The sequence below is a fragment of the Schistocerca gregaria genome, chromosome 6, assembly GCF_023897955.1.
Source record: "Schistocerca gregaria isolate iqSchGreg1 chromosome 6, iqSchGreg1.2, whole genome shotgun sequence".
Taxonomy (NCBI): domain Eukaryota; kingdom Metazoa; phylum Arthropoda; class Insecta; order Orthoptera; family Acrididae; genus Schistocerca; species Schistocerca gregaria.
In genome coordinates, this window is record NC_064925.1 from 257686798 (window position 1) to 257758886 (window position 72089).

Sequence of the window (72089 nt, forward strand, 5' to 3'; positions counted from 1 at the left end):
ATTGAGCAATTCGGCGGTACGTCCACCCGGCCTCCCACATGCCCACTATACGCCCTCGCTCAAAGTCCGTCAACTGCACATACGGTTCACGTCCACGCTGTCGCGGCATGCTACCAGTGTTAAAGACTGCGATGGAGCTCCGTATGCCGCGGCAAACTGGCTGACACTGACGGCGGCGGTGCACAAATGCTGCGCAGCTAGCGCCATTCGACGGCCAACACTGCGGTTCCTGGTGTGTCCGCTGTGCCGTGCGTGTGATCATTGCTTGTACAGCCCTCTCGCAGTGTCCGGAGCAAGTATGGTGGGTCTGACACACCGGTGTCAATGTGTTCTTTTTTCCATTTCCAGGAGTGTATTTTAATTCATCCTGTCTACCGTGTGTGTTTCATATGGTTCGTATCTCATCCGAAATATCATAAACTGCCTCCTCAAATTCCTTTAACTGAAACTAAGCTATTTTGCTGCTACAAATTGTATAGATATGGCCCCGTATACAAGGATTCCTTTTAGAGTCGTAATAATAGAGTGACACGTTACTTATAGATCTGCTGCCGTAAATGGTACGTATGTAAGGTACAATGTGTTCAGCGTGGAGATCGTGCTCGAGTTCTGCTTTAGTCAGAAGTTGTGAAACACGGAGTAGAATGAGATTTGCATGTCCATGGTAATGAAGAATAAAAAATTGAATAAATGTAAGAACTGTTAAGTGGTGAATCAAAGTACGTGTCAATAAATACATGATCTAGAACTACTCTGTAAACATTACGACTTGTTAATGGGGTCGAATTAGATAATACTATTACATAATATACTTAAGGAGTGTGGTAACGCTGACAACATAGTGAATCATACAGCCAGATGAAATTACAATGATAAATTTTAACTAAAATATCAATAGCTCTATTAGCGTACACCACTGGAATATACCAAAAATCGAAAACAACTTCAGACACGATATGCAGGAAAATAATGTATTCCGAAGTAGTACTTCTTCAATTTCAAAATTGAGGGTAACAATAAAATGCTCTACCTGCTGAACTGTAAATGGTAACTTACTTAGTTACATTGCCAAGTGTGTTTAATTCAAACACAAATATTAATTGTTGTCAACGCCTTGAATGGAATACAGTCGCCAATTAGAAAACGTTTAGCGTTTGTTGTAATGTTTTGGTTGAATTGTAACGTAATATATAGGAATATGTTTTTGTTTGTTTATAAGATACGCTTGAGATACTGCAACGCTTTTGATGTTTCTTGCGTAGTAATAAGTTGAAATGCATTAAGTCTAAGGAATACATTAGACATATGACAGCCAGCCAGTAAATGTATTCGAATGGACAATAGAACAGAGGGTAAATTATGATTAGTTTTTACAACTGTTGGGCAGGACATAATTATCTGCTCTAGAGCGTTTACCAGATTTTTCTGGTATCTCACACGACGGGTGTTAAACAACTTCCTTCCTTCTTCCTTGTACCGCTCATTAGCACACACAGTAAATTTCTCAGTTTTCCTAGTTATTTCCAATGACGTCTTACACATCAGCAAAGTTGTGACATAATAGATATTATTAATAAAATATTGCTGTCTCCTAAAAATAATGAAAAGCTGAGAAACGTTAATACTAACCACCCGATGTATCTCCCACCCCCCCCCCCCCCCCCAATATCTTTCTTATCTACAAGACCCTATCAGTTTTTCAGAACATTTTGCTGTTACGATGGCTCTTTGAAAGCAAGTAATTAAACGCATGACGAGAGATTGTATTATTGGAATTATAGCAATAATATCCCAGATAGTAGCTTTAAAGGGAGAAAATTTATGTCGAAATGGGAATATATTTATTTTTCACTATCAATTAAACCATCCAAGTGAAGTTAATGCTTATTTCCTAGTAAGCGCAGGAGAGCTGAAGATGCTGCTGAGCTCAATATGAATCTACAATTGGACATGAAAATTCACTGGACGACACTTGTTGCAGTAAATCGAATTATGGTAGGAACCCCTGGAAGCTTTTTGCACTTCAACAGCCAAATGTTACATTCCTTGGTTGTATAGACAAATGATCTATTTTATACAACCTTTACTTAATATTGCAAGATTTTGGACATTTACGCATCTCATATTTATAGATACTAAACGAAATTTAAAAAGTTAGAATAGTTAATAATTTTCTCGTATGGCACACTAATAACAGATACACGTCATATTGTTGACAGATGGAAAGAATATTTTAACGAATTCCTAATTGTTCAAGTAGTAGATAAACTTATGAAGAAATGAGTGATTACATATTAGGTTACCCATTGGCTGAATGATTCAGGTTATTAGAAATGATAAAGGGAATAAAAAAAAATTAAAAAGCAATGAAGGTCCAACAAGTGATGGTTTAGACGAGATACTTGAGAGCTTGAGAGCAATCACAACACAGGATCTATGAAAACCTCTGTTTCCGGAAGAGAGACAGTAGTCTTTTCAGTAGTTTCAGGCCTAACACTTTCTGTGTTGGTACTATGAACAGCTGGGAGTAAGGAGAAACTGTAGTCGTCACTTTTTGCAAGAGCATGGATCTCCACTGTGTGACTTATTCATGATGGCATACTCTTGGATTAAATACTCCAGAGGTAAAATAGTACCCCATCCAGTTCCTTGGGCTGGGACTACTAAGTAAGACAGTTTCATGAGAAACAACCAAAACTGGACTCCTACTGTTTGGCACATAGAACGTCAATGTGTTTATCAGGTAGGTGAGTTAGAAAATTTAAAAGGGAAACAGATAGAATGAAATTAGTTACAGTAAGAATTGGTAAAATATGGTAGAAGAACATAAGATCTGGTAAAGTGAGTACATAATTATGAAAACCATATCAATTACAGATAATGAAGGAGAAAGTCCATCTTTCTTATCTACAAGTCCCTATCAGTTTTTCAGAACATTTTTCTGTTACAATGGTTCTTTGAAAGCCAGCATCTATGCACATGAGGGCAGGGTGTATTTTTGATTCATAACTGTAAAACCCCAGAATGTAACTATAAAAGGAAAAAATGACGCCAAAACGGGAATATATTTATTTGTTACTATGAATTAATCCACCCAAGTGAGATTAATGCTTGTTTCCTAGTAAGCTCAGGGAAGATTAAGATGCTGCTGATCTCTCTCATGAATCTGCAATTGGGCATAAAAATCCACTGGAAGACATTTCTGCAGTAAATCGAATTATGGTGAGAGCCACTGGCACCTATTTACATTTCATCAGCGAAATGACAAATTCACTGTTTGTATAGACAAACGATTTGTTTTAGTCAACCTTTATTTCATACAGCAATATGTGGGACTCAGGGGACTCTCATACTTATAGATACTAAACGAAATTAGAAATGTTACAAAAGTTCATAACTTGCTTCTTTGACACACTAACAAGAGATATCAGACAAATTTTTGCCAAATTGAAAGAATGTTTATAGAAAATATTTGATTTCTCAAGTAGTAGAGAGCTCTCATGAAGAAAAGAGTGATTATTTATTAGGTTACCCGTTGGTGAAAAACCCTGGTTATTGAAAATGAAAAACCCAATAAAACAATTAAAAAGCGATAATGGGCCAAGAAGTGATGGTGTGGACAAAATACTTGAGAACAACCACAACGGAGAAGACAGGAAAACCTCTGGTTTTTAAAGATGGGTAGTGGCCTTTCCATTAGTTTCAGGGATATCAATTTGGATCGCCTTTTGATGTTGGTACTATGAAGAGCTGGAGCCAAGGAGGAATTGTAGCCGTCATTATTCGCGAGGGTATGGAGCTCCCCAGTGTGACTTAAATGATGGCATACTCATTGGTTAAATACTCCAGAGATAAAATAGTATCCCATTCAGTTGACTGGGCCGGCACTGATGAGAAAGATTGTTTCATCAGCAAAAACAAAAGGGACGTTCTGCTGTTCGGATGATAGTATTTTAATCCATTTATCAGGTAGGCACGACTGAAAATTTAAAATGAAAATGGAGAGATTGAAATTAGATACAGAAGGGTTCAGGGAAGTGTGGTGAAAGGAAGAACAGAAGTTCTGGTCAGGTGAGTACAGAGTTATCAACAAGATATTAAATACAGGTAATCCAGGAGTAAGTCAAATAACGAATAAGAGAACAGGGATATCTGTAGGCTACTGTAAACAGCATAGTGGAACTGCCACGGACGGTTTGAATAACATCAACGAAGCAAGCAGAATGCTTTTGTGACATTTCATTTTAAATGTTGCAGTGAGAGAGAAACTTTCGCTTACGCTTCTAGCTAACAGGGAAATATGTATATGGACAGTTTTGACATTAACAGCTAGTTATTGAAAATAATGGTACTATTCTATCTGAGTTTATGGTGGTAAAAGTCCAAACGTCTTTCTGAAGTCTTCCATGCGCTGTTGTACCCAACTTTGTATTCTTTGAGTACTTCGAACAATAGCCGGACGAGGTGGCCGAGCGGTTCTAGGCGCTAAAGTCTGGAGCCACACGACCGCTACGGTCGCCGGTTCGAATCCTGCCTCGGGCATGGATGTGTGTGGTGTCTTTAGGTTAGTAAGGTTTAAGTAGTTCTAAGTTCTAGGGGACTGATGACATCAGAAGTTAAGACCCATAGTGCTCAGAGTCATTTGAACCATTTTCTTGTTACCATAGAAACTCATATTTCCTCATTTGAACCATTTTTTAACTTCGAACTATAATTGGGGTTGGCTGTCAAACTTCGATCTTCAGTTTTTGTATCACATGATATGGAGACAAATTTTGATACATAATGTAGGCTGTCACTGGTTCTCCTACACCAATCCCTTTCATGTGTCGACCAACATATTCTAAAAACGACAGGTTCATTCTTGTTAGAAAAAAAATGTTTGGTTTAAGTTAACAAAAATTTATGTGCCCATTCGACAGTGCAATCAGAAATTACGCGGGAGTGAGACACCACTAATAACTAGTACGGCAGTAACGAACAAGGAAGCGCTGGTGCATGACGTCAGCGGCAGACAGGGGGCAAGAAAGAAACAAGTATTGCAATATTAAATGTGCAACTACCACCTGAGGTACAGTCTTCCTTCCGGAGAACAATTAACTTTCATCTAAAAAGATATTGAATGAAAACAACAAAATAATTGTTAGCTTTAAAAAGGGGTTTTTAACGCAGAGATTGCACTAATGTTAGGTAAAGTGTGGTACAGGAAGTTGGTTCCCCTTATAGATATTTACTGACGCAACGACAGATACCGGTCACAATTAGCAGAGTTTAACGATGATTTGCTTTTTTTTCGAATCATTATCAACCTACCCTCCTGCTGTCTCTACAACCGGAGTGTTCACTAATTAAACACACAGAGATAAAGTCTTCTATATATACAGCACTTTCAAGCTTAGAAAGTCATACCTACAGTAAACACAGCAATGACTGGACAAAAGCTGTTTGCACAGGTAAAATAGTTTCATTTATCTATCTTTACTTGTATCGTTACATTTGTCCGGCTTAGTCGCATCTGCTACTATCATAGTTTCTTTTTTCACCCGTAAATATCATAGTTCATCAAGAAGGTCTGAGTCTCAACAAATGGAGCGTGGCACCTACTCTACCAAGTGCAGTTCTTGGAATGGGTCCTATTTCTCCTATGTTTTTGTATAAGTACTTTTATCTTTCACATCATAGTTACTGACTCTCGGTGACTGTATGTCACTTACATCAACAACACAAACGGGTTTAGTATTATCCTATTACTGTCATGTCATGAGATTGTTATTATTACCTACCATAGAGACTGATCAGTTTATATCAGTCACATTCCTTATTCAGTTTCCATAGTTATAAATTCTGTATCCCTTATTAGCTCGTCTAAAATATGCCTTCAGTTCCATATCAAACTCACTTGCTGTATTCCTAGTGTCAATATATTCCTGTTCTTTATTTATGTCAACTACAACTGGTAATTTAAATTATCAATGTCTTCTCGTATTTCTTCATGGGTATTCTTTGTCCTTGGATCCCATCTCTCAACCCTTGCATTTCTCTTTGTAAAAGGGCCTGATAACATAGTATGCCATCAAAAGTTGAAAACTCTCCACAATCACTGCTGTTCATCCTTCTTTTCCCTTCTATACATAACAATGTAGGATATGCAGCTTGCACATAAATGACACGTATACATTTCTCACAATTTTCTCTTTGTAGACTCTGGCGCTGTCAATGATGGTGCTGATTGGTGTACTGCTGCTGACTGGGCCAGTGTACGCCCAGGACAGCTCTAGCACGACCGCCAGCACAACAACGACCACGACGCAGAGATCGGCAGCGATAGATATCGGCCTAGGAGACACCGTTGACGGTGTGGGAGATCTACTTGAGGGAGTTCTAGGAGGAGGCCTTTTACATGTAGGCCGAGCTGGCGAGGCCCAACAGAGGTCGTCTGCCCACAGTCGGGGCAAGAAGATTCACTCGTAGACAGAGGAGAACAATATCACTTATATTAGGTTGGCCACTATGATGTTTGAGAGGGTTAAGTTGTATATTGACCAATAAATAAAGAATAAAAATGAGTATGGATATATTTTGTAATTTTGTCAGAGGATCTTCTGTATTGATCAAGAATGTGTTTTGGAAAATATGCTTAAAACTGACACCTAAGCTTTCTTCATTGAACTCTCCATACAAACTTTGAAACAGCTTCCAAATTTGATTCAAGATTCGTTCCTCTGATAGGACTGATCCAGTGTTGAAAATCCAATATGTGTAATACGTAAGCGGATTAGTGGTAAGTTACCGAAAGTACTGATCTGATGGACAGCTTTAAAAGGAAGTGAACCATGTGACATTGTAAAGTCCCAAAAGAAAACAAATCTTAAATGGTTCGAAATTTGGCATTATCGAAAAATGATCAAAGTTTCTTATCAGATATAATATGAAATGCAGAAGACCAGAAATGAATGGATTACAAGAAATATGTAGGGTTTACATTACTCTACGTTTGTCAGATAATATCCCGTTCTGATTACACGTGAGATATTACGACTTGCTTGCACCTTCTAATCTATAAAAATTACATTTTTCCAAGGCGCATTCAGATGGAGATTTCCTAATGCCAGAGAGTATAACATATTTTCCTCGTTTATTTCATAATTTACAGTGCCATGCAGTCCAGCTTCCTTCAGCCTCCAGCGAATTGTGTCGCTGGAACCGGTGAAGTCTCTCGTAGCAACGGCCTCGTGTTTAGGAAGGGAAGCAGTCAGCTCTTACGCACAAGCTCTATGTTCTCCTGCTGCGCGCCCAGTCTCTTCATGACTGAAGTGGGAATTCTGCTGGTAGCGCCTCTTTCAACGTAATTCATCCACCATATCTTTGCAGTGGTGGGTGGCACGCCATACCTCTCGCCAGCATCTCTAATAGGAAACTTGCCTTCTTCAGTCACAGCGACCACTGTGTCTCAAAACGAATGGTCCCAGCGAGCTACTGCAGTTGACTGAAGCGATGTGATTTCCGCTTTCCGCTCTTATGCTGCCGCTCGGGAAGGAAGTAAACATGTTTCCATCAAAGGCAGCGGAAACAGTGTCAGTCTTGCCGCTTTATGTCTGCCCGTAAATACATCCATCAAAAACAGTTTTGCATCACTTCGGTACCGAGAGCTCCGGAACCTGCGCTGAAAATTGGAATAGAGGTCAACACAATTATTACCGTCGTTTTTATTGCCACGAAAACCACACATTGCTTGTTGTACCACCAAACAGCGAGACCTTCACAGGTGGTGGTCCAGACTGCTGTACACACCGGTACCTCTAATACCCAGTATCACGTCCTCTTTTGTTGATGCATACCTGTATTCGTCGTGGCATACTATCCACAAGTTCATTAAGGCACTGTTGGTCCAGATTGTCCCGCTCCTCAACTGCGATTCGGCGTAGATACTTCAGAGTGGTAGGTGGCTCACGTCGTCCGTTACAGTCCATCCAGCCGGCGGGTGTGGCCGAGCAGTTCTAGGTGCTTCAGTCTGGAACCGCGTGACCGCTACGGTCGCATGTTCGAATACTGCCTCGGGCATGGCTGTGTGTGATGTCCTTAGGTTAGTTAGGTTTAAGTAGTTCTAAGTTCTAGGGGACTGATGATCTCAGAAGTTACGTCCCATAGTGCTCAGAGCCATTTGAACCATTTTTCAGTCCGTCCCAGGCATGTCCGGTAGGGTTGACGTCTGGAGAAAATGTTTGCAACTCTAGTCGAAGGACGTCGTTATTTCGAAGTAAGTCATTCACAAGCTGTGATGATGGGGGCATGAATCGTCGACCATGAAGACGGACGCCTCGCCAATATGCTGCCGATATGGTTGCACCATTTGGGCGGAGGGTGGCATTCACGTATCGTACAGCCGTTACGGCGCCTTCCATGGCCATGGTCCCACCTCAAAACATCACTCAACCTCCACCTTGCTGCAGGTGTAGAACAACGTGTCTAAGGCGTTCAGCCTGACCTGGTTCCTCAAAACACGTTTCCAACGACTGTCTGGTTGAAGCCATATGCGTCACTCATCGGTGAATAAAACGTGTTGCCAATCCTGAGCGGTGCATGGTGTCGTGGTTGCAAAGATGAACCTCGCTATGAACGTCGGGAGTGAAACTGCGCATCATGCAGCATATTGCGCACAGTTTGAGTCGTAACACGACGTCCTGTGGCTGCACGGAGAGCATTATTGAACATGGTGTCCTTGCTGTCATGGTTCCACCGAGCCATAATCAGTAGGTAACGGCTTCCACTGCAGTAGCAGCCTTTGGGCGGCCTGAGCGATGCATGTCAACGACAGTTCCTGTCTCTCTGTATCTTCTCCACGTACGAACACCATCACTTTGGTTCACTCCGAGATGCCTGGACACTTCCCTTGCAGAGAGCCCTTTGTGGCTCAAAGTAACAATGCGGACTCGATCGAACCGCGGTATTGACCGTCTAGGGATGCTTGAACTATACACAACACGAGCTGTGTACCTCCTTCCTGGAGGAATGACTGGAACTGATCGGCTGTCGGACTCCCTCGGTCTAATACGCGTTGCTCATGTATGGTTGTTTACACCTTTGGGCGTGTTTAGTGACATCTCTGAACAGTCAAAGAAACTGTGTCTGTGATACAATATCCACCGTCAACATCTGTCTTCAGGAGTTCTGGGTATCGGGGTGGTCCAAAACTTGTTTTTGATGTATGGGGGGCCACAGCATGTAGTGCCTAATTCTGATAGGTTTTATAAGTTATAATCTGTATGTACTCTAGAAAAACCATATGATGAGATACAATTTATTGAGAGGCACTGAAAGCAAAGAACTGAATTAACATTTATGAGTGTAACACTCACACTTTTCTTATTCACAGCTAAATTTTCTATTGTTTGTCACACAGAGCACGATGCAAAGTGAGTAATGTACACAGATCAAAAATTACCATAACAGACTGGAGAATATAGCACAGTGGTCAGGTGTGATACAGCTCACAATACTACACTAATTGGCCCCATAGGTGGCCGGATTTGACGTCGTAGGAATTCTTTCTGTGGGGACCTTTAAAAGATAAGCTTAACCAGCAAGGGCCAACAGGACAGGAAGACATGATCAACCACACCAGAAACGCCCGTACTGACATTCCATGGATAAGCTTCTGTGTACGATCATTTAAAAAGCGGACTACTAGGTGTATTGCAGTTGGCGGCTCTGCGTTTGAACATTGACTCTGATATTCCCACTGAAGCCAATAGCAAACACGAGCCGTTTAACAATTGGTATGTACGAGAGTATAAAGCTTCGCTCCGGCCGCTGTGGCCGAACGGTTCTAGGGGCTTCAGTCCGGAACCGCGCTGCTGCCACGGTCGCAGGTTCCATACTGCAGGTTCAACTGCTGCAGGTTCAAATCCTGCCCCATCCTTCCCTGATCCGATGGGAACAATGACGTCGCTGTTGGTCCCATCCCCTGAATCAACCAATCCACCTCATTCTCTCCCTCTCTGACCGAACGGACTGGAGTTGTGGTAAAACCAGAAGAATGCTTACTGAGAAGAAATAGGACTCCAATGTCTACGAAATTGGTTGAAATCGTTGCAGGGGCTTAGGATGAGCTTTTTACCAGATGCTTTCCACATGCGCCCACGTGTCAAGTGTATTTCAAACGTACTTGTACACATATTTCACCTATATTTCCAGCGAATTTCATCCACCAGTTTCGTTTTGACGCAGCTCGATGTTTACGTCATATCTCCTCAACTATGTGAGGCACATTGATACATTATTGTAGGTACATTCAACGGTATATGTGGAGGCTGCCAGCGAAATATGTTGCGAATAGAGTTAGTAGTAAAGAAGCAATAATTAAACAGTAATATATAATGTGGCATTTTTTCACGTATCTCAATATTTGAGATCAGCTCTCCTGAACTACGTTCGTATACTGATATAAGTTCTCTGGTTCATTCAGTGGTATATGTGAAGAATGCCTCCAAACTGTGTCGCGAATCCAGTTAGAATTAAAGAAGTAATAAAGTACAACGTCTCACACTTCATGTGGCAAGTTTTACTGCCTGAACAGGGACAATATAGTAAGCAATAAGCGATTTTCCTTTCATCATCCTTTGGGAGTCCTCGACGAGAAAAAGTTTCGTAAATGTTTGACATTACATGTAAAGTTTGTAGAAATCGTCAAATGCTGAATAAGTAATGTATGGGTATTCGTCGTCGTGGGCTATACTTCTTTTTCGCCCCCACCCTCACTCCAAAGATAGGTTGATACATAGAAGTTAGCCCATGTGTTAATTCAGGGTATAAAGCGCCTCTATGTCAAATTTCATCCACATCCGTCTAGCTGTTCCATGGTGAAAGAGTAATGAACCGACTAACACACACACACACACACACACACACACACCCACACACACACACACACACACACTCACGAACTTTCGCATTTGTAATGATTCGTGCGACCTTTTTTCTCAGTGTCAGACAAGATGTGCAAACTCCTGGATATTTTTACAACTTTTATTACTGTGTTACACTACTACTTATAAGATGAAAGAATTTCTGGATAATTACTTGTTATTGGTCTTTCGTACAAGCCCCAATTGTAGTGACGGAGAGATTATTTAATGACTTTCCACTATTACATTTGATAATTGTTTCAGGAAAACAACTCTGAACAGTGGGAAACAACTCATTTAGAAATAATTCTGAACTTATAGCTAACATTATGCTGTAAGTCTCCTGCTACAGCTCGGAGGAGGAAATTTATAACTGAAACCAAGCTACAAGTGGCTAATATCCTTTTTACATTCAGACTCCTTCAGAAATTTACGTTAAAATCAACACAAATAATCTCCCTTTTCTGTGACAGGCTGCGGAATAATCCATCAAAAATTATCAAGAAAATTTCCTAGTGGACCCCTGCACACTGTTATAATCAGAATTATTATTATTTCCAATATCAATTTTCAAGCACATGATTCTGCATGCTGATATACACGTAATTTAAGAACTTTTACAAACTTGTGTTTACATTCCTTTTTTGTGGAGGTAGCAACTTTCCCTTTAACCAATTCACGGAGATGTGCAGCTAATTTATATTTGCCCGCATTAAAATTTTCTTTCCCGCTGTTGACAGCAGTTTGTTTCCTAGAACGGAAGTCTTACACGTTTGTATAAACCGATTTTTTGATGTTAGAACTTCAGTGATCTCTTCTCTCAACGATCCTGTACCATGTGAGCTCTCTTGTAAACGAACTAAGTTGCTTTAAGACTTACGTACGTCTCAAAAACAAGAGTAACTTTATGATTTCGTAGACTTCCCCGGCGTAATACTGCTGACATTCTTCACGGGTTTGCAGCCGGATCATGTCGTCGTCCAGACACAATATTTCGGCGGACCAGCTGGCCGCCATCTTCAGGTGAGCTAATGCTCGTGCACTGCCTAGCCGGAACTGAATTCCAGACACAGCGACGGAAGCCTCTATACACCGCGGACAGAGCATCGCGCGTGCGCGAGATGATGGCCAGCGGCCGGTGGGAGAAGACGGCAGGAACGATAAATGTCAACAGCACCTTTCTCTTTTTTATGTAAACCATCGTGGTTTAGAAATCACAAGATATTGCAGAAAATAAAATAAGATCCTTGGTAAAATATCGATAAAACAATATAAAATGATAAAATTCGCGGAATGTTGCGATAGAAAATCATAGAAAATGAAATTGGCCGGAAATTGCCTTGAAATGGTACCAACCCCAACACTGTCTATCAACTCAACATCACTTCCGGCTTCTTCCTCGTAGTGAGGGTTGGCAGCTGCTGGAGCGACTCTACGAGTCATGCTGAAATAACATACGTTGTCGAACGTAAGGGCATCATTTTGCAGCGCTACCAGTAGATCCTGCACCAAAAACGCTCGGTATTTGCGTCCATTCAAGGTACCTGCGATAAAATACGGACCAATAAGCTAGTTCCCCATGTGCTCCACCATACGTTAAGCGACCAAGAACGGCGATGATCACCTTGCCGTAAGCATTGTGGACTGTCTACACTGCAGTAATGAATGTAATGCTGGTTAGCGCAACTAAGGTTTATGAATGAAGACTCGTCGAAAAATAGTACCTCGCCAGAGAACGTGGGTGTCGCTTTCATTTGTTCACGTTCCCATTCACAAAACAGCAAACGGTTATGGAAATCGGCACCATGAAGTTCTTGATGCAGTGGACGTGGAATGGTTGATACTTATGACGATACGGATATAATGGAATAAGGTTGTAATTTCCGGACACTTATCCGTGGAGTGTGGTGCACTGCCGCTTGTACAGGTATTTTATTAGCTACTTCCGTAACACGTTTGCTTCGTTTCCTTATGCCGGCCCTTACGTTGTCATCAAAGGCATTCACAACCTTGTAAAAGAATGAACTATAGTGAGACTTTTCTGGAAAATGCTCGGCATATCAGGCAAAAGCAGCCTCAGCAGTTCTCCTACGTTCATCGTAAATCAGTGTCATTTCAATTATTCTTCTGCAGATGATTCGTAGGTGTGCACCCAATAAAAACCGCTCAAGTACTGTAATGTTTCGAGCCGCTACCTGTACTACGCATGCAAAATCCGTGAGCTCCGATCGCAGTATACTGCCGGTTACGATACGTCGTAACTCGCTACACCATCACGTGGCGCGTCGGCTAGTCTTCTCTTCGATATGTCGGAGGAACACTACCTTGCATATGGTGTTTCCAGTAACAATTATGAAATACTGGCCTGTTCTACCCTCGCAGTGTGAGATAGGGTCCCTCGCGCCATTGGATATTTATTGGCCATTGAGCAGCATGTCGTAAATGACGATTGTGTACGCATTTGTTTTCCGCCGATTACAGTACCATCTGTGGCGAAACGAAAAAAATACTTCAGACAAAACGTATGAGACAAGCTGACACAACAAGCGGGGATTCCCACTGAATATTCCAAAGTGGTCCTACGACAGCCACGCACGGGGCGGAGCGGTGCTTGGAGTGTGGTATCGTCGGATGGTTCCCTCCGAGACAAAAAAAACTGGAATCATAACTTTTCCTGATCAGGTTTGTAGATTCCGAGATATTTCGATCTCTTCACTTACGAGGAAGAGTCTGTGTACACAGAGTGAATATTAATAAAACCGACAAACGGCTGGGACGGATTCCTGACGGGAAATGAGGGAAACAAGATCCAATGAACGTACGTCCAGGAATGAATTTTCGCCGTGATAGAGTGTTCTGACGAACTGAAGTTACTCTGACCACGTGACATGTGTTCCTTGTACGTTGCAGGTTGTGTGACTGAGAAATAATGGTCCGGTTTTTAGGTCGAGAAGGAGTCGAGATGGTGTTTGTATATGGCCAAACAACTGGAAACGGTCGAGAGGAAGCTTAACTATACCAAAACAAGAATGGTCGCAGACACCAACCACATCAAACGACATTTAAAGCCCTTTTTGGGCGTCTGAAAAGACCCATGATCACACAAACGCCAACAACGGCATGAAATATTGTATGATGTGATTGGTGTCTGTGACCATTCTTGGGGGGTATAGTTATGCTGTTTCTCGACCGTTTACATCCCCTTGGCCGTATACAAACCCCACCTCGGCTTGTTCCAGACATGAATACCGGATCATTCTGCTGCTTACAGTCCGCTGCAACACACAAGGGATACATGGAATGTGATGAGAGTAACTTTCAATCGTCAGCGCCATCTATAGTGGCAATGATGCTTTTCCACACACAAGTTCATAAAACCCTTTTTTACTCAATTTTCAGTCAGGTCCGGCTGCGGTGGTCGAGCGGTTCTAGGCGCTTCAGTCCGGAACCACGCGACTGATACGGTCGCAGGTTCGAATCCTGCCTCGGGAATGGATGTGTGTGCTTTCCTTAGGTTAGTTAGGTTTAAGTAGTTCTGAGTTATAGGGGACTGATGACCTCAGATGTTAAGTCCCATAGTGCTCAGAGCCATTTGAACCATTTTTCAGTCAGGAATCAGTTCCCGCTGTTACGCGGTTTTATTAATGTTTACGCTGGATGTATACAAGCCAAGTTGTCAACAAGGCACTGTGCAAGCTGGTGGTGGCTCCATAATGGTGTGCGCTGTGTTTACATGGAATGGACTGGGTGCTCTTATCCAGCTGAACGGACTGTTGACAGGAAATGCCTATGTTGGACTATCTGCAGACTATTTGCAGCCATTGATGGGCTTCATGTTGAAAAACAGAAAAAAAACTTTGTCAGTGAGTCACGGCCGTTCCCTAATGCTTTGAAGAATATTCTGGAGTATTAGAGAGGATGTTTGACCACCCAGACAGCCTGACATGAATCGCAGCGAACATTTATAGCACGTAGTCGGGAGGTCATTTCGTCCACATTCACACCGGCAACACTTTAGCAATTACGAGCGGCTATAAAGTCAGGTCATCTCATTATCTGTGTAGGGGCAGTTCCAGTCAATTGCTAAGACCATGCCACGTTGGGATTGTGACCTGCGGTGAACAAAAAGAGGTCCGACATGATATTAGAAGGTATCCCACGTCTTTTGTCTCTTCATTGTGTATACGCTACAAGAAAAAAAATTGTACAAACTTTTAGAGGTTTTCAATTTAGTCAAGATTTATTACTGCAACAGTGCGTATGAAGTACATGAAACGATTACATTTACATATCAATACCACATGCGGCTTGAGGCACCAGTCATCGACGCGAGCTGAAACCACAAATTAGTCGGGGGTATAGCCTCCACATGTGGTAACATAGGCGTGACTCTGGTCAATACTGTCCTGAGATACGTTACTCCAAGCCGGCCGGAAATGTTCGCGTAGTTCTGTGAAAGTTGTTCAGTGAAGAGTTGCTCTTCCCATCGTATCCCACACGTGCTCTGTTGAAGACATGTCCGGAGATGGTGTTAGCCCGGTAAGTTTCTGCAGGTTTTCCAAAGCACCATGTGTTTTACAGACAGTAGTGTGTGGACGAGCATTATCCCGTAGGAACAACACATTAGCTTCCTGTTGCAATAACGACAATAGAAATGGTTCAACGTACCGAACGCTGGTAAGCGCTTCCTCCAGTAACGTCAAAGGTAATCGTAAATTTTAGCTTGTCGCACCCCTGACCGTAAGACCTCGGAAGGGCTGTGTGTTTTGGGTGAATATACTCTACGAGACAGCACTTAACAGATGTACGTCGTACCTGCAAACGACCATCACTTGCGTGCAGGCGGTATCTGCTTTCCTCGCTGAAGACCAGGGAGCACCATTTCGTCCTCCAAGCGATCCTGTGAAGGCAGCAGTCGAGCCGTGCACTTCGATGCTGGTGTACGTGTGGTAGACGCGCTACAGGTATGCATGCTTATAGTTACACTGCTAACAACCGGTTCCCAGCCGTCCGTGTTGACATGTCTGTCCACAAGAGCTTTCTACTACCACATAGGTGGCTTATACCGTCATCAGATCAAAATCGACGTTCTCTTTCTACGTGTATTAATCTTTTCTTTTTTTTCTCCGGCAATGTATGTGGCCCGCTCCTTACTGCATGCGTATAATCTTCAAATTATGACTCAGTGAAATAAAGGCAGAGTAGTAGTTGATGTTAATATATCAATGACAGTGTGAGGTAAACATAAAATAAATGCACATAGAATGTGAAAGCGAAATAACCTTCGCCAAAAATGTTATCAGTAATTCTCTAAGCTCTGTGATTTGTGACTAGAGCCAAACTACATCATAATGACTTCATCATATATCTGTGAAATGATGTTAATGAAAGCGATGGAATGAGTAACACAAACGTTCTTTGTACACACCTTAGGACAATATTAAACAAAGAAAACACCTTCAGACACTAAGTGAAGGATAATAGTATATCCCAGCATAATGTTTTATCTGTTTGAAACCTGAACGAAACCGAGACAGTTTGTATAGAGCTGGAAATGATGACGTAGCTTGTGTTGTCTCCAAAATCAGATTCAAACATGAGTCTTGATTGGTGTTGAGCTTCTGAAACTAAGACTCGTCGACTGTGAGAAATTGTTGCCAACTTGTTTAAACTGTGCTACGGTATATGATAACATGTATTTTTTTATACATAAAATGAACACAAAATATCTCCAGTACATTTTTTTCTATTGAATTATCAAGTTGCAGTCCATTATGACAAAACTGTAGCTCCAAAGTATGAGTAGTGACCTTAATAAAGGTCCCACAATGGACAATGCAAGTGTATAATTGTTACAGCCATCGGACAGATCATGTCTGCTCTAGAGATGTTCTGCGCATGTCTCTATAAAAGTACATCGTGCAAGAAACGTCTAAGATTGTCACACGACGTGTTTTAATCTTCTGTGTTCTTTTTCTTGTAGGTCTCACTAACACATCCAGAAAGCTGCACAGTGTTGATGATTCTATCGACGTCCTGAGCATTAACAATATTGTGATCCAAGAGAATAGTGAATAAAATATTGTCATTATTTAGAGGTGATAAAAGTTGTAGGAAAATTTTTGTCTCTTATCTAATTCTATTACTGAGAAATAAACTATGACAACGGTGCACAATTTCTTTTCTTCGCGAATGAATGGCATCTGGATGTATCATTTGATTTATAGTTTCATGATCTTGAAATCTCTGAGCTTAAGAAGAAATAATTATCCTTCGCAAAGCTATTATTGTCCTAGTTCGTCATATTGCTAGCTGTACTGTATAACCACAAGGAAGTACGTGATCTGGAACGCATTGTGAGCCTAAGTTTGACAATCATCTGTAGCAGTGTCATGACAGTTTTGTTCCTGCAATATTTCTAGCGGAAATAATGTGGAAGTGTACTATTACCTACCGAAAGACATCAAGTGCATTTTCAGTGGCTACTTCCGATTCAAAGACAACAGGGAGAAGCATTTCTAATTGTACTGTCTCATAAAGTGAATAGAAAACAAGAAACATCCCAAAAAAGAAAATAAGGAAAACGTCAACAGACGTAGATGAATGCATACGTTATTGCAAAAGCATGTGCATTGCCATCATAGTTAAAGTGAGGAATTAATTTAGAACAAGAGCAAGCCAATTAATAGTGAATATTTAAGATAATTATGGAATCTATACAAAACACATCTTAATGCCTCAGGAAACATGCAATGAAAAGAGAATGGACCAATAACATTATATATCTTTCAACATCAAGGAGAAAAGTGTTGCCAACATCAATACAAATGTTTACAAGAAATATTTCAGTACTGCAATCTATAAAGTATCATATATTGTTGCTCGGAAACGAATTCAAGAACGAACCTGCATGACCTTATCGATCATCAGCATGCATATGGACCAACAGTGCAGTTCAGCTGAACCTAGTAATATGACAATTTCAGAAAAAAGTTTGATGCTTTATTGAAGAGAAAGAGCTTCACAATTTGAGCAAGTCAACAACGCTTTGGTCCACCTTTAGTTCTCCCTCCCCCCCCCCCCATCTCTTTCTCCATCTCTCGTTTTATTTGAGTCATCAGTCTTCTGACTGGTTTGAAGGGGCCCGCCCAGAATCCCTCTCCTGAAATTTACTTTCATCCTTTATTGTTATTCTATGCAGTCAGATTGCGTACTAATACTACTCAGGCCCCTTTCATCTCGGAGTAGCACTTGCAACCTACATACTCAATTATTTGCTGGATTTATTCCAGTGTCTGTCTTCCACTAGACATTTTGCCCTCCACAGCTCCCTCTAGTACCATGGAAGTTGAAAGGTGGCTACAATGAGTCACAGCGCCAGAGATTGCGCCAAAGAGTATTTTTCCGCCGCCTCCACTGGGGAGTTGTAGTTCAGACGTTGCCGAGGGCAGTAGTAGCTCGGAGGTTGCTTGTTGAGAAGATGTCGACAGCAGTACTAGTTGTGAGCGTGTCGTGTGCAGTTGTTCTGTTGGGCGAGACAGCAGATGCTGTTTAACTGGGAATGTTGCAATAATCATTGCGTATTTTTCATCAATATGTATGAAGGTAACAATTTTTTTTTCAAATTTCCTAAATAACAGTGCCTCTCGGTCACAGGTGCAGTCAACAAAGCATCTGGCTTGTGTTCATGTATTAGACTGTAATTCTGGTTTCTATGTGCAATCATGGTATTTCTGTTTTTTAATAATTACTTCATTGTAAATGGTGTTTCAAATATCTTGTCGTACTGAGGAAGAACCGTGCCAGATGTGTACGATGAATCACACTTCCACGCACAGAACAGTTACACTTGTGATTTGTTGTTTCGTAGCTTTTATAGTTGCTGAAGACTTAATTAATCAATTGTGTTAACGGAAATTTCCTTTCATCCTTTATTGTTATTGTTAACCGGACACACAGCGACTAAAATAGATTTTAATTTAAAAAAAAAATTAAGCCCCCATGCAAAGTCATTCCCTCATGTCTTAACAAATGACCTGTCATCCTGTCCCTTCTCATTATTTTCTTCCCCTGCGTTTGTGCGCAGAAAATGCTCATTCCTTACCTTACCGGTCCACATAATTGACAGTATTCGTCTGTAGCACCACATCTAAAATGCTTCGATTCTCTCCTGTTCCGGTTTTCCCACAGTCCATGTTTCACTACCATATAGTGCTGTGTTTCAAAAGCATATTCTCACAGATTCCTTCCCCAAATTAAGTCCTATGTTTCATACTAGTAGACTCCTCTTCGTCAGGAATGACCTTTTTACCAACGCTAGTCTGCTTTTGATGCTCTCCTTGCTCCTTCCGTCATTGGTTATTTTGCTCCCTAAGTAGTATAAATCCTTATCATTTAATTCGTGATGCTAAGTTTATCGCTGTTCTTATTTCAGCTTCTTCTCAGTACTTTCATCTTTCTTCGATTTACTCTCAATCATATTCTGTGCTCATTATATTGTTCACTCCATTCAACATATTATGTAATTCTTCTTCATTTTAACTCAGGATAACAATGTCGTCAGCGAATCGTCTCATTGATATCCTTCCACTTTGAATTTTAATTCCACTCCTTAACCTTTGTTTGGTTTCCATCATTGATTCTTCATTGTATAGATTGACAAGTAGGGGTGGAAGACTACATACCTGTTTTACAGCTTTCTTAATCCGATCACTTCGTTCTTGTTCGTCTACTTTTTTTATTCCCTAATTGCTCTCTCTTCATAGCTTATCTCTATTTTTTTCAGAATTTCGAACATCTTGCGCCATTTTACATTCTCGAACGCTTTCTATAGTTCGACAAATCTTTTGAACATGTCTTTATTTTTCTTTCATCTTGCTTCCGTTATCAGCCGCGACGTTAGTTTTTTCTCTCTCGTCCCTTTACCCCTCCCAAAGCCAAACTGATCGTCATCAAGCACATCCTCAATTTTCTTTTCCACTCTTCAGTATATTGTTCTTGTCAGCAACTTGGATGCTTGAGCTGTTAAGCTGATTGTACGATAAGACTCGCACTTATCCGCTCTTGAGGTCCTCGGAATTGTGTGGATGATATTTTCCGAATGTCGCCAGACTTATAAATCCTACACACTAAAGTAAACAGTCGTTTTCTTGCCACTTCCTCCAATGATTTTAGAATGTTATCTTTCGCTTCCGCCCTATTTGATATTAGGTCCTCGAAAGCTCTTTTAAATTCTAATATTGGATCCCCCACCAATTCCAAATCGACTCCTGCTTCTTCTTCTATCACATCAGACAAATCTTCCCCCTCACAGAGGCTTTCAATGTATTCTTTCCACGCTTCCACTTTTTCCTCTGCATGTAGCAGGGAAATTACTATTGCACTCTTAATGTTACCAGCCTTGCTTTTATTGTCGTCGAAGGTTGTTTTTGGTTTTCCTGTATGCCGAGTCTGTCCTTCTGACATTTATTTCTTTTCCGATGTCTTCAAATTTTTCATGCACCATTTCGTCTTAGTTTGCTGAACTTTCTATTTATTGGATTGATCAGCGACTCGTATTTCTGTATTCCTGAGTTTCCTAGAACAATTTTGTACTTTCTCCGTTCGTCGATCAACTGATGTCTTTCTTCTGTTTCTCATGGTTTCTTCGCTGTTAACTTCTATGTATTTGTGTTTTTCTTTCCGTCTATGATGGCTTTTTATAAAGACGTCCATTCCTCTTAAGCTGCACTGTCAACTGAGCTATTCCTTATTGCTGTAATTATAGCCATAGACAACTTCAAGAGTATCTTGTCATTCCTTATTACTCTTGTATCCCACTTCTTTGCGTACTAGTTCTTACTTATTCATCTCTTAAACTTCATCCTACTCTTCACCACTACTATATTGTTATCTGAGTTTATCTTTGCTCCTGGGTACGCCTTACAATCCAGTATCTGATTTCGGTGTCTCTGGCTGACCATGATCTAATCTAACTGAAATCTTCCCGTATCATCCGCTTTTTTCCTACTATACTTCCACCTCTTGTGATTCTAGAACAGAGTATTGGGTATTACTAGCAGAAATTTATTACAGAACTCAGTTAGTCTTTCTCCCCTCTCATTCCTTGTCCCAAGCCCATATTCTTTCTCATACAACTGCACCTCAGCTGCCCATGACTACTGGATTTTCAATTTCCTTTATACTGCGTTACCCTTTCCATATCCTCAAATACTTCATCTCTTTATGTTTATCCGCACGAAGGTAGCCGCGCGGTCTTTGGCGCATTGTCACGGTCCGTGCGGCTCCCCCCGTCGGAAATTCGAGTCCTCCCTCGGGCGTGGATGTGTGTGTTTTCCGTAGTGTACGTAAGTTTAAGTTAGATTGGGTAGTGTGTAGGATTAGCGACAGATGACCGCATAAGACCTTAGCATAGATTTCGTTTTTTCTTCATCTTTACCTTGCGGCGTTGGCATTTACACCTGAGCTATCGCTGACAGTGTTGATTTGATGTCGATTCTAATAAGAACAACACTGTCACTGAACTGTTCACAATAACACATTCTTAGCCCTACCTTCTCATTCATAACGAATCCTACTCTTGTTACAACATTTTCTGCTGCTGTTGGAATTACCCTATACTCATCCGACCGGAATTCCTAGGATTTTTTCCATTTCACTTCACTGAACTTAATATATCTAAATTGAGCCTTTGCATTTCCCTATTCAGAATTTATAATTTCCTTACCACGTTCAAGCTTCTGACGTTCCACACCCCGACTCCTAGAACGATATCCTTTAGTTGATTATTCAACCTTTTTCCCATGGTCATCTCTCTCTTTGCACTCCCCTTATGGAGATGATAGTGGGGGACTAATCCGAAATCTTTTGCCAATGGAGAGATCATCATTATTGTTTTCCAATTACAGGCCACATGTCCTGTGGATACACTTGTAAGTAGCCTGCTTACAAGTTTGTATATTAGCAGCGCTATAAATTGCATTAATAACACAGATAGAGCTTTACGCCCTCGCTAAGAACTCTGTGGTTGGACGGACTCACAGTTAAGAGTTAATAGTTAGCAGTGATGGAGGTTTGAAGTGTAAGCGCGAGCGGGTGGTTTGAATGTGTGTTCTTCTGGGAGATTTAGTATTGGTTGGACATGGATTGTAAAAGGAGTATTGACGTATTTGCTAATGTCTGGGAAGTGAAATAATTGATAATTATATAATTTTTGGAATTGGTTCTCACATGAAAAGGTAAAATCTGCTAAATACTTTGTTTCCTCTGCAACAAAATCTTTCCTCTGCTAACCATATGCCTATTAGTAGTTAGAGCCTATTGTAGATGGAATATTTTTATTTAGCCGGCTGTAGTTGCTACTTGCAGTATTTGCTGTAGTTCGTGTCATGAAGTTTTTCTGTAAGGTAAATGACTTATGAATTGTATGGGTTCTTGTTAGGGTCTCTTCTAATTCAGGGTCATAATTTTGCGTTAATTATTTGCAGTCAGATTGCGTTGCCTTTTTATATTGTGGGTAATAAATGGATAAGATACGTTTGAGTTGTATTTGTCAGGGAAAATTCTGTAGGTCTTTGTTAAAATGATAAGAACAAGTAAAGTGACTTAGGTTTGGTTTGCCCAACAGTTTACGAAGGTTCAGTTGCATTCAAAAGTTTCAGAATTTAAAAAAGAAGTTTCACACGTTACGTGTCTTTAACGCAGCGGTTTCCATTGCTTTCTGCATCCTCATCCCGTTGATCATGCTAATTCTTCCTACTTTAGGGGCAGTTTTCCGCTCCAAGGGCAAGAGAATACTATGAACCTCTGCCCGGTCCTCCATCCTCTTTTGACAACGCCGTTAGCAAAACGTGGATGACCTTTTATGCCAGAAGTCTTCGGCGCTCAATGTTGGATATTAATTAAAATTTTAGTGATGGCGGGATTCGAGCACAGGACCGAGGACGTTGCGGATAATAAGCAGAGGCCTATACCACTGGTCTTTCTTCTCTTCCATAACATAAATACACTCCTGGAAATGGAAAAAAGAACACATTGACACCGGTGTGTCAGACCCACCATACTTGCTCCGGACACTGCGAGAGGGCTGTACAAGCAATGATCACACGCACGGCACAGCGGACACACCAGGAACCGCGGTGTTGGCCGTCGAATGGCGCTAGCATTTGTGCACCGCCGCCGTCAGTGTCAGCCAGTTTGCCGTGGCATACGGAGCTCCATCGCAGTCTTTAACACTGGTAGCATGCCGCGACAGCGTGGACGTGAACCGTATGTGCAATTGACGGACTTTGAGCGAAGGCGTATAGTGGGCATGCGGGAGGCCGGGTGGTCGTACCGCCGAATTTCTCAACACGTGGGGCGTGAGGTCTCCACAGGACATCGATGTTGTCGCCGGTGGTCGGCGGAAGGTGCACGTGCCCGTCGACCTGGGACCGGACCGCAGCGACGCACAGATGCACGCCAAGACCGTAGGATCCTAGGCAGTGCCGTAGGGGACCGCACCGCCACTTCCCAGCAAATTAGGGACACTGTTGCTCCTGGGGTATCGGCGAGGACCATTCGCAACCGTCTCCATGAAGCTGGGCTACGGTCCCGCACACCGTTAGGCCGTCTTCCGCTCACGCCCCAACATCCTGCAGCCCGCCTCCAGTGGTGTCGCGAGAGGCGTGAATGGAGGGACGAATGGAGACGTGTCGTCTTCAGCGATGAGAGTCGCTTCTGCCTTGGTGCCAATGATGGTCGTATGCTTGTTTGGCGCCGTGCAGGTGAGCCCCACAATCAGGACTGCATACGACCGAGGCACACAGGGCCAGCATCCGGCATCATGGTGTGGGGAGCGATCTTCTACACTGGCCGTACATCTCTGGTGATCGTCGAGGGGACACTGAATAGTGCACGGTACATCCAAACCGTCATCCAACCCATCGTTCTACCATTCTTATACCGGCAAGGGAACTTGCTGTTCCAACAGGACAATGCACGTCCGCATGTATCCCGTGCCACCCAACGTGCTCTAGAAGGTGTAAGTCAACTACCCTGGCCAGCAAGATCTCCGGATCTGTCCCCCATTGAGCATGTTTGGGACTGGATGAAGCGTCGTCTCACGCGGTCTGCACGTCCAGCACGAACGCTGGTCCAACTGAAGCGCCAGGTGGAAATGGCATGGCAAGCCGTTCCACAGGACTACATTCGGCATTTCTACGATCGTCTCCATGGGAGAATAGCAGCCTGCATTGCTGCGAAAGGTGGATATACACTGTACTAGTGCCGACATTGTGTATGCTCTGTTGCCTGTGTCTATGTGCCTGTGGTTCTGTCAGTGTGATCATGTGATGTATCTGACCCTAGGAATGTGTCAATGAAGTTTCCCCTTCCTGGGACAATGAATTCACGGTGTTCTTATTTCAATTTCCAGGAGTGTATATGCAACTACAGGACCGTGAGGCTCTAACAGCTGGTGCCTTCACCTGTCCTAAAGTGAAACTTGCGGTATCAACGTTCGATACCACACTTGTTAGGGGTTGCAGATATCGACCGCGGTCCGTAATAGATATCGCTGGACCAGCGAGTCGGGACCAGCGCCGCTCCGCGGCTTGTGGCAAATATCTAGCGAGCTCTCGTCCAGTCTTGCTGAGGACGTCAACTAGGAATGTAGCATAGCTTTCAGCTGATAGGAAGCAACCTCTAACAAGGCGCTTAGTGAAGTGTGGGATAAGTAATACCTCTCTAGATATCTGTAATTATGTGCATGCTGCATATGAAGAAGACTGTAACACAAGTTAAGTACAATATGTACCATTTTTACCAACGACTACTAATTATTTAAGTCGTTGCAGATACAGACTATGCAGCCAGCTCCTTACCGACTTCACTGCCAAACCTGCGATATGTGTTTCTATTTAGCATTGGCCACCTGTCGTCATAACAACTGACGACGAGAATCATAACAAAACTCCTCATCTAACAGATCCTCAGTTTTCTTCTCCATTCTTCTGTCTGTTATTCTTGGCAGAAACTTGGATGCATAAGCTGTTAAGCTACTGTGAGATCATTCTCTCACATGCCAGCTCTTGCCGTCTTCGGAATTGTGTGGATGATATTTTTCCGAAAGTCAAATGGTATGTCTCCAGACACACCACGTGAACACACCAAAGTGAACAGTCGCTTTGTTGCTACTTTCATCAATGATTTTAGAAATTCTGATGGAATTTTTGTCCCTTCTGTCTTATTTGATTTTGAGTCTTCCAAAAGCTCTTTCAAATTCTGATTTTAGTATTGAATACCCTATATCTCCCCGTCGATTCCTGTTACATTTTCCATCACATCAGATAAAACCCCTGTCTCGTGGAGACCTTCAGTGTATTCTTTCCAAGTATCCGCAATATCCTCTGCATTTAACAGTGAAATTCCGATTTCGTACTTAATGTTCCCACAGTTGCTTTAAACATGATAGAAGGTAGTTTTGACTTTTCTAAAAATGGCTCTGAGCACTATAGGACTTAACATCTGGCGTCTTCAGTCCCCTAGAACTTAGAACTAATTAAACCTAACTAACCAAAGGACACGCACATCCATGCCCGAGGCAGGATTCGAACCTCCCACCATAGCGGTCGTTCGGTTCCGGACTGAAGCACCTAGAGCCGCTCGGCCACATCCGCCGGCTTAACTTTTGTAGATGCTGAATCTGCCTTCCGACAACCTTTTTTTTTTTTTTTTTAGATTTCTTCACGTTTTTCATGCAGCCATTTTGCCTTAACTTTTAGAGAAAGGAATTTTGGGGTTTAGAGTGAAATGCTAATGTCACATTCTTTCGAATTTTTTATGATCGCAAGTCGAGATACCTCTTGGTGACCACTGCAGGAACAGAATATGGAAGCACAGTCACATAATTTAAATTCTTAATAACTTACCCTGCAGATTATTTATTTAAGCCGATAGTGTTATCTGCTTTAGTAGTTGTTTGGTTCAGGGTCTATGCCGGCAAGCACATAAGATTCTTGACTGCGGACCGTGTTCGCATGAAGTACAATGCAAGAAAATGATTTACATTACGCTATAAAACATGAATCGGATTTCGATAAAGAAATTTATACTGCAAGTATTCGTGCTTCTTTTTAATAACGTATCGCGGGTGGTGATAAAATCGATACGTCACAAAATGAACAATTTCCAACATAGTTAAGACTGAAACAAACAAAGAGCATTATACATGAAATTCTCTATTTTTTTTAAAAACTGATCAACAAAATTCATCGGAGGTATTATATAATAACAGTACTATATTGTATATAATTTTTTTGGGTTTTCGATACAATATATTAATTTATTACAGTAAAGAATACACCGTGCACATTTCGACGATTCTAAGACATCCTAAATGCACTATTGGTGATGTCACTTCTTTCTTTCCTTTTCATTCTTTTGGTTTTAGTTACCAGTCTTGTGGCTAATTTGATGCTCCCCGCCACGAATTCCCCTCTTCTTCCAGCCTCTTCATCCCACGAGGAGATCACGGCAAGTGCCATAAACCGCTTTCCCAGAAATTTCGCTCAATGGAAGAGAGCGGCTTATCCGTGGATATTCGACCGCAACTGAGAAAACGACGACAAAAATTTTCGAATAACTTTAATTGCCTTTTAGCAAGTAATTAAATAAACCGAAGCGGTGGCACACTTTTGCGCTCCCTATTCCAAACCCGAGTGTTAACATTACGTTTATTTTTTATTTATGTACCCACGTCCGTAGAAAATTATTATACGAATGCTTTTCAATGTGTATTGATATAACATTTTCCTTTTTCGTCTATCAGTTGCATATCTGGTGTGTGAATTTAAACAAAACAGTAAAAGAATGGAAATTCATTTGAAATCGTTTTCGCTGAAATGCCTGGCGCGTATGTTGATTCATAATCAACTGCAAGCGCCAGTTTTCGGAAAATTGTTCCGTTGCGAGTGGTTTGCAGCGAAATTGCCAACGTCTGAAATAATTAGCTATGTTAATGACGTTTCTTTCCAGAAAGAGATTAATATGAAGAAATGTCGTTGCGGTAAACCTGCATTAGCTTTATGCTCGTTGCGTTCGAAATTAAATTATTTCGAATGTTTCTGGGATCCGTATCATCCAAGGTGAATACACAAAATATTCCTGATGAATAAACATCAGAATTAAATACAATAACTTGTTAGAAGAGTGATAATAAGAATAGGAGAATTTCAAAAGATTGTAACCCTTGAAGGTTTAATACAGGGTGGTCCATTGATAGTGAAAGGGCCAAATATCTCACAAATAAGCATCAAACGAAAAAAAGTTCCAAGATCGAAACTCGTCTATCTTGAAGGGGGAAACCAGATGGCGCTATGGTTGGCCCGCTAGATGGCGCTGCCATAGGCCAGACGGATATCAACTGCGTTTTTTTAAAAATAGGAGCCCCCATTTTTTATTACGTATTCGTGTAATACGTAAAGAAACATGAATCTTATAGTTGGACCACTTTTTTCGCTTTGTGATAGATGGCGCTGTAATAGTCACAAACGTGCAAGTACGAGGTATCACGTAACATTCCGCCAGTGCGGACGGTATTTGCTTCGTGATACATTACCCGTGTTAAAATGGACCGTTTACAGATTGCGGGAAAGGTCGATATCGTGTTGATGTATGGCTATTGTGATCAAAATGCCCAATGGCCGTGTGCTGTGTATGCTGCTCGGTAACCTTGACGATATCATCCAAGTGACCGGACCCTTCGCCGGGTAGTTACGTTATTTAAGGAAACAGGAAGTGTTCAGCCACATGTATAACGTCAACTACGACCTTCAAGAAATGATGATGTGTCTCAGTAGCTGTCGCGGGTAATCTGCCCATAAGTAGCAGACAAATTGCGCGAGAATCGGGAATGGTAAAACGTCGGTGTTGAGAATGCTACATCAACGTCGATTGCACCCGTACAATATTTCTATGCACCAGGAATTGCATGGCGACGACTTCGAGCGCCGTGGACAGTTCTGCCACTGGAGACAATAGAAATTGCGGGATGATGACAGATTTTTTTGCGCGCGTTCTGTTTAGCGACGAAGCGCCATTCACCAACAGCCGTTACGTAAACTGGCATAATATGCACTATTGGGCAACGGAAAATACACGATGGCTTCGACAAGTAGAATATAGCGACCTTGGCTGGTTAGTGTGTGGTGCGGCATTATGGGAGGAAGGATAATTGACCCCCATATTATCAATGGCAATCTAAATCGAGCAATGTATGATGACTTACTACGGAATGTTCTACCGGTGTTACTACAAGATATTTCACTGCATGACAGAATGGCGATGTACTTCCAACGTGATGAATGTCCGACACATGGCTCGCGTGCGGTTGAAGCGGTATTGAATAGCATATTTCATTTCAGGAAATGGCCCGCACGTTCACCGGATCTACCGTCCCAGGATTTCATTCTGTGGGAAAAGTTGCTATCGTGATCCACCGACAACACCTGACAACATGCGTCAGCATCTTGTCAATGCATGTGCGAACATTATGGAAGGTGAACTAGTCGCTGTTGAGAGGAATGTCATAAAACGTATTGCCAAATGCATTGAGGTTGACGGACATCATTTTGAGCATTTATTGCATTAATGTGGTACGTACAGGTAATCACCCTATAACAGAATGCGTTCTCAGAAATGATAAATTCACAAAGATACATGTATCACATTGGAACAACCGAAATAAAATGTTCAAACGTACCTAAGTTCTGTATTTAAATTTAAAAAACCAACCTGTTACCAACTGTTCGTCTACAATAGTGAGCCATATGTTTGTGACTATTACAGCGCCATCTATCACAAAGCGAAAAGAGTGGTCCAACTAATCATTCATATTTCTTTACGTACTACACGAATATGTAATAAAAATGGGGGTTCCTAATTTTATCATTTCATCCCCATCTGGCGCGCGGGTCGCGTAACGTTTCGTCGAATGTAATAAGACCTGCACCAAGGCGGCCGGACCTGCCCCGTAAGGGGCCTTCCGGCCAATGACGCCAAACGCTCATTTCCATTTTCACAGCAGTCTAATGCGCGCTGCACCACGCAGCCACTGTTACAGTATGCCTGGTCTCCTCCTAGAGGGTGGTACTGTTCCTCACACGCCATGCCCTAGCGCCCTCTCCTGTCGTAGTAATTGTTAAGTTTGAGTCCGATTCACTACTCTTTCAGGCTCACCTAGTAGTGGATGTGAAACAGCGTTATACACAAAGGTTTCGTATTCGAATCGAGAGCTGCCGACGTGGTGTTTACTTACGGAAAGGCAAATGACAACGTACAGCGGGCAACAAAGGCCATCGAGATATCTACCGCCGCCAACAACAACCACAGTATTCAATGTTTGCAACAATGTTTCGCTGTTTGTCTGAGAGAGGGTCGTCTCAGGAAGCAGGAAATCATTAAGGACATACCCCAAACGACAGACCGAGAGTGGTGGCGCAGTGGTTAGACACTGGACTCGCATTCGGGAGGACGATGGTTGAATCCCGCGTCCGGCCATCCTGATTTAGGTTTTTCGTGATTTCCCTAAATCGCTCCAGCCTAACGCCGGGATGGTTCCTTTCAAACGGCACGGCCGACTTCCTTCCCCGTCCTTCCCTAATCCGATGAGACCGATGACCGCTCTGTCTGGTCTCCTTCCCAAAAACCACCAACGAAATGACAGGCTTGGAGGAAAATATGATTAACACTGTGGAAGAAGACAGGGTAAGGCGGACGACCGGGTGGAAGATTCGTATGGACAATTGCTACTACCCTTATCACTTACAACGTGTGCAGGGCTTAGTAGCGACAGACTTTCCACATCAGGAACAGTCTCGTCACTGGTTTCTTCACCGTGCAACCATGCAAGTGCAAAGCATTTGATACTGTCGACTTCGACATCTTACTGGCCAAACTTAGCGTTCTAAATATCTCACGAAGTGCAGTGCAATGGTTTCCCTCATACATGACGTCTCGTCAGCAACGCGTCCTATCTGGGAATATAAAATCACAATGGCGGCAGGTAGTGTCAGGCGTTCCCCAAGGCTCAGTATTAGGTCCTATACTCTTCTCTCTGTATGTCAACGATGTGTCATCGGTTCTGACCTATTGCAAATACCATATGTATGCTGATGACCTTCAGTTGTATCTAAGTGCGAAACCAAGCAATCTCGAGAAAGCTATTGAAAATTTCAATACTGACCTCGATGCACTGTCAAAATGGGGACAGGACATAGGTGTAAAACTAAACCCATCTAAACCCCAAGCGGTACTTGTTGGTCACTCTAAGCTCATTAGCCCAAAACATCGGGAATCCGTACCACCTCTTCTCCTAAATGGAACAAATATTAACTTCTCTCCCTCAGTCAAGAGTTTGGGAGTAATAATAGATGAAAATCTAAATTGGACAGAGTACGTAACTGCAGTGTGCAGAAAAGCATCAGCATCCCTTGATGTCCTACAAAAATATAAAAAACTCTTCCCTTTCGATCTGAAAAAGAAATTAGTACAAACGCTCATACTCCCAATCATTGACTACAGCGATATTATCCTACAAGGCCTCCCTCAGGAAAATTCTCGATGTCTAGAACTGGTCATGAATGCCTGCGTCCGATATATTTGTGACGTTCGACTTTTTGATCACATTTCACTAGCATATGCAAAATTGTCCTGGCTGCGCGCAGACAAACGCAGAGATTTCCATACACTCTGTCTCATCTACTGCCTTATAAATGTAAACTGTCCCTTATATCTCTCCTCGTCCCTAACGCTCATGTCGGAACAACATGACAGAAACAGACGTTCCCATTACAATAAAATCCTCTCCGTTCCACTGCATCGCTCAGTCACCTTCTCCAAGTCCTTTACAGTAGCGGGAACCGGACTCTGGAATAACCTCCCTCGTTATGTTAGAGAACTTAAAAGCATGTCCAGCTTCAAAAAACAGTTAATGACGTATCTACTTAAGCAACAGTAATGCATTCCTCTGTACATGAATGCACTTCAACTCATTACTTCCCTCTTTCCCCCTTCTTAAATCTCCATTCCCGAAAACACGCTAAACTAGTAAACATCTACTTTACACACATCTGCACAAACCCTCATTACTATTGCCAATCCTTCTCATGTTGTGTCATTATTATTTGATTTTTTTACTGTTATTATTATTGCTTATTATTGTTTTTATCATAATCTGCATGTATAGCACCTGCTGTAAAAATACTGTCAGCATTTCATTTATTAGGTCTTAGTCATGTTTATCATTACATTTTTTACGGTTATTATTATTGCTTTTATCATAATCTGTATGTATAGCACCTGTTGTAAAAATACTGCCGCATTTACTTTATTAGGTCTTAGTCACTACTCTTTATTCATATTGTCACTAGAGTAAGCTAATATTCTCATTTAAACTATGGTCATGATGTAACTCTGATGTGTGAAATGCTGCATGTGTGGAACACTGGTCCGATGTAAGAGAGGGCCTGATGACCCTAATCTGATCAGGTTAAATAAATAAATAAATAAATAAATAAAAATGATTCCGGGATTTGTGTCATTCATCCTATTCACAGGCCACCTTAATGCAGAGTGGTATCTTCAACTTTCACATGTGGGATAGTATGCAGAACCCGCACGTTATACTGACAGCGAATCATCAGCATCGGTGCAGCCGGAATGTGTGGACCGGGATAACTGTCGACCTTATTTTGGGACCAGCCTTCCTTCCATGTCGCCTAACAGGCCGAAACTATCGGCGTTTCTTGCGGATGACTTTGCCTCCCCTACTGGAAGAAGTGTCATTGATGATTCGAAGGGTTACATGGCTGCTACCCACTTCGTTCCAGCCCACATCGCTCTTAACGTCCGGACGCATCTCACCCGTGTCTTCCCCGATTGATGGATCGGATGAGGGTCAAATTGCATGGCCTGGTCGTTCTCCGGATCTCAACCCATGCCATTTCTAGTTATGGGGTCATTTCAAAAGTATCGTGTATGCAGAGCCCAATCCAGATGTGTGGACACCGGAGCAGCGTATTCATGCTGCCTTTGACACTGTTCGGATGTAGCCTGGTCGATGCGAACGTGTGAGACAGAACATGCTACTGCGGGTACACGCATACGTTGAGGCACATGGACACGATTTTCAGTACATACTGTACCTGTGGTTGCATGGTACAGCGTGTATTAGACCACAGTCTCTGTAACAATGTATGAGTGAATAAATAGTCTCTAGCAGGAAAAGCACGCATTTCCTAACATAAGTTCATTAGACCTTTTTTTGACAATAGTAGGGTTTTGAAAACGAGACGCTATCCCAAATGCCACCACTTTGACTGACGTTATCACGCGCTGAAACGCACATAAATTACGTCGAAAACTTAAGCAGTCGTTTTCTCAGAAAATGTCGAATATCCACGGATAAGTCGGAACACGTGTTGTTTATTTTGGCTCGTCTTCCAATGAGCGAATTTTCTGTGGAATCGGGTTCTGGCACTTGCCTCGGGGAAATAGAAGTGGCATTATACGTCCTGCATTATTTGCTGGATATTTTTCAATCCGTGGGTTCCTCTACAGTTTTTACCCTATACAACGCCCTCCAGTACCAAGGAAGCTATACCCTGATGTCTTAACAGATTCTTTGTCACACTGTCTCTTCAGCCTGTCAATGTTTCCCACATATTTCTTTCTTCGCCAATTCTGAGGAAAACAATCGAGCGAGGTGGCGCAGTGGACTCGCATTCGGGAGGACGACGGTTCAATCCCGCGTCCGGCCATCCTGATTTAGGTTTTCCATGATTTCCCTAAATCGCTCCAGGCAAATTCCGGGATGGTTCATTTCAAACGGCACGGCCGACTTCCTTCCCTGTCCTTCCCTAATCCGATGAGACCGATGACCTCACTGTCTGGTCTCCTTCCCCAAACCAACCAACCAACCAACCATCTGAGGAAAACAGTTTTATTCCGTGTTAGTCTATCTAAGTTTCAACATTCTTCTGTAGCAACACTTCTTGAACTATATTATTCTCTCCCTACAGTTCGTAATTCACTAATATGCAATGTTGTGCTACGGACGAACATTCTTCGAAATTTCTTCTCAAATTAAGACAACGTTTGATGCTGTCAGGCTTCTCTCGGCTATGGATGCACTCTTTGCCTGTGCTAGTGTGCTTTTATGTTCTACTTGTTTCGTCCGCCAAAGGTCATTTTGCTTCCACGATAGCAGAATTCTTTAATGTCGTCTATTTCCTGATTTCTAGTCCTGATGTTAAGTTTCTCGCTGTCTCATTTCTGCTGCTTGAAATTAGTTTCATCTTTCTTCGATTTATTCTCAGTCCATATTCTTATGGCTATTCATGCCTAATAGATCTTGAAATTATTTTTTTACTTTCACTCCTGACGGTGATCGTCACTAAATGTTATCACTGATATCCTGTAACCTTTCCACTCTTGAACATTCCTTTTGTTTCCATCATTCGTTCCTCGACGTATAGAATGAACAGTAAAGGCGAAAGACTGCCTCCATATCTTACAAGTTTTTCACCCAGGAACTTCCACACTTATTGCTCACAAAAGGCAAAGGTCCCAAGTTCGAGTCTCGGTCCGGCACACAGTTTTAATCTGCCAGGAAGTTTCATATCAGCGCACACTCCGCTGTAGAGTGAAAATCTCATTCTAGTTCCTCACTTATTGTTCCTTCTCGATTTTTGTGCATATTGTATATTACCCGTCTTCCCCAATAGTTTATTTCTACTTTTTCAGAATTTCGAACATCTTGCATCATTTTTCACTGTCGAATGCTTTTCCCAGTCTACAAATCCGATGAACGTGTCTTGAGTCTTTTTCGGTCCTGCTTCCTTTAGCAGGAGCAATGTAAAGAGTGTCCCTCTGGTGCCTTTACCTTTCATAAAGCAAAACGTATCGTCACCTAACAGACCCTCAATTTTATTTTTCATTCTTTTGTGTATTATTCTTGTCAGCAAACTGTATGCATGAACTGTTGAGCTGATTGTGCGATATTTCTCGTACTTATATGCTCTTTATATCATCGGCATGGAATGGAGTACATTTTTCCCCATGTATGATGATAAATCGCAGTCTCATAAATTTTACACACCAGCATGAATAGTCGTTTGGTTACCGCTCCCTGCAATGATTTTAGGAATTCCAATGGAATGGAAAGTATCCCTTCTCTTTAATTTGATGCCAAGTCTTTCAAAGCTTCTTGTATTCTAACTCTAATTGTGAACCCCAATGATCTTGCATATCGACTCCAATTTCTTCTCCTGTCACGTCACCAGGCAACTGATCACCCTCATAGAGGCCTCCAATGTACTCTGCCCACCTATTCGACTTCTCATCTGCGTCTAACATTGGAATACTCTTTTCATTCTTAATGTTTCCGCCCTTGATTTTAATTTCAGCGAGTGCTGTTTTGTTTTTTCAATATTCTAAGTCAGTTTTTCAGATGGTCATTTCTTTTTCAATTGTTTTGCAACTTTCCTGCAGTCACTTTGCCTTGGCTTCTCTGCACTTTCTATTTATTCGAAAATAGAAGTAACAACTGTAAAATGCCATGATCTGTTTAATAGATCATTTACTCTCATCATTGATTTCGGCAAACTTTTTTGCCAACTTTGGATCTTATACACTCGAAAGAATCTCGTTCGTGTACACAATAATTTCTATATATAATAAATACAGATTCCAATAACATGCATGTCATAGTATTTCTCCATTTCCAGAGTAACACAATCATTATACAAAATATCATACACAGTGCTCCTAATATGTATGCTCATTCTAGGATGAAAGCTGCGTTCAGACTCGGTATTCCATTGTTTCACGGTCGAATCAAATTAGACTGTGCCCATTGCAGTTTCACTGACGATGTCATTTCGTTAGCATGTCAGTACGTTGAGGTCATAAAATGCGGAGTCCCAGTTTGAACAATGTGCGCTGGACGGTGTGCTCCGAAACACTTGTGTCTCCAGTAACTCTCCATGTTGTGTGATAAGACAGGGTGTCCTGCATCTTGTCACCTTCTCGCAGTTTCTCAGACCACCCTCTTACCACCATAAATGCTCAAGATAACCGCACATGAACAGCCAGCCTCCTTCACAATATCCTAAATGCCTTGTTAGGGGGCCGGCCATGCCAGTCTGATCTTTGTAAAAATCGTTTATGTCCGGGTAGTTTCCCATTTGCGGCCTGTATCACCGTTAGAATTATTCCCCTGTCGTCTTTGTTCCCCCTCATACTCTTTCGGCCCCACGTACCCGCAGCTCAACTACAGGTAGATGGCAGTAATTCTCGCGGTGGCATTGGCCGTAATGTTCTGGCTGATCAGTGCAGCCACCTACAGATCTGGAGAGTCTCTGTTTCTCCTATGATAGGATTCCATACGGAATTAATCTAAAAGCTGCGGCATCGATTTATAAGAGACTCGGACATATTTCCACTGTGTCATTGATGATGGAGCACCAAAAGTTTGACGCACGGGTCACAATCTTTCTTTAAATAAATTTCATCAAATGACCAGTGTAAGTACAGTGTTCAGTAATAGTGGACTTAATATCTTGTAGGAGGCAAGTATGCCACTGCTGTGCTACAATGCGATCCTGCACAGGTCACGTCGTTTGTCCTATAAAATATTTGTCAATGTCGCACAGAATCCTGAAAACACCTGCCTTCCGCAACTCTACGTCGTCTTTGACAGATCCCAAGTGCACCAAGATTTTGAAACGAGAGCAAAAGATTGCTTCAACTTTACGATATACAAAGGGGGGGGGGGGTGCAACAGAAAACGAAAACTTTCATTCAAAAATAGTTATTAGTGTACAAATCTAAAAGTTTGCATGTACAAAGAGAGAAAGATTTATTTCAAAGGAAAAAGATAATAGAGGATGCAGAGTTTCTATTTTACCAGACAGCTTAGTTATAGCTTTCTATTTATTTTTTAATAAAAAGCCACAACTCAAATTCTAATCATACAATGAATTTGAAAATGATATTGTAGTATCCTAAGAAGGTTATAAGACCAATGAACTACCTCCATTAATTTATGGCACAAGTTGTATTAGCAACAGACTTTTGAATTTTACACATCCGAAATTATTTTTTTTCTGTACATCCAATCCCATAAAAAACATAATGTAATAGCAAAATATCGTACATTTTAGTCCAATGAGACAGCAATATGTTTCTAAAAGCTTATGAAAATTTCATATTATTTGCGCACATACTTTTTGAGAAAAGGTTTATAATACTCTAAAAATGTAAAACCGAGAAAATGGAGTTTAAAGATTTTCTTTTTGTACTTCTACATGTAATAAGCTTACCTCAGTTTTAAAACCCTCCATTCTGATACTGTACATACTCCAGGATTCTGTTCTTTATCCTCCGAATCCGCCTCGTCTGTATATGTAGGTGAGGCATCCTCGGAGTATAAAGGTAAACACACCTGAATCTGCACCAGCTCGTTCAGGCCGTCAATTCTGCCATTGATTCCATCATTAAAACATAAAAACTGCGTCACAGACTTTTATTCTTTGTACTTCAGTTCCACAGAGTGTCCTTCTTTGAACATCTAATACAAGTGAAATTACTGAGGTTTTCATTTGCATTAAGTGTCTTCCCATGGAGACACTTCCTCAGTTAGAGTTTCCAACAAACCTACTGAGGGCTTAACTGCATTCATAACAGGTTCTTGTAATGAGTGTTTACGTGAATACGTCTCATTTATTATGTTGTACGTACACCAATCGCCTTTCGGACATAAATTGTGCATTGGTGTTAGGTCAGTGGATAATTTGTGGAAAAACATGTCCACACGGCACGCCTCATTACCTCTAAATTATTTGCTTTTTTCTGATAGCTCTTCCATAAGATAACTGAAGAGAACCATTTCTTTCTAGGTAAGCCTGTCTTCTCCTCCCAGCGGTTTTCCATCCTGAGGCAGTCCACGTGTCTTCTTCTTCAGTAAGCGAGAAACCTACCATCAAGCCTCTTTTGGATGTGGCCAACACATTCCAATTTTTCTGTTGTGGTATTGTACTGTTTTTTGTCTGTCACATCACGTGTTGAAGCAAGTAATTTCCCTAATGTCGGAAGAGATGGTGGTGTATGCCAGTTCAGAGTTAAACTGTTTAGTGTTTTAAAGGGATTTATAGTGCTTCTATCAAGACAAAATTTGACAAAGAAAATAGATTAACCTCTGTAGGTTAAGGAAATGTTTTTGAAAAATCCATTTTTTGTACACAGACTCATTATATCTTCCTTAATATTCTGCCTATTTTCGTTGAAACACCCGAAATACATGTTAGATAAGTGATCGTTTTGAAGGTCTCATCCCCTTCCTTCAAACGCCATTTACCCGTCTGTAGCGCTCTCTGTACTTGCTGAGACGAATATCCATTGTTCAGGAATACCTTTTGAAGGTGCTCCAATTCCGTTGCAGATTACCGGCGTCATAGATAGCATCGACTCTGTGGATTAAGTTACCTATAACGGCCATCGTTCGTGTCGAGTGGTGCCACTAATAGACAGTAACTACAGGTTGTATGAGTGGGCTATTGGAACACCGAACTCTCAAGTGTGCCATCGTTCATACGTCCTACCAAGACCTTTAAAACCTGCAAATAACCATATTTCTCCATCCTCAGAATAAAGTTTATATTTTCATGTGTGGTGTTCAGATGTTGAAGGAACTCTCGGTGACTGCCCAAACCACTGGCCAACCAATAAAAGTGTCACAACGTATCGCCTAATTACTGATGACTTTAAAATAGGTGACGCAATTGCTCTCTTCTTGAAACGTTCCATGCTATAATTGGCCATCAGGTAAGACGAGACAAAGGACTATCCATGGTGTCACTTCCAGATTGCTAAAAAAACTCTTTGTTGAAAGGGATACATCGAGAAGAGTGTGTCCTCGAAAAAAGCTGCTGTGTCATCCCAGAACCTATTTCCGGTAAAATGTAGTGAATCCCCCAGAGGCACATTTGCAGAAAGTGAAACGATATCAAAACTAACCAATAACTCGTTACTTTCCAGCTTAAGTGACTGAATTCTGTTGAAAATATCACTAGAATTTCTTTATATCATGTGGACTACAATGGATTTGATTAAGGACGCTAAATATTTGGTCAAATCATAAGTGGCTGCTCCAATATAGGTCACTACAGGATGTAAAGGTATACATTCTTTGTGGACCTTGGGGAGTCCGTGGAGCCTAGGTGGACGTGAACTATTTGGTCAGCGGCAGTTGACCAGGTGTAGGAGCCAAATTAATCACGACGGTTCCATCGAAGTGGCTATGCCCCGTCTTCAAACAGATGCAGAAGAGGAAATTCTTCGAGAATGTTGCCATGTGTTGACAAGAGCCGCACCACCAAAGAACAACCTTTGGCCTAAGGAGAGGTAAGCCATTCGTAACTCACGAACAGACCTAGATACGTCAGTAGTGAAGTTGGATAAAGGAGATGATACCGTGTTCATCGCAAGGGAGAATTATGTTAGTAATATTAATGTTTTACTGTGTGACTCAAAATATCACGAGCTCGCTAAGGGCCCTACTAATCGACGAAAAACAGCAGAACTCCTAACAGTTCTTACCAAAGGAGGCTATTAAAACACAGGCCTAATAGTTGAGCGTCTCAATAATTTTATTTCTGATACATCAAGCTACAAGAGATTCAAAGTTACTAAACAAAAGGTAATTTGGGCAGCTAAGTCTATTGTTCAGAAATATACTAGTCATAATTCTAAGAAGACAAAAATTTACTACTTGCGATTTCTTCATAGCTTAGATATTGGCTTGATGCTACCAGGCAGTTCCCTGACTCGTGTCATATCGTTTCCTGCTAATTCCCTTGGACGAAGATTTGCAATGGGGGCAAAGCAAATAATTTACAACGACTTAAGGAGATGATGGGACGCCAGTTTGGTTTGATGTGCTACGTAATTACACGACTGGTGAGAAAGGGACGAAAGAAGTTACCATCGAAACAGCAAGATGTAATGGACCTTGCCGTATGTGTGGCGGCTTGCTTGCCACAGCGACATAGAGAACCATATCGTACGTGCAACCACAACGGGGGTATTTGTTGAGAGACCAGACAAACGTGTGGTTGCTGAAAGATTCTGAGCACTATGCAACTTAACTTCTGAGGTCATCAGTCGCCTAGAACTTAGAACTCATTAAACATAACTAACTTAAGGACATCACACTCATCCATGCCCGAGGCAGGATTCGAACCTGCGACCTTAGCGGTCCTTCGGTTCCAGAAAGTAACGCCTAGAACCGCACGGCCACTCCGGCCGGCTGTGGTTGCTGAAGAGGGGCAACGAATTTTCAGAATTTGAGGGGTAACACTTCAGATGCTTCACTGATCTGACATTTTAACAACAACCAAAATGGACTTGCTGTTCTGATACTGCGAACGGCTGAAAGTAATTGGAAATGCTGGAGCGGGTTTCATAATAAATAAGAAAATAGAATGCGGGTAAGCTACTAGAAACAGCATAGTGAACGCATTATCGAAGTCACGACAGACACGAAGCCCACGCCTGCCACAGCAGTACAACATTATATGCTAACTAACTCTTCAGATGATGAAGAGATTGAAGAAATGTGTGAGGAGATAAAAGAAAATAATAAGATAGTTAAAGGAGAAAAAAATTAATTGTAATGGGGGACTAAAATTCGATAGCAGGAAAAGTAAGAGAAGGGAAAATATTAGGGGAAAGAAATTAAAGAAAGAGCCGCCTGCTAGAAGTTTGCACCGATCGTAGCTTAATCATCGCTAGCACTTGGTTTAAAAATCATAAAGGAATGTTTTATCTATGGAAAAGACCTGGAGACACCAGATGGTCCATATTGATTATATTATGGTAAACAGAGAGTTAAGAACCAGATTTTAGATTGTAAAACATATCAAGGGACAGATGTGGGCTCTCATCACAATTTATTGGATATGACCATTACATTAAAACTGAAGAAATTGGGAAAAGGTAGGACATTAATAAGGAGATGGGACCTGGATACGTGAAGGGACCAGAGGTTGATGAGAGTTTGTGAGGGAGTATTAGGCAACGGTTGATTAGAAAGGAAAAGGAATGCAGTGAAGCCAAATGTGTAGCTTTTATAGATGAAATACTGATGACAGGAGAGGACGAAGTAGGTAAAGACATAAGGCCTAGTAGAAACCATCCGATAACACAACAGATATTTAATGTAAATGATGAAAGGGGAAAGCATAAACATGCAGCAATAGAAGCAGGCATAATTGAATACGAACACTTAAAAAATCTGATGGACAGGAAGTCCAAGACGTTTAAGCAATAATGGCTACAGGACAAATATTAGGATTTAGCAGCATATTGCACGAGGGGAAAGATAAAAACCGCCTACAGGAAAATTAAAGAGGTCTTTGGGGGAAAGTGAAGCAGATGAATGAATATCAAGAGCTCAGATCGAAAACCAGTCCTAAGCAAAGAATGGAAACCTGAGAGTTGGAGGGAGTATATAGAGGGTATATACAAGTGAGATGACCTTGAAGGCAATATTATAGAAAGGGAAGTGTATGTAGGTGAACATGAGATGGGAGACACGATCCTGCAAGAAAAACGTGACAGAGCTCTGAAGGATGCAACTCGAAACAAGGCTCCGGGGGTAAACGATATTCCGTCAGTACAACTGACAGCTATAGGAGAGCCAGTTATGACAGAACTGGTGTGAAAGATCTATGAGACAAGTGAGATACGCTCAGATTTGAAGAAGAATGTAACAGTTTAGATTCCACTGTAAGCATTGCTGAGAGATGTGAAAATTGCCGAGCTATCAATTTAATAGGTCGTGGTTGCCAAATAGTGAAACAAGTTCTTTAAAGAATAATGCAAAAACTGGTGGAAGCCAACCTCGGGGAAGATTAGTTTGGATTCCGAAGAAATGTAGGAAAGCGTGAGACAATACTGACCCAAAGACTCATCTTATAAGATATGTTAAGGAAAGGCAAACCTATGTTTACAGCATTTGTACAATTATAGAAAGCATTTCAAATGGCTCTGAGCACTATGGGACTTAACATCTGAGGTCATCAATCCACTAGAAGCTAGTGCTACGTAAACCTCACTAACCTAAGGACATCACACAAATCCATGTCCGAGGAAGTATTCGAACCTACGAGGCAGTGTCTGCGACCGTAGCAGTTGCGAGGTTCCGGACTGAAGCGCCTAGAAGCGCTCTTCCACAGCGGCCAGCTTTAGAAAAAGTTGAATGGAACACTCTCTTTGATGTTCTGAAGGTATCAGGAAGTAAAATAAGGGACCGAAAGGCTATTTGTAACTTGCACAGAAACAAGACGGCAGTTATAAGAGCCGAGTGTCATGAAAAGGAAGCATTGGCTAACAAGGAAGTGAGACGGGGTTGTAGCCTATCCCCGATGTTATTCAGTCCGTACACTGAACAAGCATTGAAGGAAACCAAAGAGAAATTTAGAAAAAAAATTAAAGGTCAGGAAGCAAAAAGAAACTTTGAGGTTTGCCGATGACTTTGTGATTCTGTCAGAGACAGCAAAGGACTTGAAAGAGCAGTTGAACGGAATGAACAGTGTATTGAATGGGGGATATAAAACGAACATCAACAAAAGCAAAACAAGGCTAATGGAGTGTAATCCAATTAAATTAGGTGATGCAAGGGGAATTATATTAGAAGATGAGATACTCACAGTAGTAGATGTGTTTTGCAATTTTGGCCTCAAAATAACAGATGAGTGTCGAAGTGGAGAGGACATAAAATGTAGACAGGCAATGGCAAGCAAGTAATCAGTAAAGAAAATAACATCGAGTACAGAGTTAAGTGTAGGAAGTCTTTCCTGTAGGTATTCGTCTGGAGCGTAGTCATGTGTGGAAGTGGGGCATGGACGATAAACAGTTCAGACAAGAAGAGAACAGAAGCTTCCGAAATGTGGTGCTACAGAAGCATGTTGAAAATTCGGAGGGTACATCAAATAACTTCTGAGGAGGTATTGATCTGGGGACACAGGAAATTTGTGGCACAACTTGACCAAAAGAAGGACCGGTTGATAGGACACATTATGCGACATCAAGGGATTACCAGTTTAGTATTGGAGAGAAGTACGGTGGGTACAAATAGTAGAGCGAGAGCAAGAGATGACTACAGTAGCACATTCAAAACAATGTTGGCTGCAGCAGTTATTCGGAGATGAAGACGCTCACACAAGATAGAGTAGCATAGAGAGGTGCATCAAACCGTACTTCGGAACGAAGAGCACAGCAACAACAATGAAGATAGTACACAACATTCTCAGATACCTTTTATGCATGATATATTCCCAGAAGAACATTAGCTTATGTAAATACAGTTCTTAACCATGGCTACATTTTAAGTTCAAATAGTGATATGATCTTTCAGCAGGCATTGGAATGTACAGGGATCGTTTGACGAAATAGTGGCCGTCCTTTCCCTTCCTGAAACATTCTTGTAATAAACCTTAACATCCTAGTAATATCTTTCTGCCGTACCTTGTTTATCAACATTACTCCTTACTCGGAAGAGTTGTTTTCCTCATGTACACCTCACAATAGTTTACTTTCTTTTAACGAGCTGGTGTCCTTTCTGTGAGAAGCTAGTTTAACACAAACGTTCACTGTTAATTACTTCCTGCAACGTCATTTTCAAACCTTCAGGAACTATTTAAGCATGTTTCATCGGAGAAAAAGCCTACTAATGCCTTCATGCTAACCAAGTTTTCTCTTCATAGCTTTATACTATGAAAAATGTGAGAGATTGTCCAATTAGATTATAAAGTACTTTATCTGATGTTACTCCTTTGCAGTTACACTATTTCATACTGGTGGTAACTGTTTTGTTTGTTACGATAATGGGTCGCTGCACGGATAATTAAACTTTAGTAATCTGAGCATATTATCGCGTCATCACCCCAACACGTTGTGCATTCTATGCTAGTCTACACAAGTTCTGCAGCTAGTGATATGCGCTATTTGCCAAGTGCGTAGTTCGATGTCTTTGTGTTCAATAGCCGTACTTTTTTTAAATTTTAAACTTTAAGGACTTTTAATCATACTGTCGGTACGTGACTTGAGAGCCTCAGCTCACGATGGATATAATATATATTACGTAATGTAATCCAAATAAGTTCTAGTTTTTTCATTTAGGAATTGTCATCATTTTATATTCATAATTGAAAGAGCGTATGACTTGTTTTTCTGAAAATAAAATTTTAGGTAACTCCTTATTCTTCTGAGGAAGATAGCCAAAGCGGTATCGAGAGCTGGGTCAAGTCTAAAACTAAATGAAAATTAGCAACGGATTGGCCGTGTGCTACATTAATTGGAAACTTACTCTTAGTTGCTGCTAACGATCATGTTGAAGACAGTTTTATGGAGCAGATAATGGCAGTCATATTTACTCTCGAGACTAGTGCCTATCTAAAATATGCGACACTGATAATTAGCTAGTACTTCTGGATGGACTCTCCAACATAGCTGCGGACATAGTCGCCATCCACTGCTGCCTCAGCTGGAGCAGAGTGGACGTTAGTGAGCTATAGGGGTAATTTACAGTCCTGAAGCAGTTAAATTTAAGCTCAACAATAACGAACGTATAATAGTGTTTGTGGGTATTCCCATTAATTTTCAATGATAAACGATACATCTGACGATGATTTAATGTAATTTGTACTACATTAACATGTTTTATATATATGTAAATCAGTTCAAAGTATATTGAAAATGTGGTGTTACGTTCTATATAACGTTAACAGTATATACTTTACATGTAAAGGAGAATGCATTGCACCGGTAGGAGAAGTGCAACCAGCGCTAATGTTTATTAAGAGAAAAGTGAAAAATGAAGACAGAACTGTTGAAGCTGAGGCATGGCAGTTTAAAGATGGAAAGAAGAAACGTGGCATTTTGTTAGTGGAAAAATAGTGCCAAGTAAGCGAAAAAGAAACGTATTTCTTTGTAGCTATATTCAAAGGCTTAACACGCAGGAGATAATTATAGTACGGAGACAGTGGAAGTTCTAGAACGCGTAGAGACAGGCGAAATGACAAAGTAGCCAATAATATTTTAGCAGCATTTTTGCCCAACAAACCAAAATTTAAGGGTCGACCATGATATTGTCAAAACTGTAATCGGAGAAGAGGAAACAGAAAAGAAAGGAGACACAAGAGACCAAATTCAAGAACAGAAGATTCCTCAGAAGATCGATGCAGATAATAAAAGCTAACTGAGAAGTAAAACCCAGACACTGACTGCAAGAAGTCACCAGTAATTGTCACAAAAATCCAGTATATGCTGCACTAACAGACACTGTGTACGAAATAAATAAATAACTAGAATAAATGTGAACTACAGTGGTAGTACAGATTTTGTTATAAAAGTGACAGTCAGTGATCATTTGTGTCTGAGAAGTGCACTGAAAACTGAGGAATGTTTCGTAGAAGATCTACTGTGTAGACCAGAACAAGTTAAATTTGAGAGTAAAATATTAATATATAATAGTTACTCGAATACATCGTAAAGTGGACGTTCATCGTTACGCTCAAAGTTTTTTCGTATATCAGCCAACCAAACCTATTCCTAATATTCATTTTGAAGAGTTTTACGAAAATTCACGAACATTACAGTGCTCTCAAGAAGCAGTTTCGGGCATTTAGCATTACACAGCTGATTTTTTATATTTCTTGGACGAACCGTAACTATCTTAAGAGCTTCGTGTGGACTACAGAACATCTGACAAAGTGGTTCAAATAACTCTGAGCACTATAGGACTTAACTCCTGAGGTCATCAGTCCCCTAGGACTTAGAACTTCTTAAACCTAACTAACCTAAAGACATCACACACATCCATGCCCGAGGCAGTATTCGAACCTGCGACCGTACGGTAGCGCGGTTCCAGACTGTAGTGCCTAGAGCGGCTCGGCCACTGCGGCCGGCGAACATCTGACACTCTACAGCTCCAGCGATAGTTAGCTGCTGCAAAAGACATATATCAGGTGAGGCATCATTCTTGCTTCAACAGTGGCAGCCATTATTTTCATTACATCCGTGACTGTTTACATTCGTATCAAACATGAGGTAGCAGATTTCATGTAAATATATGTGACAGTGAAAAACGCTCAAACTGAGTCAGTAATCTCACAACATTATAAATTAATCCAAATACATTCAATTAGAAACTGAAACACAGAATTTTGCAGAAATCAAATACATTTTGCCTCCATTTTAGCTGGAGAGCTTAACTGGAGTACTTACTTCACAGCACGGTGTTAAATAAGGAATGTTATTTCTTCACTTTCTCCATCTTCAGGAACACTACAGTCTCAATTACTTTGTGAAGATACGTCAATCTGTACAATTGTATGTCAACTTACATTAGCAAAAATACGCTTCATCCATAATCTTTCCATAGACGTTTCGCGTCATAAGTTTCTTTACAAACACCTTTTGTGTAAAGATGCGATAAATTTTAATAATTCAAATCAGTTTAAACATTCCTAGACCCACACAAGAAAAGTATCTCTAACTCATTTAAGACACAGCAACTCAGTCGAAATAGACAAGTACCAGACCTTTATCAATAGTTGCGTCAAAATTACTATGATTTTATATCTGCGAAAGTTTTCCATAATAGTGACTCTAGGTATGTGTGCGTGCAGTTAAGCTACCTGTCACAGGCAAGAACTTCAGTGACACTAGCTGCGTGCAGGTTAGGTGGAAGTATTTGGTTAGTAATGAATTAATTTTGTGAAACAGAAACTGGTGGATACGTATGATTTTGTGTGTGCTCACTGACACTGACATTTTTCACACTGTATTCAAGTGTGCTTCGACAGTACAATAGCAGTATTCCAGTGTCATTCAGTCACTCAGTTATGATTATGATATTAATTATTACTATTCTAACACCAATTCGTGGCACCCATTAAAACATGAACTTGTTGTCATGCATTCGGTGATACATCGCCTAATATCTATTGTCATGAGTGATGATAACTTCCAGACTGAATGAAATACAGTAAAATAAATAGCACCAATCAACGGCTACACTCCTGCTTCGGTGGGTTGCATACTGTATGTAAAGTACACTGAAGAAACAAATAAAGTGGTACAACTGCCTAACATTCTGTAGAGCCCCTGCAAGCACGCAGAAGTCCCGTAACATGACGTGGCATGGACTCTAATAATGTCTAAAATAGTTCTGGAGTGAACTGACACCGTGAAACCTGCAGGGCTGTCCACAAATCGGGAAGAGTTCGAGGGGGTGTAGAACTCTTCTGAATAACACTGCAAGGCAAATATGCTCAATACTGTTTTATCTCGGCTGTTTGGTTACCAGCGGAAGAGTATAAACTTAGAAGAGTACCCATGGAGACAGTTTGTAACTATTCTGCACATGTGGGGTATTGCATTGCCCCGTTACAACTGTCAAGTCTGTCGGAATGCACAATGAACACGAATGGATGCAAGTGATCACACAAATTGCTTACGTACGTGTCACCTGTCAGAATAGAATCTAGACATATATGAATCAGGGGCCCGATTTCACTCCAACTGCAAATGCCCTACACCATTACGGAGCCTCCACCAGCTTGGAAAGTCTCCTGCTGACACGCAGGTTCCATGGATTGATGAGGTTGTCTCCATACCCGTACACGTCCATCCACTCGATACAATTTGAAATGAGACTCATCTGACCAGGAAATATGCCTCCAGTCATCAAAAGCCCAATGCCGATGTTGAATGGCCCAGGCGAGACGCAAAGCTTTGTGTCGTGCAGTCACCAGGGGTATACGAATGGGCTATCGGCTCAGAAACCCCATGTCGATGATTTTTTGTTGAATGCTTCGTACGCCAACTCTTGCTGGTGGTCTAGCATTGATATCTGACGGAATTTGGGGAAGGGTTGCACTTTTGTCACATTGAACGATTCTCTTCAGTCATTGTTAGTCCCGTATTTGCAGGATCTTTTTCCGGCCGCAGCGATATCGGAGATTTGATGTTTTATTGGATTCCTGATATTCGTGGTACACTCGTGTAATGTACGGGAAAATTCCCACTTCATCTCTACCTCGGAGATGCTGTGTCCTACTACTCGTACGCCGACTACAACACCATGTCCAAATTCACTTAAATCTTGTTAACAAGCAGTAAGAGATGTAACAACTGCGCGAGACACTTAATGTCTTATATAGGCGTTGTCAAGCTCAGCGCCGTATTTTTCTGTTTACATATACCTGTATTTGAATACACATGCCTATACAAGTTTCTTTGGCGCTTCACTGTAAAATCCACAAAAAACAAAAACATGGGATCTTCCATTTTCTTTACCCTGTGCTAGACCCACCGTCTAAAGACATTAATACATAGTGAAAGGGCCCGTTTTTACAAAAAGTGTCACCGAAAGTGGCCAGAAAGCTTAACTCCATGAATTTTAAAACATTCCTTATGTGCACCAAACCGATGGACATATTTTGATCGACATTAAAGGCAGCACTTAGGCTTTAAAAAGTGTAAAATATGCCAAATAATTTTTAATATTGGCAAATTCATTGCAGGCCGTTTTGATACGACAATGCCCACCCGCTTGAAGAAATACAACACATGCTGTGACTTAGCAAAGGAAACGTTTGTTTAAGGATGGCAGCAGATACAAGATTCAAATTGAAGTCTTACATTATATCCAAGGAAGAAAACAGTAATAACAGGGAAATAATGGAAATTAATAAAAGCCTTTCTAGTTGGCCAGGATTCGTAGGTGAATATCACAGTTCTCATGCAGATACAAATAATAATAATACCTTCAGCAATCTGTAAACTGTCCTATTCACACTCACGTGACTAATTTTTCCTTTATTTCATTAACGTCTTAACACGAGTGGATCGGACAGAAGAGCTCCATTATTGCGACCGTCAACTATCAAGCAGGTCACCAGAGTAACATATATACATCACAGACATTTCAACCCATCTAAAGCCGTTCAAGTCGTATGCTGGTGACGTATATGTTATGTGGAATCGCGAGGTAATTACCACATCTAAACCAAAACCAGGCAGAAAGACAGAACTGTCGACCATTGAGGATGGAGGTAGTAAAAAACCGCATAATATCAGTAGATACAACCACTAGTGAGTTACTAAAGTGCTACCAGTCCACCTAGCACAGTGACTGTGCGTAGGAGGTTAACAAAAATGGGGATCAGTGGTCTAGCAGCTCTCCATAAGCCATCCATTTCTGTAGTATTTATAAAATTGTAAATGACGACAGAGGTAATGTAAACAGCGACGGCATTGGGCAGTGTACAACTGGAAATCCGTAATTTGGTGTGATGAATCACGCTGTACTAATTTACACAGGGTTTAGGGTGTGGTTGCCACATGGTACATAAAAAACGATAAATGCGCAAAACTTAAACAAATCTTACAGTACTATGTAGAGCGTACAGTTGAGGTACATTTCGGAGACGATGGTTAGATCAATGTGACAATACACTCAGTAATAATGCAGTATCTTTGAGGCAATGCTTTGTGTTCAATGACTTTCCTAAAACAAACAGGCCTGGCCGGAATCCTGTCATGAATCCAATGGAAAAACTATGGGATGAGTTAGTACGTAGACATCACTCCAGATCCCAGCGGCTGTCGTCATCCGCTTTTCTGGTTTTGGCTCATGAGGCATAATGGGCTGCCATTCTTTCACTAACATTCAGACAGTTCGTTGAAAGTGTCCCCAGTACTGTTCATGTCGTCATAAGAGCGAAGGGAGGACATACCCCCATCTCAATGTCCACTTCTGATCACATGGTGCATTTTCTATGCTGTCACCCTGTTAATATCTTAGTATTTTATCTTAAACATAACATGAAACTCCCAACTATCACCTAATGTATTTAATGCTTTCTGAGGACTCAGTAACTGGGAAGGACCCCGGGATCCGGACAGTTCTCTGCATTTGAAAGATACTATGGTTCAGTTGTATGTTTTAAATAATACTTTGTACTTAGATGAAACAAAAGCGTTTGAAAAAATGGTACAGGAAGTAGAAGATGCTTACAGATATTTCCTGTCGTTTTGGTGGATATTGCACGCAATTAGAAAAGGTTAACGAACATTTCTTTTTCCCTTGAAAATCACCATTGACGAACCCATCTGCTGTGACTACAACTGAAATGGTGACCTTATCAAAGACGTGGAGATAGGGTCTCGCTTATTCAGGGTGGTTCATTGATCGTGAGGGGGCCAAATATCTCACGAAATAAGCGTCAAACGAAAAAACTACAAAAAACGAAACATGTCTAGCTTGAACGGGGAAACCAGATGGCTCCTACTTCATACTGTAGACATACAAGCTCCTACTATGTGTCTCAGGCGACCGCTGTTTCACTTCCCACAGCATTACCAGAATAGAGAAATATACTACGACCTCTATCATTAATACCCAGTCGTTTCTGTTGATAGACGGCCGTTGTGGTTTAAGTTATTTAGGTTTAAGTAGTTCTATGTTCTAGATGACTGATGACCTCAGATGTTAAGTACCACAGTGCTCAGAGCCATCTGAACCATTTCTGTTGATAACGGCACCTACTGCCACAAGATTACTTTCTGTTTGGCTAGAAGGAATTTTTATCAGCTATGCTGATCAATTAAGGTTACAAGTTTCAAAACTTATTTCTCGACCCAAAGGCAGTTTCTTCTGTCATTCCCTCGGCTCAAAAGACTCGTTCTGTAGTATTTCATAAGTGCTTGTTATATTTTTGGTATTAAGTGAATACATTCATGATGTGTTTTCACTTTCATGAATCGCAGCTCGTATAATATTTGAAATATCAATGTCCGCATAAATTTAGTCACAGGTATTCTTAATCCCTACATCCCACCTCCAGACCTTGCATTACTCTCTACTACGGACCGATGGCATAGGATGTGATTTGATGCTGCATATTCTCCACAGTCACAGATATTTCTTTTTCTATTAGATACCAATTCCATATATGAAAGCAAGTGTAGGAATGAAATAAATCCGTCATCCAACGACGCTGCAAAGTGCCGATGTTATTGGCACTGGCGCCTGCCACTAGGCTACCCCTTCAGGAGATAGTCGCAACTTGGAACGCTGACCAACTGTAAATGGGCGTCTCGTCTGTTCGTTACCGAATGATCGAGACTGATTTTCACGATCATCAGTGAAGAAGACAGAGGTAGTTACTTCATACATAGGTCTTGTCCCTCACATGAATGCTGTGCTTTGTGGTTTAGTTTGATGACTGTGTTGGAAATTGGAAATTTGTCGTAAGATATTATGGGACCAAACTACTTAGATCGTCAGTCCCTAAGACTAGACACTACTTAATCTAACTTAAACTAAGGTACGCCTTGGATGAGACACACACCTATGGCCGATGGAGGAGTCGAACCTTCTTCGGTGGGAGTCGCACGGACCGTGGCAAGGCGCCTAAGACAGCGCTGCTACCGCGCGCGGCTACTGTTTTGGAGTTGGAGAACCAACTGCAGTTTATTTCTCTCCTGAAAACCTTTATAATCCCCAATGTTAATCGTTATACAGAAGAAAAAGAACACTACGTCAGCGTACGAAGTCACGCTTGCTGCTGAAGGATTGGCTCAGAGGAAGGCGTCAGAGCCCACAACTTCGACGCTCCGTAGTGTCGTTGCATGACATTGCCAGACACGTGTTCCTGTTACTAATTTGTTCATCAATACACCCTCTAAAGACTCCCCAACTTTTCTGCAGTGTTTCTATGACACCCTGCATCTTGAATACGGGAGTTTTGTGCTGTTACAGTGACAATTTTAATGGCTTGCCGACCGACAGTTGTACCACTATGCACAGTATTTTTTTTTCTAATGTGTTTTTTTTGTATTGTGTACAGGACTAAGAGATCGGAAGGAAAAAGAGTAGTGACAAATTTAGTACCAAAATTGTTTGCTAAACGAAGGTGTTCTGTTACCTTGCAAGCAGGCTAACGCAATGACAAACGTTGCAAGGATAATGTAAGAAGCACTGACAAACAGAATACTCTTTGGTAAAAGAAGTGTAATACCATCAGACTCTGACCTTTCCTTGAGAATGAAGTAATAATTAGGACCAGCACTCCTGCTCGTATTTTAATTCCTCAGAACAGATGACAGAGTCTAGCCTTACAACCGCCATTAGACCTAAAATGTTTGAAACTGTGCATCCTCTTTTATACTATTTTTCTAAGATTTAACTATGGCTATAAAACCGAAACTAATCCTCTGATCAGATAAATGAAAATGAGCCAAAGGAAGCATTTGTTCTATAGTTCCTTTCGATATGTTCGTACATGCAAATTAAGAAATTGTATATAGTTCTTCCGACATGAAGAAGTTGGCGCAACAAGGGCAATAGTGTCGTGCCGCATTTATGCAGTCGGAACAACGTGGTCAGAACTAATATTTTTCGAAAACCTGATCCTGATTGTCGATCCAAACTGTTTCCGGTCCGTTAAAAATTAACATCTTGGGTATTCTATGGGTATGAGTCTGCATTTCAAGCAATTCGCTCCTCGTCATGGTAACTGGCGTCCCCTGATGGTACAGATTATCCAGTTAGAGGCTATGTACTATTTATTACTCATTTTATTTTATCTGTTTTTACTTCTTTTCAGTTACACTATTTCATATTGGTAGCAACTTATATCACTATTTTGTTTGTTAGGATAATAGGCCGCTGCAGGAAAAGTTAAGCTTCATACGACTAAGCATATTACTACTGCATCAACCATCAACATGTGGTGCCTTCTACGCTAGTCTACGTAAGTTCTGCAGCTAGTGCTAAGCGCTATATGCTAAGTGTTTAGTTTCTCTGTTCAGCTACCATGCCTGTTTTTAATTATACACTTTTAATGGCTTTCAATCACACTGTCTGTACGTGATTTGGGTGCCTCAGCTCACTCTGGATATAACAAGTTTTACCTAAAGTAATCCAAATAGGTAATAGTTTTTTTCAGTTTAGGAATTTTAATCACTTTCTACTCACAATATAGAGTAAGATATGACTGGCTATCGTTAAAAATCTTTTAGATAACCTCTTGCTATTCTGAAGAAGATACCTTTAGTGGTATCGAAATCTGGGTCGAGTCTAAAACTAAACAAATATTGGATACGGGTTGATCGTGTGATACATTATTTGGAAACTTACTCATAGTTGCTGCTAACGGCCATGTTGAAGATAGCTATATGGAGCAGCGAATGGTTTTCATCCTTACTTTCGATATTAGTGACTATCTAATACAAGCGACGTTGCTAATTAGTCAGTAATTCTGGATGGACGAACAAATTTGACAGCGGACGTGTCGCCGAACATAGAGGCACCAAGTGAAGCAGGGTGGACGAGAGTCAGTAGGAGTGGCAATTTACAGTCCTGGGGCAGTTAAATTCTAATCAAAACAAAAATAAATGGATAACAGTGTTTGGGGGTAGTCCCATAAACTATGTAGCTCTAATCATAGGTATCAGTATTACATTCATAATTTCGAGATCTACAGAAGGCCACCACCATTGATATTGTAACACCTGCTGTGATGAAGATTTTCTTCGTTGCAAACTAACACACCCTATGGTCAGTGGAAAATGATATATCTAATGACGACCTAATTTGTATATCATTCAATTCAATGTGGTCTAAAAATATGATGTTATGTTCTATACAATTTTGACAGTAAATAATTTACGTTTAAAAGAGAATGTTTTGGCACGACAAGAGAAATGTTACCGGCGCAAATGTTTATTAAAAGGAAAGTGACAAATTAAAATACAACTGCCGAAGATGGGGCGTGGTAGTATGAAGATCGAAAGAAGGAACGTATCTTTTTGTTAGTGGGAAATAGTTATAATTTAGTGGAAAAGAGACAGTTTTATTTGTAGCAACATTCTAAAGGTGTAACGTGTAGAACATAATTATAGCACGGAGACTGTGGAAGCGGTTACACCTTGTAGAGACGGGTGAAACGACGAAGTAGCCACTACATTACCTTACCAGCATTGTTGCGGAAAATACCAAACTTTAAGAGAAGACCATGATTTTATTATAAATTGTAATCGGAGAAGAGCGAATAGAAGAGAAAGGAGACGAAAGACACCAAATTCAAGAACAGAAGCTCCTACAGGAAATCGATGCAGATAGTAAAAGAACATTAAGAAGAAAAATTGAGACACTGAAACTGTAAGAAGGGACAAATCATCATCACAAAAAGCGAGTATGTGCTGCACTAACTGACATCGGGTACGAAACAAATGATCGTGTTATTTAACTAAGAAAAAAGAGAAGGTGTAATGTGAATTACGGCGTTGGTACGTATTCTGTTGAAAAAGTGACATTCATCGATCTTTTGTGTTTCAGTAGGGCACCGTGAACTGAGGAAATATTTGTTAAAAGATTTACTCTGAGGACCAGAACACAAGTTAAATTTCAAAGTAAAATGTTAATAGACAGACGGAACGCCAGTACATCGTAACGCGGACGTTCATTGCTGTGCATTAAACTGCTTTGGTATGAGAGCCCAGCAAACCCCATTGCTAATTTCCATTTGAGGAGTTTTAAGAGAATTCCCCAGCATACATTGTGCCCTGGGAGAAATTTTAACCATTTAACGTTGCACAGCTATTTTTTTTATTTTTTTAAGATTTTTAGACGACATAACGCCATCTTAATAGCTTCCTGTGGGCCACAGAACATCTGACACTCTACATCTCCAGCGATAGTTCGCTGCTGCAGGTGAGGCAGCGTTCATGCCTCAACGCTGGCAGCCACTGTTTTTATTGCATCCGTGACTGTTCACATCGCCATGACATATAAGGTAGCAAAATTTCATGTAAGTAGAAATGACAGTAAAGGACGTTGAACACAATCAGTTCTTTCACAACACTAACAATAAATCCAAACATATTCGATTTTAAGCGAAAACACAGAATTTAGAGTAAATTGAAAGCATTGCACCACTCTTTTAATTGGAGTACTTACTTCACAGCAAAGTATTAAAAAAGACTGTTATTCTTCTCCATCTCCAACTTCAGTAGCAGGGTCCGCACCTCGTGGTCGTGCGGCAGCGTCCTCGCTTCCCACGCCCGGGTTCCTGGGTTCGATTCCCGGCGGAGTCAGGGATTTTCTCTGCCTCGAGATGACTGGGTGTAGTGTGATGTCCTTAGGTTAGTTAGGTTTAAGTAGTTCTAAATTCTAGGGGACTGATGACCATAGATATTAAGTCCCATAGTGCTCAGAGTCATTTGAACCATTTTTTCAGTAGCAGGGCGATTTCAATTGCTTTTTAAAGATATACCAATCTGTACTATTTCGTGTCAAAATCAATTAACAAAAATGAACTTCGCTGCCGTAATTCCGTACACTATAGCCATTATCTTTCGATACACGTTTCTTTGAATTATCATTTTTAAATTTCGATTACTCAAATCAATTGGAACTTTCTTAGATGTACACAAGGAAAGTACCTCTAACTACATTAACACATAGCAAATCAGTCGCAATAGAGAATTACCATATCTGTATTTATATTGATGTTAAAACTACTGTGGTTTTATATATGTGAAAGTTTTACATAAGTGTGACTAAGTATGTGTAAGAGGAATTAAGCCTTCTGTCACGGACGAGAACATAACTGCATGTAGGTTAAATTAATATATTTGTTTAGTATTTAATTATTTTAGTGAAACAGTATCTGGTGGATATGAATCATTTTGTGTGTGCTAATTCACATTTAAAATTGTCGCATGATATTCATGTGTGTTTTAGTAGTACTATAGTGGTATTCCAGTGTTATTCATGTAGTCAGTCAGGTATGATTATTATATTAATTATTACCACTCTACTACCAATTCTAGGCCATTCTACTACCATTTATCGACAACCATTGACCAATAAACTTCTGTCGTTTCTCAGTGATACATCGACTCATATCGATGCTCATAAGTGATGAAAACTTCGAAATTGAATTACATACAACAAAGACAGTAGCACCAATCTATCTCTACACTCCTGCCTTGGTGGATTCCATAATGTATGGAAAACAAAAACAAAGGGACTCCCATTTTTCGTTCCCTGTGCTACACCCACCACCTAATGACATTCGTTAATGGAGCACGGTTCCATACTTACGAATAATATCTCTGAACGTGACCAGAAATATTAAATTCATGAATTTTATAACATTATTTTATGTGCACGAAACAATCGCACACTTTTTGATCGACACTAAAGACAACACGTCGGTTTTGGAAAAGAGTGTAATATACAAATCATTTCTAATATTGGTCGATTCGTTACAGGCAGTTTTGATACGGCACCACCCGCCCGCTAGAAGGAATACCATATAAGTTGAGACTTGGCAAAGGACCCTCAACTTTCGCAGACCATTTGCTTAAAGATGGCAGCAGATACAAGGTGCAACATTAAGTCTTACATTACATGCACAGTCCAAAATTAGGCTACTTTGAAATAATGGAAATTACTTAACGTTTGTCTACTTACCGAGGCTTAGTACTGAATGACCACAGTCCTTCTGCACATACTAAAAATAATCCCATGTTGCTCACTCTGTAAATTGTCCCTTTCACACTCACATGCATTATTTTTCCTTTATTTCAATTAATGTCGTTACACTTGCTCTGTTAAGAAATTTACTTCCCGTAAATACACTTTTTTCACTTACGACATGTATCTCTGTCGAAGGACTCTGAGTTATTGTATCATCCTTCTAACGCATGCGTTTTTGCGTCAGGTAATTACTGACTTTAAAATTTTCACTGTAAACAATCTCATCGAAGGTACCTGAACAAACCTATATAATGCATCACTGATCACTAGATGTCACACACGTCGGGGAGCATCCAGCGCCTACACGCCTGCACCGTCTGCAGACCAGACAGAACAAAGTGCTACGTTTCATAACAACACTTCACGCTGCACACGCACCGTGAATCTTCACAATGAAAACCGCCTTAAAACCCTCAAAGAAGTATTCGAAAATCACACCGCACGACTAGACAGCGTCTCGAGACACGCGAATAGTCATTTCATCCTTACTCTGGGTAACTATGATCACAACATTAGGTGGTAGCATAAGCTACCAAAGAGTCTACTAGATAGGGTATAACCAACCTATGGAAAGCTAGCACACACCCACAAGCGACAACATCAGCAAGCTCATGCATATCAGCAACACTGACAGGATATGCCAGCTGCTATTAAGGCCGAACAAAAGGATAGAGCACGGAAATCGACACACTGGCGCACTAATGCACAAATGAACCGTAAACACTACCCTACACTGTGGATCCAATACATGACCTAACGGACAGCAAACGATGATGGACCTAACTGTTACAGCTATACTGACGCTGACGGAGATATCAACACCGGTATTCAGCGTCAGACGCAGGGTGACACCAGTGCATAACGTCAAAGGTATCGACCCACTACTATCAAAGCCTATCCTTGCAAGACACATCGCAGGCAGCTAGGAAACTCTACGGCTCTTACAACACGACCAAACTGTCGCAGAGGTTTTTTTCTATAGGCTCTTGCCTTGGCACATTTTCCCCCTCTGCCCTTCTAAACACTGCACTTCGTTCAACTTTCGACCCAATCTATCTCCAGATGAGCGCATATTAATAGTTAAACTTAACCAGATGTACGCAAACATCGCAGTGCCCATATCCTGCGAGACATCACTTCAGTGAAAACTAACGCTTATACAGAGATGGCTGTAGACCTTTTGTGTTGGCCATCACATCGGAATGGGCATGGAGGGGCTCAATCTCTTAAAAAAAACTACGAGGTGTGTTTTTTAAGTCAGGGCCGGTTTGAAATTTAAAAAAAAGACGTGCTCAGGTATCTATATAATTTAATTTTTACTTGAAATCCTGTACCTTAATCTACTTTCCTATATAGTTTTCGTCAATGTTGCGGCCTTTTCATAAAGTTGTACAACTTTTTGAAAACCTTCTTCATAGAAGTCTGCCGCATGACTTGTTAACCACTGCATCACCACTGTTCCAATTTCCTCATCGTCTCGAAGACGCTGACCGCCCAGGTGTCTTGGAACAGACGATAGTCACTGGGCGCAAGATCGGGGCTGTACGGAGGATGAGCTAGGGTTGCCCATCGAAAAGATGTGATGAGATCTTTGGTCTGATTAGCCACATGCGGACGGGCATTGTCTTGCAGCAAAACGATGGCATTGCTCAGCTTCCATGGACTGTTGCTTTGATTGTGGTGTGATGTAGGCCACCCATGTTTGATCGCCCGTAACAATTAGGTTTAAGAAATCATCAACGTCGTTGTGGTACCGCTCAAGGAATGTCAATGCACTGTCTAAACGTTTGGATTTGTGCACAAAAAATGGTTGAATGGCTCTTAGCACTATGGGACTTAACTTCTAAGGTCATCAGTCCCCTAGAACTTAGAACTACTTAAACCTAACTAACCTAAGGACATCACACACATCCATACCCGAGACAGGATTTGTACCTGCGACCGTAGCGGTCGTGCCGTTCAAGACTGTGGCGCTAGAACCGCATGGCCACTCCGGACAGCTTTTGTGAACATCCATCAACATTTTTGGTACCTAACATGCGCATAATTTTCGGTAATGCAAGTGCTCGGCCACATTGCCATACAAAATTCTACGAGAAACATTAGGAAAGTCACCCCGCAAGGAGGAAATCGTAAAGCGTCTGTTTTCTTTCACCTTATGGTCCAATTCCTGCACATAACTTCCATTAACGACCGAAGGACGCCCACTCCTTTGCTCATCATGCACGTTTGTGCGGCCATCTTTAATTGCTCTCACCCACGTTCTTACTATTCCATCACTCACAATGTTTTCTCCGTAAACTGCACAAATCTCACGATGAATATCGATCGCTTTAAGGCCTTTAGCACTAAGAAATCTTATAACAGCACGTACTTCACAGTCGGCGGAACTCATGATTATAGGAGGCATCTCAGTACACAAAGTAAACAAGGAAGAATCAGACTGTAATGGCGTCCGTATGTAGATTAAGATACAGGCTTTCATGTAAAAATAAAATTTGTAAGATATCTTAGCACGTCTTTTTTAAATTTCAAAACGGTACTTACTCAAAAAACTCGCATCGCAGATGTCACAAGAGGTGAACCCACCAGTATGTAAGGAACTGGGCAGTATTGTATTGTCAGTAGAGATCCTTTAACAGCGGAATGAATCAGTGAGAAGAGCTCCGTGATATCGACCGTGAACTAGTCAGTGGGTATCACCTGAGTAACACATCCGTCAAGGATATTTCAGCCTTTCTAATGCTGCCGAAGCCGAAAGCTGGTGACGTAATTCTGCAGTCGTGAAGGAATTACCACATTGAAGCCAAGACCTGGCAGATGGACAGAAAACGTCGTCCATTGTGGACGGGGGTAATAAAAAAAGTGGGTGAGATCAGCGGATGGAATCACTTGAGAGCTGCTATAATTCTACCAGCAGTGCGGTTCGTACAGTGACTGTGCGGAGGCAGTTAAGAGAATCGGGGGCAGTGGTCTAGCAGCTCTTAATCAGTCATCCATTTCTGCAGTTAATTTTAAGGGATGCCTGAGGTGACCTACAGAGCGACAGCATTGGACAGTGGATAACTGAAAACTAGTGATTTAGTGTGATAAATCACGCTATTCTACGTGTCAAATCAGTGGAAGATTTTGGTTAAGGCGGATGGCTGGAGAACGTCACATACCATGGGCTGTTTTAAGTGCCAGCGTTTTGGGCATACCACCTTATGGTGTAAAATCAGAGCGACTTGTGGCAACTGTGGTAAGGCTGCTCATGAAGGAGTTGGTTGCTCATCTCCAGCCAAATGTATCAATTGCTCTGGGAACCACCCTGTATGGAGTAGGGATTGCCGAATATTTTTGGAGGAACGCAAAGTCCAGGAAATAAAAACAACCAAGCGTATCCCCTATGTGAGACCAAGAAGATCTACAAGTCGATGAACCCCCCCCCCCCCCCCCCACATTTGCTGCGTCTTTTGCATCTATGGTTCAGAAGCCTGCTCTAAAAGTTGATGCCTCTACGCAGACAGAGGTAGTGAGTATTGGCACTAACACCTGAAGATGTCAGTTCACTTGCAATGCAGCCAGTGTTTCAGAGCCTGTAGCCCCTACTCGAACGCCAGTCGAAGGTACAGTGGCGAACTTGGGCCAGCCCCTGGCGCCTCTAACAGCTGAGGCTGTTCTGAAGCCCAGTACAGCCATTACCGCTCCCACGTCAGCTCCCCCAAAGCCCACCAAACCGCAGAAAGCTTCTATACAGCAGCAACAGTGGGTCAGATCATGTGGTAAACCGTCTGACCATGCAGACGAGGCTTCATCTGACTCTTCCCCAGAGGTGCTGGAGTACAACGTATGTGTGGGGCAATCATCTCGCCCCACGCCTGCCCCTCACCTACTAGAGTCTCCCTACCCAGTCGGAGAGACAGGATGAAGGCGCTACCCCCATCATAGATGGCTCCCATACTTCAGTGGAAACTGCAAGGGTTCAGGACGCATGTGGAGGAACTTCTCACTGAGTGTAGACTACTGTGTCTGTCTCCAGGGGACTTATTTCCATCCATCATACTCCCCTGCGCTACGAGGCTATACACATCACAAAAAGGACCACCCATGTGGAGAGAGAGCTAGAGGAGACATAGGTATTTTCGTCAGGACGGACTACCACTCCTCACCTCTCTCGCTTACAACGACTTTACAGGCCGTCGCTGTGTCTGTGCACGTGCGTCATCCATTGACTGTATGTTCACTTCACTTGCCCCCACATGATGCACTTGATGAAGTGGCCCTCACCAACCTTCTTACACAGCTCCCCAGCTGTTCATTATTTACTGTGATTTTAATGCCCACAATGTGCTTTGTGGCTCTGCAGTTACCTGTCCCAGGAGTAGAGCAATTGAGAGGCTCCTCCTGTCATCCTGTGCCTTCTTGGAGGACAGAGCACTCACTTCTGCACAGTGACTGGGTCGTTCTCTGCCATTGATCTCTCACTTTGCTCTCCAGCCCTTGCCACCAGTGCTCAATGGGAAGTGGTCGCTGACTTGCATGGCAGTGATCACTTCCCAACCTGGATTCACCTGCCAGATGGCGTGGACCCCGAAAGGAGACCACCGAGATGGGAGTTCAGTGGGGTCGACTGGACACTTTATAGCCGCTTGGCCCAGTTTGAACACTGTGCGAATGTTGAGGCATGGGTGGATCATATTATCAAAACGGTCCACCACGCCGCTGAAGCATCCATTCCATAGTCCACAGGCCACCGGAAGAGGCAACCTGACGCTTGGTGGAGTGCCGAATGCCGCTCTGCAATCAGGAACAGGCGTGCGGCTCTGCGTCGGTTCCAGTGTCGGCCGACTGATGAGAGTCTTGCAGCCTTTAGGGTGACGAGAGCGAAATGTCACCACATTATTCGAGAGAGCAAGAAGAGGTCGTGGAAACAGGAATTTCAGGGAGAGGAGGGAGGTGCCCCATGGCTTCTGTAATGGCTAACGGCACTCTCCACACGGATCCGCGAGAGATTGCCCAGACTATGGCAGCGTATTTTGCAATGGTTACCGCAACAACCAATCAGGATCTGGGTTTCCAGCGCCATAGAGCGGTTGTTGAGAAATGTAATTTGGACTTCCAGTTCACCTCTCATGAAGTTTACAACTGCCCATTTTCTATGTGGGAGCTGGTCACGACAGGATCCATTACAGTACACTACAGCACTTTTCAAGGCCCAACAAAGAGATCCTCCTCGCACGTTTTAATGGCATTTGGGCGTCTGGTCACATTCCTGACTCGTGGCGTCAGGCAGTTTTAATCCCTTTTTTGAAACCTGGGAGAGACAGCACGAGCCCGAGTAGCTACCATAGTGTTGCTCTCACTAGTTGCTTGGGAAAGACCCTGGAGCGGATGGTCAACCGCCGTCTTGTCTGGATGCTAGAATCCCAGCAACTCCTTAGTCTCTTTCAATGTGGGTTCAGGAGGTTTCGCTCCACCTTTGATAACCTTGCCCTCCTGGAGGCGGCTATACAACAAGCTTTCCTACCCCCTCATTACCTTCTAGGTATATTTTTTGACATCGAGAAAGCCTACGGTACCACTTGGAGGCGTCTCATCCTGGAGAAGCTTCACGAATGGGGTTTTCGTGATTGTCTTCCTCTTTTTATTCAGTCTTTCCTCTCACCACGATATTTTAGATACCGAATTGGTGAAGTCCTGTCTGACCGTTTTGAGCAGGAGAACGGTGTCCCTCAGGGTAGCGTTTTAAGTGTGACTGTCTTTGCCATCGCTATTAATAGCATTACCTCCATAGTGTCCAGTGTTCCCTATTTGTGGCCGGCCGGAGTGGTCGTGCGGTTCCGGGCGCTACAGTCTGGAACCGAGCGACTGCTACGGTCGCAGGTTCGAATCCTGCCTCGGACATGCATGTGTGTGGTATCCTTAGGTTAGTTTGGTTTAATTAGTTCTAAGTTCTAGGCGACTGATGACCTCAGAAGTTAAGTCGCATAGTGCTCAGAGCAATTTGAACCATTTGACCCTTATTTCTCTTTGTTTTGCTCCTCTTCAAGCCTTGCAACGACAACGCGTCAGCTGCAACTTACTCTTAGACATTTGGATGACTGGACGCAGTAGAGTGGTTTTAAGTTTTCCACCGATGTCCGTGTGTGTTCTTTTTCACCGTTCTCGTTCGATTTTAACGTTTCCTGAGTTGAGAATAAGGGACAGTGTCCTCGCTTTTAAAGACACGGTGAGATTTCTGGAGCTCGTTTTTGATTCGAAGCTTACGTGGTTACCTCATCTTAAAGACCTAAAACGACGGTCACTTAGGACTTTTAAGTTTTTTAAAGTGTCTTAGCCACAGTACAGGACTTGTCTGCTCCAGTTTTACAAAGCGTTTGTGTGATCTCGGCTCGATTATGGGTGCACGGTGTATGGGTCTGCGAGGCCCTCTTACGTAAAGATGTTGGACGTTGTGCACCATGAAGGGCTTCGGTTGGCCACTGGGGCATTCCGAACTAGCTCCATACCAAGCCTCTGTGCAGAGGCTGGTGAACCGCCACTTCCTATGCGGCGGCGGATACTTACGGTGCGCCTGGCGTATAAAAATTTGTCCACACCATACACACCTGCATACCATACCATTGCTCAGCTTCCTCTGGTACGGCTATTTCATAACCGGCAACGACCGACGCGGCCCTATGGGATTCGCGCACAGGTTTGATTCTCTGCGATGGATATGGGTGGTCTTCATGTTTTCCGTCGCGGTTGGAGCAGTTTTTCACCTCGGCTCCTCTCGAGACCCAGACGTTTTTTAGATTTGACTAATTTTAAGAAAGATAGTACACCAGATTTTACATTCCAATCTCAGTTTTTTAACATTTTAGATGCGCATCATGGTTTTACCGTCGTTCACACAGATGGGTCCAAACAGGAGAATTTCACTGGCTGTTCTGTAGTGTTCCCTGAACAGGTTACTCGGTTTCGCCTCCCTGATGAATATAGCGTTTTTGCAGCGGAGCTCCACGCGACCCTTAAGGCACTGGAGCGGATGAATCGTGTTTGGGACAATCGGTTTCTCCTCTGCTCCGATTCTCTTAGTGCCTTACAATCATAGCAGTATCTGTACCCAACTGTGGTGATGGTCCAGCTGACATATGAGCATCTGTACTTGCTCCAACGGCGGGGTAAAGAGGTGTCCTTCTGCTGGGTGCCTGGTCATGTAGAAATATGGGGTGATGAACAGGCCTATGGGGCTGCCAAGGAGGCCTGCAGAGAGCAGGATGTGGTCCAGTGTCCTATTCCCTTGCAGTCTCTCATTTCTGCACTCCACAAGAAGTGCGTGGAGTTGTGGGAGGAAGAATGGCTGACGGTGACGGCCAATAAACTGCGGCTGGTGAAGTCAACAACTCGGCCGTGGCGTACCTCCTGCCGGGAGGTCCGGCGGGAATAAGTGACCCTCACGCCTCTTAGGATCTGGCACTGTCCTCTCACACATAGTTTTATAATACGGCGGGAGGATACCCCGATTTGAAATGCTTGTGGTGTGCACATCTCTGTCCGGCACATTTTAACAGACTGCATTTTATACCGTGATGTAAGGGCAGAAGCACAAGTTGACGGGGATCTGCCCTGTGTTTTAGTTAATTATGAGACGTGTGTGTCTAGGGTTTTAAAGTTTTGTGATGTGTCTGGACTCTGGCCTAAACGTTTAGGCTGGAGGTTTTAGTGTATTGCAAAGTGACTGTCTCCTCCCTTTTTCCTTGCGGTCAGCCAGCCACTACCATCTGCTATATTTTTTTTAGCTCTCTCTACCACTTTCTTCCTGGGTTGTCCATGTTTTACTGCTAGCGGCGTGCTTCGTCCCACGCTTCGGTGTGGATAGTCACATATTTTATCAAGCTAGTTTCCTGTGCGTTGCGTTCAGTTTTATCTTATTGTTCTGAGTCTTTTCTTGACAGCCGTCTCAATCTGTTACTGAGCGAGCGCTGAAGACCTGCCGTCGTGCGCTTTTAAAGCCCTCTCCATCCATCCAACATCATCCCAACTATCACTTAATGTATTTAACGCCATCTGAGGAAGAAGTAACTGGAAACGACCTGGGATCCCCATAGTTATTCTGTGTTTGGAAATATATGACTGTTCGATTCTATGGTATGAAAACGTAAACGCAATTGTCTTCAGAAAATTATTTTCAAAAAATACTTTGAATTTAGATTTGACAAACGCGTTCGAAAGAATAAAATAGCAAATAGAAACTGCTAATCGGTGCTTTCTGGCTTTTAACGGATATTGGGCGCAATTAGCAAATCTTAATGTTTTCATTTTCCTTTGAAATGACTTTTAACGTACCCACCCTCTGTGACTAGAGCCGAAGTGGTGACCTCATCAAAGACGTAGAGATAGAGTCTTGCATATATACCTCAATTTCACGCCTGGAAGCTCAGAGCTCCGAGCTACAGAAAACGGAGAAATGGCTGGTCAAAAGCTGTACGCACAGGTAAAACAATTTCTCTTGTATATTTATGCTTCTAATATCTTATTAATAGTATCTTTTGTTGATCGCACATATTTACAAAAAAAAGGTATGTTACACTTTGTTATGAAGCGAACTTAAAATGTACAAGATCGTTGACAGAATTACAGTACTCACACAATCTCGTATTTCCTGTTATAGCCTAATTCATTACGTTTTATTATCAGCATGCTTTCTATCACATGTTATCTTGATTGTATGTGGAAGTCTTTTCTCTTGAAACTTAGAGATAAATGTGAATCTCCTTATTTAACAGAATCAAAGAATTAAATTTGGAAGATGACTTACATTGGTACAGGAAAACACTGGTTCCTTTTTACTCAACGTTGTTTTAGAATGAGATATAAGCGGCGATCGATATGCTTCCGACTTCGATACGTGTGTGTGAGCACCGACATGTAGGCAAGGTTTAGTATACAATTCGTGTCTCTCCGACGTACGTGCAATAAATACTGAAACGTGAACTATGGAACCGTTATTAGCAAATGAGTTCAGACAGGATGAACGTGCTGTTATTGTTTTCTTGGATTCTGAATGACAAATGTGGGTTGTAGAGGACGTGTGTGCTGCAGCGTGTTTGCAGAAAACCACCGATGTGGAATGGTACTCCCAGTTCCGTGCTGGTCACGATTCGACATAGTTGACTGTCGATGTGGGAGTTAGGCAGAAGTTACAAATGGGAGACGTTCGAGCAGCCTCGCTATAGTCCGGACCTTTCAGCCATGTGATTATCACAGCTCGGTCCTTCATAAAAGGGCTTCAGGGGTCGACCATTCCTGCCGGACGAGAATGCGCAGCAGTCAGTTATGGACTCCTTCACGAAGGAAGATACTCTCTTTTACCATTCGGGTATCTTCAACCAGGTGCCTGGGTGGCGATTTTTCATAATTGGCATACCGATTCTGAACTGTACAACCTACGAATGGAAACTTTTTCTCCGTCACTTATACTTTCTTAATCACTTCGGGTACACAAGTACGTGTCACAGCTCAGCACTCAACATTCGTATTCCGGAGAATGTGACTTCCTTCACATAAATCGCGTAATTGTTCTGCAGGAGTTTAAGAAGATATGGGTATGCTTCTTCTTTAAATTCAGAAACAGTTTATTCCTCTCCGTTCTCTGTTCGTTGATCTTGTGCCACTGTTATCACTTTTACGAGGGTGGACAGAATGGGTCTCTCGTTCCCTATGTTCCACAAATCACGGTAAGGGATTTGGTATATGCGTTATATAAGCTACCCATACCCACATTTGCATATAAGGGAAGCTGCCCTAAGGCACGAAAATTTACGGCGCACGTCATGTATTCACTGATTGCTTACCTGTAACGACGGCAGTAGACTGACGAATCTAGCATTAGAAACTTAACAGTTCTGAAATGTGGAGATCAATATTTCGCTAATATTAATTAAGTTAGGAGTGCACAGACTTAAAATAAAAATGTGTTCAGTAAGATTTATACAAAGATATCAGTAAGCACATATAGGTGATAAATATTTTCAGCTATTTTCAAAAACAGGCACATTAATATTCAACTTCTAAACCGTTATTCCGTTGTTCTAACTTGTTAAATCGTCACTTTGGCTGGAGACTAGTGATATTTAAAAGGAACCATCGTCATCAGTAACATTATTAACTCAAGGTGGACGCTCTCTTGAGGTACTCATGTCGCCTCTCTCAACATGCATAACTGTTTGTAAAGCTGCTCTCGCATTGAAATACGTCAAAGTAATTCCATATCTGTGAGGAACGATTCTAAACGCCTGGTAGGACAGTTCTGGTTCAAATTGGTTCAAATGGTTCTGAGCACTATTATCAGTCTCCTAGAACTTAGAACTACCTAAACCTAACTAACGTAAGGACATCACACACATCCGTGCCCGAGGCAGGATTCGAACCTGCGACCATAGCGGTCGCGCAGTTCCAGACTGAAGCGCCTAGAACCGCGTGCCACTCCGGCCGGCTAGGACAGTTCTAAAGTAAGAGGAAAGCCAGACTATACTATCCTAACCCAGCACCATGTGTAACAAAGTACCTTCGGATGAAATCAATTGTTAAATGTGGAACCGAGCGGTATTTTTTATCTCACAGCAAGGTCAGTGGTTCTTTGATGACGCTCCTGCATGACGATCGGTTATAAAATCAAATTGTAGGCGATTTGGGGCTATTTTATCTGAATACTTCTTACAACGGTCGCTGTGATACTGGCAGGCCATGCTTGTGTTCCTTTAGCTGCAGTAATTTGGTTCTGAAACAGTACAAAAATGAGTGACTTCGTTCACTTTACTATTCCACTAAATTACCTTGTTGAAATTAGTGAGCGACTGTAATCTGTATTTAGTTTGTATTTCGCCTAAATGTTTATATAATTGTTTCAGCTACTTTCTCTACTTCGTGCATTACCATGCAGTTCTTGCAGAAACAACCATTATAGCGTGTAGTTCTCCGCTGAAGAAACAGAATCAGATTCACGCCACCGATCATAGTCAATTAGTGAGACTTTTTGTATCTGATGGTATCCGTTCAAGTTTATAATATGCAGCTACTGCTACAACTACTATTACTAGTCTAGTTTGTGGTCGCATAATTAGAAAATTTTACCATTTACTGCAACTGTCACACATATTTTTCCGCTATTCCTAAAGCCATTATGCTTCTGCTCCATTGCTGTAGGCTTACTAGTTCCTATTACGTGTTACAGGTGTTTGCTGTTACAATTTTCACAGCCATAGAACTGTAGGGCAATGTTCTACGACCTCTCTCATTAATACACAGTCATTTATGTTCATAACGACACCCACCGTTCTTTTTGGCTAGAAGTCACTTTTATCACTATGCGAATCTACAGAGGTTATAAGGTTAAAGAGTTATTCACTGTACGAGAAGCTGCACCATCTCTCATTCCTGCGTCTCGAAAGATTGGTTCTGCACTATTTCATAAGTGATTGTTATAGAATTTATATTAGCTGAATATACTCATGACATGTTACTTCTATCATGAACTACACAGCTAGTATAAAATGTAAAATATCTGTCCCAGAACCTGTTTAATACACGTATTCGTAATCCGTAGCCCTCCTAGCGCTTGCTTTACCCCCTACTACGGATAGACAGCATAGGTTGTGGTTTGATGTTCCACATTTCCCACAGCGATAGCTATTCCTTTTCTGGTAAGCACCAGTTCTTACTAAGAAAGCAGAATACGGCTCAAGTTCACTAATAAATTAAGGTTATAACCCACAATTTTCTCTTTATAGACTCTGGTAATGTCATCGCTGGTGATGATTGCTGTGCTGGTGTTACCTGGTCAAGCAGAAGCCCAGAACACTACAACCACGACACAGGGATCAGCTTTGATTAGTGTCCTGGGAGAAACCGTTACCAGTATAGAAAATTTACTAGGAGGCCTTCTGAAGGGAGGTCTCGTGCACACACGACGAGATGGGAAGGCCAAATCGACTGCAACTGCCCACAATTGTAACAATAACTGACGACGTAAGCAGAATGAAACAATATAAGTTGTTTTATGTCATGTTAGGCAGCACAATAATTGGATGTCTGTAAAATGCACATTTAACATAAAATAAAGAAATATGTATGAATTTTTTGTTGTTGTTGTCGAAATATTTTCAGTTTTATTCATGTGGAGAAAATAGCACAAGTACGTAAGATATATACCCATTGCTGTGCTCTTTGCTTTCAAGCCAGGCTGAAAACTTCATCTTATAATCCCATCGTGTCCTTTGCTGGACTATGTGATGTAATCCAAAGATTGGTATTCAGTAAGAGTGGATGAGAAAAAAGCTCAAATACATGCTCGCAGTCTCCACACTTCGTTCTCTAGTTTCTCTTTCCCTGTGCTGGACTGCTTGGTATGTTTTGCACTGAGTAAAAATGGGCGATGTGGAAGTTCCTGAAAGTATAAAAATGGTGAACCGTAACGCATGGCAGTGAGATTCAGCCGTTGCAAACAGGGTGCTATCGAAGAATGTTTGACAACTACAATGCCACATTAAAAGGTACTAAAAGAAAACGAGAGGGAAGAAATCTGAAGAACACCGATATGAGAAGAAGGGACATCAGCAACCACAGTGTCCATTTTGATGAGACAATGGTTGTTTTTCTGAAAAAATTATATCTACTTGCTGTTGTTGTGATCTTCAGTCTGAAGAGAGGTTTAATGCAGCTCTCTATGCTACTCTATCCTGTGCGAGGCTCTTTGTCTCCGTATAACTACTGCAACCTACATCTACCTACTTACGCTATAGAAACTCACTTGAGTGCCATTTAAGACAAAATAAGTCGCGTCATTATTATTTCTGTAAATGAGACTATGATAGTTTTACATCGGAATAGTTATTCTGTATAACACGATGCCGGCGATATACAGAGAATCGCATAAATGTATCACCAAACTTCTAAGGGTTGTGGATGGTGTCGTAAGGAACAAACTGAGGACAGGAACCTGTATCAGAAAACGTCATCCAAAAGCGCTACAGAGCGTCGAAGCTATAGCCGCCGGCACCTGCCACTCGACGCCTCTTCGGCAGCAAAAAAGACTTGTACGCTGACGAACCGTAGGGTGAAACGTCTCGTCATGTTTTTTGTTATTTAACAATAGCGACTGATTGTCGCGCTGTGATGAAGATGCAGTTAAGCTGCTGCGAAGAGAGACCTTGTCGCCGATGACTGCTGTGTTCTGTGGCCTCGGTGGAAGACTGTTTTGGACATGAGTTACTAACAGCAGTTTACTTCTCTCATGGAACCCAATGATATTCCCTATGTTTTTCGGTATTCAGTAGAAAATAAAATTACTTCAGCGTACGAAGTCGCATCTGCTGCTGAAGGAATGGCCTAGCAGAAGGCGTCGGTGCACGTAACTTCGATAGTCTGTAGCGTCGTTGGATGGCGTTCACGAGCTGGTGCTCCTGTCCCTAATTTGTTCTTAAGACACCCTCCAAAACCCCTCGAAGTTTACCGCAACATTTCTGTGACACACTGCATCTCTCTTGCACATCTGAGAAGAAATTACGAAGTAAGCAAACATTGGATATGGGGACTTTTGTGCGGTAGCAGTGACCATATGAATGGCACGCCGACCGAAAATAGTAGCGATACAGGTATGCATAGTATTTTTTTAATATAATATTTTCGGTAGTGTAAACAGCACTAATGATCGGAAGAAATAAGAGTAGCGACAAACGTAGTATCAAAACTACGGACTGAAGGAGTGCTGTTACCTTGGAAGGAAGCTAACGCATGAACGATCCAAGGCTAATGTAAGAAGGACAGATAAAGAAGAACTCTTTGTCAAAAGAAGTCTTCTGCCATCAAACAGCTTTCCTCGAGACTGGAGTAAAATATAGGACTCGCAGTCCTGAAAATATTTTAATTCCTCTGAACGAATAATAAATTCCGGTTTGGCTGCCAGCATCAGATATAAAAAGTTGTAAACTACGCCTCCCTTATGACACTGGTTACCTAAGACTTAATGATGACTATTAAGACGAAACCAGTTCTCAGTTCAAATAAATTAAAGTGTGCCAGTGAAAGCTTTTTTTTTCCTAGCATTTGCTTCGATATCATGATCGTATATGGAAGTGAAGACGATGTGTATAGGGACTCTGAGGTGAAGAGATTGGGGTAGAAAAGGCAATTGTGCCGGGCCGCACCTATCCAGTCCGAACAAAATAAGGAGAATTATTTTTTCTGAAATCTGATATGGATTTGCGATCCTAACTACTTTCTGGTCCCTTCAAAATTAACATAATTATTGCGTATTCCACGGTTAGGTGGTCGTCGTGTTGCCGACTCTTCCTTATTATACGGGAACCTCCACATTCTTCCCAATTTTAAGCCTACTCCCGTCTCCCGTTTTTATTTTATAGGGGAGGTACAATCGCTTGTATTTGAGAAAATGACGTTGATAAGATTTAAACCTGCCTCATGTTTTTCAAATGTCGTTGCTGGACGATTGTTACAACATCGATTAATCGATAAGGCTTAGTATTGAGATTCTTCCCATTTCTTCTGATACGTGCAGAAGTACTTTCCTCTCTTTTTATGCTGAGTTTTGGATTGTTCCATTTGGTGTAACTGGGATTGGGCGGAAAGACAAAGAAATAAGGTAATCGCAACGTGACTCTCGGCACTGTGTTTTGTTTTGTGTACCCTACATATCGATGTAATAACTATATAGACAATCTACATCTACATCTACATCCATACTCCGCAAGCCACCTGAAGGTGTGTGGCGGAGGGTACCCTGAGTACCTCTATCGGTTCTCCCTTCCATTCCAGTCTCGTATTGTACGTGGAAAGAAGGATAGTCGGTATGCTTCTGTGTGGGCTCTAATCTCTCTGATTTTATCCTCATGGTCTCTTCGCGAGATATACGTAGGAGGGAGCAATATACTGCTTGACTCTTCGGTAAAGGTATGTTCTCGAAACTTTAACAAAAGCCGGTACCGAGCTACTGAGCATCTCTCCTGCACAGTCTTCCACTGGAGTTTATCTATCATCTCCGTAACGCTTTCGCGATTACTAAATGATCCCGTAACGAAGCGCGCTGCTCTCCGTTGGATCTTCTCTATCTCTTCTATCAACCCTATCCGGCACGGATCCCACACTGCTGAGCAGTATTCAAGCAGTGGGTGAACAAGCATACTGTAGCCTACTTCCTTTGTTTTCGGATTGCATTTCCTTAGGATTCTCCCAATGAATCTCAGTCTGGCATCTGCTTTACCGACGATCAAATTTATATGATCGTTCCATTTTAAATCACTCCTAATGCGTACTCCCAGATAATTTATGGAATTAACTGCTTCCAGTTGCTGACCTGCTATATTGTAGCTAAATGATAAGGCATCTTTCTTTGTATGTATTCGCAGCACATTACACTTGTCTACATTGAGATTCAATTGTCGTTCCCTGCACCATGCGTCAATTCGCTGCAGATTCTCCTGCATTTCAGTACAATTTTCCGTTGTAACTTCTCGATGTACCACAGCATCAACCGCAAAAAGCCGCAGTGAACTTCCGCTGTCATCCACAAGGTAATTTATGTATATTGTGAATAGCAACGATCTTACGACCCTCCCCTGCGGCACACCTGAAACCACTCTTACTTCGGAAGACTTCTCTCCATTGAGAAAGACATGCTGCGTTCTGTTATCTAGGAACTCTTCAATCCAATCACACAATTGGTCTGATAGTCCATATGCTCTTCGTTGTTAATTAAACGACTGTGGGGAACTGTACCAAACGCCCTGTGGAATTCAAGAAACACGGTCTCTATCAGGGAACCCGTGTCTATGGCCCTTTGAGTCTCGTGGACGAATAGCGCGACGTCTTTTTCGAAACCCATGCTGATTCCTACAGAGTAGATGTCTAGTCTCCAGAAAGTCATTATACGTGTTCCAAAATTCTACAACTGATCGACGGTAGAGATATAGATCTTTTGTTCTGCACATCTGTTAGACGTCCCTTCTCTAAAACGAGGATGACCTGTGCCTTTTTCCAATCCTTCGGGAATCTACGCTCTTCTAGATACCTACGGTACACCGCTGCAAGAAGGGAAGCAACTTCCTTCGCGTACTCTGTGTAGAATCGAAAGGTCCAGCGGCCTTTCCTCTTTTGAGCAATTTTAATTGTTTCTCTAGCCCTCTGTCGTCTATTTCGATATCTACCATTTTTTCATCTGTGCGACAATCTAGAGAAGGAACTACAGTGCAGTCTTCCTATGTGAAACAGCTTTGGAAAAATACGTTTAGTATTTCCGCCTTCAGTCTGTCATCCTCTGTTTCAGTACCATTTTGGTCACAGAGTACATAGAACTTTACTTTCGAATTCATTGAACGCCTCTGGCATAGCCCTCCTCACACTACGTTTCGCTTCGCGTAAATTTTGTTTGTCTGCAAGGCTTTGGCTATGCTTATGTTTCCTGTGACGTTCCCTTTGCTTCCGCAACAGTTTTCTAACTCGGTTGTTGTACCACGGTGGCTCTTTACAATCTCTTACGATCTTGC